The sequence below is a fragment of the Oncorhynchus keta genome, chromosome 23 (assembly GCF_023373465.1).
Source record: "Oncorhynchus keta strain PuntledgeMale-10-30-2019 chromosome 23, Oket_V2, whole genome shotgun sequence".
Classification (NCBI taxonomy): domain Eukaryota; kingdom Metazoa; phylum Chordata; class Actinopteri; order Salmoniformes; family Salmonidae; genus Oncorhynchus; species Oncorhynchus keta.
This window is the reverse complement of record NC_068443.1, coordinates 12,269,039-12,339,999: the sequence shown is the minus strand read 5'-3', so window position 1 is coordinate 12,339,999 and position 70,961 is coordinate 12,269,039. Positions and strand designations below refer to the sequence as shown.

General features: G+C 44.6%; 4 protein-coding genes and 1 pseudogene across 4 annotated transcripts in view; 3 read left to right on the top strand and 2 right to left on the bottom strand.

Moving 5' to 3' along the window:
* LOC118401806 (potassium/sodium hyperpolarization-activated cyclic nucleotide-gated channel 2-like) overlaps positions 1–8,546 on the bottom strand; it is a 75,241-nt gene extending 66,695 nt beyond the window's left edge. Inside the window, exon 1 of the mRNA XM_052476372.1 lies at positions 7,300–8,546. Within this exon, the coding sequence (XP_052332332.1) occupies positions 7,300–8,465 (1,166 nt within the window). The 5' untranslated portion in view covers positions 8,466–8,546. The remainder of the gene's footprint in view (positions 1–7,299) is intronic.
* A 4,829-nt stretch (positions 8,547–13,375) lies between these two features.
* LOC118401803 (E3 ubiquitin-protein ligase RNF126-like) lies at positions 13,376–18,424 on the bottom strand. Its single transcript, XM_035799404.2, has 10 exons — positions 18,127–18,424; positions 17,531–17,616; positions 16,265–16,323; positions 16,048–16,108; positions 15,691–15,929; positions 15,378–15,446; positions 15,202–15,271; positions 15,006–15,099; positions 14,496–14,611; positions 13,376–14,374 (listed from the first exon to the last, which is right to left on the bottom strand). The coding sequence occupies exons 1-10, from the start codon at positions 18,218–18,220 to the stop codon at positions 14,222–14,224; spliced, it is 1,041 nt and encodes a 346-aa protein (XP_035655297.2). The 5' UTR covers positions 18,221–18,424; the 3' UTR covers positions 13,376–14,221.
* Positions 17,615–20,201, top strand: LOC118401804 (SURP and G-patch domain-containing protein 1-like; annotated as a pseudogene).
* On the top strand, positions 19,718–30,361 carry LOC118401805 (SURP and G-patch domain-containing protein 1-like). Its single transcript, XM_052476371.1, has 9 exons — positions 19,718–19,821; positions 23,813–24,011; positions 24,194–24,561; positions 25,719–25,825; positions 26,084–26,261; positions 26,967–27,073; positions 27,203–27,348; positions 27,525–27,654; positions 27,743–30,361. The coding sequence occupies exons 2-9, from the start codon at positions 23,938–23,940 to the stop codon at positions 27,767–27,769; spliced, it is 1,137 nt and encodes a 378-aa protein (XP_052332331.1). The 5' UTR covers positions 19,718–19,821; positions 23,813–23,937; the 3' UTR covers positions 27,770–30,361.
* A 4,489-nt stretch (positions 30,362–34,850) lies between these two features.
* LOC118401802 (serine/threonine-protein kinase STK11-like) lies at positions 34,851–70,638 on the top strand. The gene is made up of 11 exons (XM_052476370.1): positions 34,851–35,015; positions 36,404–37,374; positions 45,123–45,206; positions 46,949–47,038; positions 47,660–47,792; positions 48,454–48,590; positions 48,935–49,062; positions 56,590–56,647; positions 58,126–58,319; positions 59,829–60,038; positions 70,051–70,638. The coding sequence occupies exons 2-10, from the start codon at positions 37,091–37,093 to the stop codon at positions 60,014–60,016; spliced, it is 1,296 nt and encodes a 431-aa protein (XP_052332330.1). The 5' UTR covers positions 34,851–35,015; positions 36,404–37,090; the 3' UTR covers positions 60,017–60,038; positions 70,051–70,638.
* Positions 70,639–70,961: the final 323 nt, after the last annotated feature.

The window sequence follows — 70,961 nt, the reverse complement described above, 5'->3', positions numbered from 1 at the left end:
ACACCCCCACAACATGATGCTGCCACCCCCGTGCTTCACGGTTGGGATGGTGTTCTTCGGTTTGCAAGCCCCCCCTTTTTCCTCCAAACATAACGATGGTCATCATAGCCAAACAGTTATATTTTTGTTTCATCAGACCAGAGGACAGTTCTCCAAAAAGTATGATCGGTGTCCCCATGTGCAGTTGCAAACCGTAGTCTGGATTTTTTATTGTGGTTTTGGAGCAGTGCCTTCTTCCTTGCTGAGCGGCCTTTCAGGTTATGTTGATATAGGACTCGTTTTACTTTGGATATAGATGTTTTTGTACCTGTTTCCTCCAGCATCTTCACAAGGTCTTTTGCTGTTGTTCTGGGATTGTTTTGCACTTTTCTCACCAAAGTACATTCAACTCCAGGAGAGAGAACGCTCCTTCCAGAGCGGTACGACGGCTGTGTGGTCCCATGGTGTTTATACTTGCGTACTATTGTTTGTACAGATGAACGCGGTACTTTCAGGCGTTTGGAAATTGCTCCCAAGGATGAACCAGATTTGTGGAGGTCTACAATTCTTTTTTTGAGGTCTTAGCTGAATTCTTTTGATTTTCCCATGATGTCAAGCAAAGAGGCACTTAGCCTATCAGAAGCTTCTATAGCCATGACATCATTTTCTGGAATTTCCCAAGCTGTTTAAAGGCACAGTCAACTTAGTGTGTGTAAACTTCTGACCAACTGGAATTGTGATACAGTGAATTATAAGTGAAATAATCTGTCTGTAAACAATTGTTGGAAAAATGACTTGTGTCATGTACAAAGTAGATGTCCTAACCGACTTGCCAAAACTATAGTTTGTTAACAAGAAATCTGTGGAGTGGTTGAAAAACTAGTTTTAATGACTCCAACCTAAGTGTATGTAAACTTCCAACTTCAACTGTACATGTTAGAATCACCTTCGGCAGAGATTACAGCTGTGAATCTTTCTGGGTAAATCTCTGAGAGATATGCACACTTGGATTGTACAATATTTGCCCATTATTCTTCACGAAATTCTTCAAGCTCTGTCAAATTTGTTGTTTATCATTGCTAGACAACCATTTTAAAGTTTTGACATAGATTTTCAAGCAGATCTAAATCAAAACTGTAACTCGGCCACTCGGGTACATTTACTGTCTTCTCTGTACGCAACTCCAGTGTATATTTGGCCTTGTGTTTAAGGTAATTTCCTGCTGGAAGGCGAATTCCGCTCCCAGCGTCTAGTGGAAAGCAGATTGAACTAGGTTTTCCTCTAGGATTTTGCCTGTGCTTAGCTCCATTCCATTTATGTTTTATCCTCGAAAACTCCCCAGTCCTTAATGATTAAAAGCATATCCATAACGTGATGCAGCCACCATTAAGCTTGAAAATGTGGAGAGGGGTACTCAGTAATGTGTTGCATTGGATTTACACAAAACATAACACTTTGTATTCAGGACAAAAAGTTAATTGATTCGCCATATTCTTTGCTGTATTACTTTAGTGCCTTGTTGCAAACAGGATGCATGTTTTTATAATACGTTTATTCTGTACAGGCTTCCTTCTTTTCACTCTGTCAATTAGGTTAGTATTGTTGTTGATCCACAGCTATTAAACTCTGTAACTGTTTTAAAGTCACCATTGGCCTCATGGTGAAATCCCTGAGCGGTTTCCATCCTCTCCGGCAACTGAGTTAGGAAGGACACATGTATCTTTGTAGTGACTGGGTGTATGGATGCACCATCCAAAGGTTCATTAATAACTTCACCATGCTCAAAGAGATATTCAATGTCTGCTTTTTTAAAACCCATCTACCAATAGGTGCCCTTCTTTGCGAGGCATTGAAAAACCTTCCTGGTCTTAGTTTTAAATTCACTGCTCGACTGAGGATACAGAGATGAGGTAGCTTGACTGAGGGTAGAGAGATGAGGTAGCTTGACTGAGGATACAGAGATGAGGTAGCTCGACTGAGGATACAGAGATGAGGTAGCTCGACTGAGGATACAGAGATGAGGTAGCTCGACTGAGGATACAGAGATGAGGTAGCTTGACTGAGGGTAGAGAGATGAGGTAGCTCGACTGAGGATACAGAGATGAGGTAGCTTGACTGAGGGTAGAGAGATGAGGTAGCTCGACTGAGGATACAGAGATGAGGTAGCTCGACTGAGGATACAGAGATGAGGTAGCTTGACTGAGGGTAGAGAGATGAGGTAGCTCGACTGAGGATACAGAGATGAGGTAGCTTGACTGAGGGTAGAGAGATCAAATCAAATCACATTTTATTTGTCACTTGCACTGAATACAACAGGTGTAGTAGACCTTACAGTGAAATACTTACTTACAAGCACTGAGGGACTCATTCAAAAATCATGTTAAACACTATTATTGCACACAGTCCATGCAACTTATTATACAACTTGTTAAGTACATGTTTACTCCTGAACGTATTTAGGCTTGCCATAACAAAGGGGTTGAATACTTACTGACTCAAGACATTTCAGCTTTCCACGTTTAATTCATTTTCAAAAATGTAAAAAAACATCATTCCACTTTGACATTACAGGGTATTGTTTGTAGGTCAGTGACCATGAATCTCAATTTAATCCATTTTAAATGTAGGCTGGAACACAACGAAATGTGGGAAAAGTCAAGGGATGTGAATTCTTTCTGAAAGCACTGTAGTCCGCTATCATCCTGAGACATTTTCCCTCCAAGTTGTCAGACGCAGGTGGCTTGTCATTGTTGATAGACAACAATCGTTGTTCACCTCTTCCACACTCACTTTACAGAATTACAAATTGTGTGAATTGAACCATCTTATTTTTGCCCAAAATTGTATTTAAGGTCCTCCAAAGCTTTTTACAATCATTCTTTATAGAATGTATATTTTTTTCATCGTACCTTTTCTTCTTCTTTTTATTTCATTTAGTCAAATGATTTCTCAATTGTCAGTACATACAATCCATTTAGCTGAGGTGTAAAGAGCAGGTTAAACGGTTGGGTGCTACTGATGACAGTCAGAGGTAGAGGTAGAAGGGAGAGGTAGAGGGGAGAAGTAGAGGCAGAGGGGAGAGGTAGAGGCAGAGGGGAGGGAGAGGTAGAAGGGAGAGGTAGAGGGGAGAGGTAGAGGGGAGAGGTAGAGGCAGAGGGGAGGGAGAGGTAGAAGGGAGAGGTAGAGACAGAGGGGAGGGAGAGGTAGAAGGGAGAGGTAGAGGGGAGAGGTAGAGGCAGAGGGGAGGGAGAGGTAGAAGGGAGAGGTAGAGACAGAGGGGAGGGAGAGGTAGAAGGGAGAGGTAGAGGGGAGAGGTAGAGGCAGAGGGGAGGGAGAGGTAGAAGGGAGAGGTAGAGGGGAGAGGTAGAGGCAGATGGGAGAGGTAGAGGTAGAGGGGAGAGGGAGAGAGTAATGGTAGAGGCAGAGGGGAGAGGTAGAGGCAGAGGGGCGAGGTAGAGGCAGATGGGAGAGGTAGAGGTAGAGGGGAGAGAGTAATGGTAGAGGTAGAAGGGAGAGGTAGAGGGGAGAGGTAGAGGCAGAGGGGAGAGGTAGAAGGGAGAGGTAGAGGCAGAGGGGAGGGAGAGGTAGAAGGGAGAGGTAGAGGTAGAAGGGAGAGGTAGAGGGGAGAGGTAGAGGCAGAGGGGCGAGGTAGAGGCAGATGGGAGAGGTAGAGGTAGAGGGGAGAGGGAGAGAGTAATGGTAGAGGTAGAGGGTAGAGGTAGAGGGGAGAGAGTAATGGTAGAGGTAGAGGGGAGAGGTAGAGGCAGAGGGGAGGGAGAGGTAGAAGGGAGAGGTAGAGGGGAGAGGTAGAGGCAGAGGGGAGGGAGAGGTAGAAGGGAGAGGTAGAGACAGAGGGGAGGGAGAGGTAGAAGGGAGAGGTAGAGGGGAGAGGTAGAGGCAGAGGGGAGGGAGAGGTAGAAGGGAGAGGTAGAGACAGAGGGGAGGGAGAGGTAGGAGGGAGAGGTAGAGGGGAGAGGTAGAGGCAGAGGGGAGGGAGAGGTAGAAGGGAGAGGTAGAGGGGAGAGGTAGAGGCAGAGGGGAGAGGTAGAGGCAGATGGGAGAGGTAGAGGTAGAGGGGAGAGGGAGAGAGTAATGGTAGAGGCAGAGGGGAGAGGTAGAGGCAGAGGGGCGAGGTAGAGGCAGATGGGAGAGGTAGAGGTAGAGGGGAGAGAGTAATGGTAGAGGTAGAAGGGAGAGGTAGAGGGGAGAGGTAGAGGCAGAGGGAGAGTAGGGGAGAGGTAGAGGCAGAGGGGAGAGGTAGAGGGAGGGAGAGGTAGAAGGGAGAGGTAGAGGGGAGAGGTAGAGGCAGAGGGGCGAGGTAGAGGCAGATGGGAGAGGTAGAGGTAGAGGGGAGAGGGAGAGAGTAATGGTAGAGGTAGAGGGGAGAGGTAGAGGCAGAGGGGAGGGAGAGGTAGAGGCAGAAGGGAGTGGTAGGCTAGTGAGTGTTCAGATCCACACAGTCAGAGAGGGCTCACTGCAGGTGCAACGCTGAGTCATTACACTGCGACTGAAGCAACAAGGTGTGAATAAACCCTGTTAGTCATGTTATTTGTGAGAACTATGGCATGCCAACTCCTATGAGACTTGTATTTCTTGTGTTGCATAACTCTCCTGAAAACTATATGCTCAAATTATATACACTGAGTTTACCAAATATTAGGAACACCTTTCTAATATTGAGTTGTATCCTCCCCACCCGCACCTGCTTTTGCCCTCAGAACAGCCTCAATTCATTGGGGAATGGACTCTACATGGTGTTGAAAGCGTTCCACAGGGATGCTGGCCCATGTTGACTCCAGTGCTTCCCACAGTTGTGTCAAGCTGGCTGGATGTCCTATGGGTGGTGGACCATTCTTGAAATACATGGGAAACCGTTGAGCATTGCAGCTCTTGACACAAATCGGTGCACCTGACACCTACTACCATACCCTGTTTAAAAGCTCTTAAATGTTTAGTCTTTCCCATTCACCTTCTGAATGTCACACGGACACAATCCATGTCCTAATTGTCTCATGTCTTAAAAATCATTTTTTAACCGGTCTCCTTCCCTTCATCTACACTGTCCTTCTGTAGCTCAGTTGGTAGAGCATGGCGCTTGTAACGCCAGGGTAGTGGGTTCGATTCCCGGGACCACCCATACGTAGAATGTATGCACACATGACTGTAAGTCGCTTTGGATAAAAGCAGCTGCTAAATGGCATATATATATATTACTGATTTAAGTGGACTTAACAAGTGACATCAATAAGGGATCATATAACTTTCACCTGGTCAGTCTATGTTATGGAAAGAGCAGGTGTTCTTAGTTTGTGTACACTCAAGAGTTATTGGATAGGGGAGACCATGGCACAATAGAAAAGTCTTATTTAATGTGCCTATAATTGGTTAGTGTATATACATGCCAAGGAAATGTTGCTAAAATCCATACAATCAAAATATATATATTGACAGGACAAATTCTAATTATTCTTGTCACCTCCCTTTTTTGATTATTGACCTGTGAAACATGTATCTAATCATATCATGTTTTATCAGATTGAATAGGTTTTTTGATTGGTATAGTTGATGCCAATAATTATTGTTGTATTTTGTCACAATACTCGGATTAGACTCAGATTTGTAATGGGGATACATTGTAACATTTGTTACATTTAACCTATTACCTAAAATTCAATGGTATTTTATATGATATTTAGAGACATTTAAATAATGATATAAAATAGCACTTATTTACATCAAGTTTGCCAGTACAGCTAAGAGAATCGCTCTAAAACATGGCTACTCCGTTTTTAGTGAATATGACTGGATGAAATTATGAAAAAAAAGTGGCAATTTAGTGTATTTATATCCAAATATCAATTTAACATCCGAACATGTTTAAATTACCCCAAATGTTTACCATTGAAGACTACCGCCTACGGGGTTAATTGTAAAATGTTACCTTCCACCACTTTCGGGTTGAATTATAAACGTCTGGTATGTCCTAGAAACGTAGTCAGGTTACAGTGTGTAATGGTATCTGAGATATATGTACGTAGTTTGTATGAACAAACTCTAATAACAATTTCATAAAGAAGCAAAATACTGAAATTGTTACTTTGCACCAAGGTCTCCTAGGCCCTAGTATTGTATGTCTTGTTCTGAGTCAACATTATTTGATTCCATTCGTTAAGATGAGCGGAGTCGAAAAACAGCACGAGGTGTGATTTGTGAATCGAAAGTAAGCTACAGAGTTGATCATTCTGCCGGCTCCACTTTCGGTTATGCGGGAGCTGTCCACTTGTGACGAGTGGTGCTGAAAGAGGGAAGGTAGCGCCCATGTGTCTATCAAGAAATCCAGTGACGCAAAGATGCAATTTCACGACCATGTAAACAATGGCATATCACTCAGAGACAGGGCCCAATTCACGAAAATAAAGCATTTCATAATCAACATGACCCTCTCAAACGCGAGTGAACCCCTATATTGTGACAAACGGCGTGAGAAGTCAAGTAGCCTTATCGCTGATAAAACCGTGATGAACGGGTAAAGAAAACCCCTCATTAAAATGCCTGATCCGGGGAGTCATAGAGTAATAGAGGCTGATATGTCTCGAATGAGCATGCTTGAGGTTTTAGCACACTTGGCTCAAGGTGACATTCAATTACTGAGTGCATCACACACCCCGGCAGTCCTATCAGCCAAGGATCTGGCCGACAGCCATAGGCTACTACGCTAACCTCGACTCGAAACAAAAACAAATCATTTTTAATCTAGCCCCAACGGTAAATAGCCTAGTAATTTACGGAATTTAATGATTGTGGGCCAAGATTCGCCTATTGTTCTGAATGCGATCGATGCGAATTTATTCACGAATTTAAACAAACGCGAGGCTTGGTTGGGGTATCCAGGACATTCAACAGACTACCTAGTGTTTACAACCTTGAAAGGGCACGATATCATCGTTATTCATAAAGCCTATGCAGAGAGCTTTGCGCACAGGTTGTCTTTGAAATCCTCTAAAAAGCATTTCTAAAAAACCTGCTTTGTCAATGGCCCCTTGTTTAATGAAAATCACTGCATAGATGGGCTTCATTCATTAAAATGTGATATACATGTAGTGGCTAAAATATCAGCCAGAACTTGTGGAACAAAAGGGGTAAATGTATATTTTAGAATAACTAATGACAATGGATGTGTTACACAATGTACAATGACAATAGCATTCTACTGCTGGGCTCCTGGATTCTCAGTATAACTTGTTGATGAGGCTATGGGGCCAAACCAAGGCCCTCCATGACATTGTCAACATGCACATACATACATAGCATAATTCCTACCTGAAATCACTGTAGGGGTGGATAATCCAATTGCCCGCTGATTTAACCCGCTCTTGCTCCCTCTCCACCGCCTTTTGACTCCCATACATGCGTAAGGAGAATTTGTTAACTCCAGGCTGCAGCATGGCACTGAATTGTCGTTGCATGAAGGTGCTTCCGTCAGCGTCGGCATCCTCGGCCTGGATCTGGGATCCATCCTCCGGCTTCTGGAAGGTGACCGAGTTTCTAGGCTGCTGGGTCGTCTGGGTCTGGGTCGATCCGTGCAGCGATGAGGAGGCTTTCCTGCTTGGCGCGTTGGAGAAGGACACCCTGGAGTCCTTTTTCTCGGGGACGCCGGTGGAAACAGGGGTGACGCTGGGGTTTGCGCTACCTTCCCCCTGGCCCTGCGTCATGGAGCCTGTCGCGGAGCCATCCATGCTGGCCCTGGCTGAGTTACAGGCACCACGCCTAAGGGACCCGTCCTCGGCCCTCCCCGCCCCGGCAGTCTTGTTGGAGATGATCGAGCGCAGGCTCCCGGTGCCGGAGTCCCTCCTGCATTCTCCGTTTTTGTTGCATTTCATTCTTGAAATTGGAGCGGTGCTGTTGTTACAAGCACCTGCTGTGGCGTTTAAAACCTCTACTGCGACCGCTGCTCCAGACGCTTCCGCCCCTGACGCTCTGTTGGTCTCGCAGCGCCCGGCAGCATCTCCCGGACAGGTTGTGGTATCAGTCGCTTTGGATGCTACAGTGGGCTTAGTAGCAGCAGGCGCACCCTCTGTTTGCAGTAGGATGGACTCGTTGTTGGTGGAGTTCTTTCTGGTAGCCGTGGCCGCGGCTCCACCTCCTGGCGTAAAGTTCTCCATCCTGATACTACCGCCTCCACCACCACCGCCTCTGCCGCTCCCCCCGGTTCGGCGCAGCCGCGGATACTGAAACTTGGACTCGTCCTCACCGTCCTCCGCACCGTCTATGACAACGTTACTGGCCACACCGGGCTGCTTCACATTCGGGGCGCTCTGGCTGGCAGCTGCAGCGGGGGCAGACTCAACACAATTGCTGCTTTTGCTTCTCGTACAATTGGACGTGGCAGCTTTGGGCGCGCTGATGTGGCTACATCCGCTACCGCCTGCCGCCTTCTTTTTCATGGTCGCAGCAGATGAGCCTGGTGGAACCTCATTCTTGTCCATATCAAATGTTGCCTCCAATTATCTTTAGTGAAAACCGATCAGGACAGAGGAGTGGGGGAGAGAGAGTGGAGAGAGAGAAAGGAGAGAGAGGAGGTGGACGTGACTTCTTTGCAAACTACAAGAGTAGGTATCTGCAAGGTATCTGTACTCACTTACAGAGATCATGTAGGCTTCACTTCCCCATTGTTTATATTTTATCACATCTAATAACACGTTTAGTGGCAGTTGCTCTGTGATTAAGTCCCATTCAGCAAAACATAGGCTAATGTAAACCTATTGCCTTATTAAATTAACTTTCAATTACATTCTAATCAATCCAACTCCCAAAATATTCAACAAGATATCATCTAAATTCATGTGAAATCAGGTAGGGTCAATGACTCATACAGCTTTCAAATGCTCAATTAAAACGGCATGAAAGTAATGAAGCAATGACGTCATTTTTTAGAGGGTGTTTTCAATGACAAGATGTCAAACCGGCGTGTAGCGCCCTCTACTGTCCATACAGGTGGAATACAGAGAATGAGATCTCAAAGCAATAGTCTGTTTCCTTTACCTCATCGTCTGCACTGATGTGAAATAGCTGAGCAGGTAAACTTCCACAGCAACAGTAACTTTCCAATAGGCATCCACCATACTCTCCCCTGTGGCATTTTTCCATATCAGGGGATGACAATGAAGATATGAAGGGAGGAGGCCACAACTATCGAAATTGACCTTTTATAAGCATCATGTCCTTGAATCGAACTGTTTGGATTTTCATCAAAGATTCTCCTCAAAGATAGAGCTTTCAATTTACACCAAACATTCCAAGAATCCAAATGGGTCTGTAATAAGGATGAAATTATGTTTTGGAATTGTTGTCACCCAAAAATTTGATTAAAAAATTAGAGAACAGATACAGTAATGTGTGCAGGCAAGCACCAAATGATTCTTGCTGGTATGGTTCCATTCTATCTCCGGTTCTAGTCTGCTGTTACCTCCATCAACAGGTACATGTAACTTTTTGTAACAACATGCTTATTTCAGGACCCCTTTACAGGACAGAAACAATGTTTAGTCCATCACTAAGTGTACCCAAGCATTCACAACCGGTGAGCATACTGAAATTGAATCAATTGAATCAAATCAGACCAGCAGTAGGATATGTACGAACAGCCCTGACAAAGGACCCAAAGTCCCAGACACACTGTTGGATCTGATATAGGACAAGGATGCATTTGGTTAGGAAAAACGTGCCTAGTATTGTTTTATTGCCAAGTCCTATTTCATCCATATCTACCTCATACACATGATAATCCAGGCCAAACTGTATATATGATCTGCATTTTTACATTGTCTACTGAACCAGTGAGACCTACATGAGGACACACACACACACACACACACACACACACACACACACACACACACACACACACACACACACACACACACACACACACACACACACACACACACACACACACACACACACACACACACACACACACACACACACACACAGCCTTCAGAATCACTGACGCTGATTGCACACAGTCTGTGTCAATGACATTCAGAGGTTGTCTGCAATCACTGAACTTGTCTTAAACATCCATGCAGCAATGTTAAACTCCGTTTCCCAGGGGTCAATGGGGTTGTCGTGACTGTTCTGAGTCTCCTTGCTGCAGGTCTCTTACCTTTTCACAGTGAGATGCCGGTTCCAGTCTGAGCTGGCAGATGGAGTGTGTCTCTCGCTCTGCAGAGGCTGCCTGCCTCAATTCCACTTCCTGGTATGATGACACATTAGAAGAATGATGCTCTGGGTTCATTTGCATAAAAGGCAGAGTTCCAGTTCCAAAATATAAAAAAGGCTAATTGATCTTGGACGAGGTCCAAAGAGCTACGAGGAATCCCAGAGAGAGACAGAGTGTCAGGCTGGTTGAACAGATGCTGCTGTTGGGTGGTCTGGTGGAACTAACCTGAGAGCAGCGTATACTGGCAGTGTCAACATTCATCATTGCTGTATGAGAATTTGAAGTTGCAGCTATAACCACTTACACAGGGTCAGTTATTCGTTCAACCCTCTAATGGTTTAGGTTAACATCGGGGTTCGCGTAATCTGGTCCTAAATCTGTGGTTGTCAACCTTATGCTAAAACCTCAGCTACCCTTTTTCCACAATGACATCCCAGGTGTATGTGGACTGGCTATAACATATTTATAGGGCAACAATAAGCATTTCAGTCATGCACAGAAGGTTTAGTGAAAGACACACAGTAACCGCCTGTTGTTCTCAGAAAGCTAACCAACAAAGCCAGGTGGTCTCTTTCTCTGTTTTGGTACTCTCCCCCACCCCTTTCTTCCCTCTCTTATTTTCTCTCCCACACACACACACACACACACACACACACACACACACACACACACACACACACACAAAAGAAAGACAAGGCAGCTCTAAATGGGTCCTCATGTGTTTAGGCTGATAGGGCTGCAGCAGTAGAGAGAGAAGTGACAGGACCAGCAGGACATGACTTGGGTGAGGGCCCCACATAGACTAGAACATACATTTCATGTCATCTGACCAAATCCAAGTGCCAATGCCGTTTATCTCCCAAAAAAGTATTACTTGTTAAACAAAATATTTTTCTCTGAACAATTGTATTAATATAAAATAATATAATTTCCCCATGTTTTGTAGCTCATTATTTGTATTATTTATTTTATACAGTTTTTTTGCTGATCTTTATCAAGCGTGCCAATAACTGTGGACCTGACTGTACATGACTTGGGTAGGGGCCACACAGACTAAAACATGCTTGAACCTTAACTATCGGCACATTGCTTGGGATGAAACACATTGAAATGTTCTAATGATCCCTTCAGTGACATTGGCCCCTTCAATGTTCCAATGATCCATTCCCCTAACCCAAGGGTAGGGGTTAGGGGAATAGTTAGGCTGGACTGGACTACACAGAACACACCCTCCATCTTCCTACGATGCACATAAAGAATTAATAGAACAACATCAGGTACCATATTTGAAAAGGCGATCAAATATGAGTAGTGAAATGGAGTGTGCATAGCAGGGTGAGAAGTGTACCACGGACATCTGTCTCCAGAGCCTGCTGCCTGAGACAGTGAGAAGTGTACCACGGCCATCTGTCTCCAGAGCCTGCTGCCTGAGACAGTGAGAAGTGTACCACGGCCATCTGTCTCCAGAGCCTGCTGCCTGAGACAGTGAGAAGTGTACCATGGACATCTGTCTCCAGAGCCTGCTGCCTGAGACAGTGAGAAGTGTACCACGGCCATGTCTCTAGAGACTGCTGCCTGAGACAGTGAGAAGTGTACCACGGCCATCTGTCTCCAGAGCCTGCTGCCTGAGACAGTGAGAAGTGTACCACGGCCATGTCTCTAGAGCCTGCTGCCTGAGACAGTGAGAAGTGTACCACGGCCATGTCTCTAGAGACTGCTGACTGAGACAGTGAGAAGTGTACCACGGCCATGTCTCTAGAGCCTGCTGCCTGAGACAGTGAGAAGTGTACCACGGCCATGTCTCTAGAGCCTGCTGCCTGAGACAGTGAGAAGTGTACCACGGCCATGTCTCTAGAGACTGCTGACTGAGACAGTGAGAAGTGTACCACGGCTGTCTGTCTCCAGAGCCTGCTGCCTGATACAGTGAGAAGTGTACCACGGCCATCTGTCTCCAGAGCCTGTTGCCTGAGACAGTGAGAAGTGTACCACGGCCGTCTGTCTCCAGAGCCTGCTGCCTGAGACAGTGAGAAGTGTACCACGGCCATCTGTCTCCAGAGCCTGCTGCCTGAGACAGTGAGAAGTGTACCACGGCCATCTGTCTCCAGAGCCTGTTGCCTGAGACAGTGAGAAGTGTACCACGGCCATGTCTCTAGAGACTGCTGCCTGAGACAGTGAGAAGTGTACCACGGCCATCTGTCTCCAGAGCCTGCTGCCTGAGACAGTGAGAAGTGTACCACGGCCGTCTGTCTCCAGAGCCTGCTGCCTGATACAGTGAGAAGTGTACCACGGCCGTCTGTCTCCAGAGCCTGCTGCCTGATACAGTGAGAAGTGTACCACGGCCATCTGTCTCCAGAGCCTGCTGCCTGAGACAGTGAGAAGTGTACCACGGCCATCTGTCTCTAGAGACTGCTGCCTGAGACAGTGAGAAGTGTACCACGGCCATCTGTCTCCAGAGACTGAGACAGAATTCTCTCTCCATTTCCTCCTTCAGGACAGGGCTCCTGAGGGAGCAGAGCTATGATTGGCTCCTATGCTGTGCTCATAATTAAACTGTGTTGATTGGGTTATTAGGTGATTACTAATCAGCATGGCACCACTTAGCCGATAGTATATAATAGTTTCATGTATAATGGTTTTCAGCCCCTGCTTATTGTTCAGCGCCCGGTTTAAATACTTCAGAAATCCACCATTCCTAGTTCCTACCTACCTTCCTCGAAGTAACTAACTACTGAGCTGACATGACTATACTGGTGCTACTGTAGCACTTCACCTCTCCCATCAGGAATAATTAGTGAGAATGTTGTATAAGGGAGGAAGGAAGGGTGCATTTCTAAAGTATTAGAACAAGGCAGATAATTCCAGACACCTCATATTTTACCATAAAAAAAAAAAATTCACACAGCAGAACGTTCTAGAATCGTCTAGAATAAATCCATGTTCTACTTACTTACTGGCATAGTATAGCGCTATCATCAAAACTGCAGTATCGTCCAGGTTTGGTGTTGTATTATTATTTTACCCTAACAAATTATTAACTTACAATAGAATAGGTATATAAAAATGTATTGAACTGAAATTCATTGTATGGGACATTCGAGGAAACAGAGTGAGAATGTTTGTCACTTTTGATAGTAGCCTACAAGAAATTAGAGAATACAAAACATTTTGGAAAAATGCTGATAAATTGAGACTTTAATGTGAGAACGACAATATGAGCATTAAAATTAATGAGGAAAAGTTCAGAGATGCAATAACATTTTTGTTCAGTTGTAGTTTCCCAAAATTCCCAATCCTGAAACCAAACAGAATGTAGTGCAACAGAAAAGTGCAAATAAATAATTCTAAAATCAGATGCATTACACTCAGTTCTCTCTTAGTTCTCTCTGTATTCTTCAGTTGGCTGTACAGTGACTGACCTGCTTGTTAATGTTCTTAAATATGAATACCTCTATGTACACATATCTCTCTCCTTCGGCATGGAAGTCTGTACCACCACAGTTGAGTAAAAAAAAAAAAAAAAACTTAACACTTTCTCTTTAAATATAAAATGTGTGTCCCCATCTTATGGCAAAAAGACATGACAATGTCTCAGTCAAGTCGCAGTCCACTGCGGTTCAAACGTGGATACTATTATACACCACAACCTGTTCGGATCCTTCTCCAGTTTCATCTTCACTCTCTCCTTTTACAGAAGCATCGCAACAATACTGGTGACGGCATCCACTCCAGTCCTCACACATGGGAAGGAATGATCGTGTGTTCAAAGTTCACAATAGAAAGGGGATAAAATAAAATTAAAATAACGTCTCATAGTCCATATTGTGTTTATCGTTTCACCTCCAGAGTAGAGTCATCTCCCTAGCAGCTTCTCCCAGTGGGCCTTAAAGAGAGCACTGAGAGGGGCGGCCCTCCAGACTCTCCTGAGCCAGTGGTAGAGCGGGGGTGAAAGTCTGCCTGGGGTGGGGGTGAGGTGTTGTTTGTGTGCAGGTGGTGTGATCGAGGTATGATGGTGATGGAGATCTAGGAGTTGTTGGCAGCGTTCTCGTTACTGGGGGAGCTGGAAGAGGATGAGGAAGAGGAGGAAGGGGAGAAGTTCATTCCTGAAAGTCCCGGGGGGTCTGTGGCTGTGTTCTGTCCACTGAGGCTCTTTCTGCACACTGGACATGTGTCGTGCTGAGGGAGGGAGAGAGGGTCACAGAAACGAGGTTCAGCTTACAGCTTAGACAATGGGAACACATTAACATGCAAACCACTGCATTTAAAAGGAATTAAACGAAGGTGAAAACGCACATACCTGTTCCAGCCATGGTACTATGCAGTCATTGTGAAACAGGTGATTGCACGGAAGTTGCCTCACAGTCTCCCCTACACTGTAGTCTTCCTTGCACACAGAACATTCTAAACTGGAACCTGCAATAAAATACAATATTTTGTGGTTGAGTGATCAGTCCCTCCAAAATTCCACTTGATTTTGCTGTGGCAATTCTGACATTTTTCATGGCAAAATGCAATGATTTTGTCCAATTTGTTGTGACAATGCGCTGACATGGGGAAAAGTTTGTTGACGTGTGGCTTGATTGAAGCATATTATACAGTAGATGTGCAGTGATTGGTTGAAATTGCGAGCCCTCTTTCTGTAATGCGATAATATGCGATTATTTGACTTTTTTATGTGGAAATGGTGCAGTGATTGGTTAAATTTGCAAGCCCTTGTATAATATGCAGGGAATTGTTGCTTTTGCACCCAAAAAATGTGATCCCAGAATCCTGGAGGGACTGTGAAAAGTTGTTGTTGTTGACTCACCCACATGTTCCTCTGTGATCTGGATGCTGGGCAGGTTCTTTATCCTCTCCCTGTCAGCAGGAGGAGGACCAGTGTTCTCAAACTGATTTAATAACTACAGAGGAGAAAGGTAAAGTTGTTTCATTAGATTGTGCAAATGTGTCACCAGAAATTTGTAATTGAATCCCTTGTGAAGTGTTAGAGGATTTGGGTATACCTGGGTAATGATAGAATCAAGTCCATTGGCACCCCAAGCGTAGTCCATTGGATTTGAGTGCAGCATGCCCCTATCAAGAGAATTCCAAGAAATGACTAGAAACACACAGTAACTAGTACGTTTACAGACACAACATCGATTTTCCTGGTAATTATATAATAACACTGTGCACATACCATGGTCCCATTGCAATGTTTGGCATGGCTGTGGGTGCTATGATTCCATTCACTAGCTGCTGGATGATTCTGCAGAGGGACAATGAGAAATATCTCAGTCACTTAAGCATTTCACTGTAAGGTCTACACACCTGTTGTAATCGGTGTATGTGACAAATAACATTTGATTTGACTTCTTGAATTATTCCTGAAGAAAACTGAGTCATGTCACTACACAAGTAGTGTATGAATTCCTTTCATAATTCCTTTTCATCTCTTTCCTACAGGGCAAACAATGTTTCATTGGGCAAGCAAGCTGGAAAGTGTTCCTTACCCCTCTAATGTGGGCACTCCTTCGTGTCTCTGTCCCGGTCGCCGTGGCATGTGTCGTCCCTGTGGTTGCCGAGCACTGTACCGTTGCCGTGACGCCATCTCCCGTTCCCGTCGGTTCTCCGTCTCGCGGTTGTCTTCTGCTGGCATCCCCGCTCGGAGGTCAAAATTCTCGTCAAAAATCCCCAGAGCGAACTGGCCGTATCCGGGCGGAAATGTAAACATGTGCTGGTGGTCCATACTCTTAGGAAGGACAAAGAGTGAAACATATACTGTCACTAACTTGCAGTCCAACCAAGGTGCATGAGTTCATGAGGACCAACTGTTGAGTTGAGGAACAAAGGAGTTCTGTGTCACTAACCTCAAAAGTCGGACGGTTCTGATCGCTGGTGGAGGCAGTGGATGTGGACCCATTTTCAGTGCTGGAAATAAATAAATAAAACACAAAAAAATGGCAGGTTGAAATGAGCCTAAACACCGACAGCCTGTTTCCCAGACAAATATAGCATTGTCAATGGAGAAGTGCTGCTGAAAGGGCTTTAAACTCAGATAGACAGGCAGATGATACTGTAGGCTACCTTCTCTCCACTGATAGTTCTTCAATGAAGCCAGATTCACACCGCGGACATGTGTACTCCTGCAGGAAAGCAGAGATACATCTAATTTATAACATAATCATAATTGTCATCTGTCAGTCTCATATACTTGAATGTTTTCATTTGATCTGAAGCAAAACAAAAACAACAACCGTGCCTATGTAGGCTATGTATGTACCTGGGAATTAAGGTTGTTAGATAGCTTCAACCAGTTGTGGCTTGAATTCAAAATCAAACAAGTTAGCTATTGACCTCACACTTTGACCCGCTGTAGCTCCATTCACAGAGTTGATCATTTTAACAATAGCTGATGATCCATTCAATCCATTGCTATTGAGAGATCGTTGAGTACCATTAGCTCTTTGCAAAGGCTCTCCATGCAGGTAGATGTCTGAAAGCTACTGCACTGTACAATTCAAGAAGCTTCCTATGAATGACCATACAACAACAGGCATGTTAAAACAGGTTGTTGCAGCTATGGAAATGAGTTGGTGGTGTACATAGTCTAATCATTGTGTTTTTTGAAAGTGACACTTTGTGAGATCATAGTTGCTTCATCCATTTGTGGATGTATAAATGAATTATATGTACCCATTGAATCTTGAAGAATAGAACTGAATAATAAATTCAACTGTCCTACCCCATCAGAGCCCAAAATAAAAGTTGATTTAATCTGTTTGTAAACAAAGTAAATGTAAACAAATACTATTTATTCTAAAAGCATGGTTAAACTATACTTTTGATATCATGGATGGTAATTTCTTGCATCTATAGCTTTGAATTTGAGAGTGGCTACATTTCTCCAGACATGAAACAGTGGTGGACAGTCGCTTTGTTATTGTTTCAACTGCTGATTTCCGCTTTAAAGTTAGGTAGCTATCTAACTTTGGAGGTGCTAGGGGCCGGCAAGCTGTCATTATCATGAACAGGTCTCATATCATAAAAAGAGACATACACACTGTCACTGTAAAACATGGGTAACTCCTTAGCTAATCCAACAAGTCACAGAGGCATGATCTCGAAACATCCTAACAGGCAAACTACAAGCTATTTTAGTAGCTGGCTAGAATACAAACGAAACTATAGCTGTCAAATGATTGGCAACGTGAACGTTCCACTAGCTACAAGCTAACGTTAGCTAGCTGTCATGCTTCAGCCAGAGGAACTCGTGGATAAAATAATACAAACCCCACTTAGCTGGCCATGGTTTCCTTTCGTGAACAACAAAAACCTCTCTGGAATGCTTACCGGGAGACGAGGGTTGATCTCTGCTGAACATCGGTGACAGAAAAACCGACAGGACCGTGGGGGAGCTTCAGCCATCTTCGGATTCTCTACCAGACAACCGAGAGGGAACGTGTACGGGTAGCGACAAACGACAAAATTAATCGATTTGCGAGACGAACAGGAAGCGGAAACTAGCGAAGCGCTACCTAGCTTAGCAACAGATAGCTCGTATCAGGGAATACAGATCTGGTTAGCGGCAACTATGGAGTCCCGAGATACAGGTAAACGCTCGAAATAATTTAAATGGCATACCTTAATATAGTAACTATTTTAAAATGCTTAACAATAAACTCTTGCCTCATCAAATGTGGTTATTTGCGCTACATAACTAACGCGTTAGCTACTTAGCTAGCTAACGTTAGTTACCACCGCCCATCAACAGGATTTGTAGTTGATACATCAAAAAAATCAGGAGCCACAATCAGAATCAACCACATAATGTCAAATTCATTACATAATTAGTTGTAGTTTGATATTTTAGCTATTTATTGCTAACGTCTTGATGCCACCTTGTTGCGAGTTAACTAGCCAGTTTTAGAAAAACATGTTTTACCAACCCTGGCCTGCTGGCTGCTTCTCAAGTCTGTGGCAACAAAGATAATCAAAGGGAATGGAGACATCCTCAATGCAGCAAGATATAGTCCCTGACATGTCTACACATTACTAACATTCAGGGTCGTTTACTCTTCATACGATATAGATAGCTAGTCACGTACGACTTTTACTAAAATAATCACGAAGATAGCTAGAGCAATTACAAACGAGATCACCTCTTGTGACTAACATTGGTAGTAGGACACCAATAACAACTGCACCCAACTCTCCCACTGTTTGTTTTATTCCCATTGCAGGGAGAGGAGGCTGGAACAACAAGTTCCGGCCAGCCCAGAAGAACAGGATGAGTGTGAACATTCTCCGTCAGGAAGAGCTGATCGCCCAGAAGAAGCGGGAGATCGAGGCTAAAATGGCAGAGCAGGCCAAGAAAAAGAGCCTTCAGACTCCCAACAAGCCACTGCCACCAAGGTACAGTATATCCTAGTCTTCTGAAACACTACAAATACCTCTCATCAAAACTCTGCTCAATCCCTGCTGGAAGTACTTGATTCTGGCCCACTTGACTGTAGCCATTGATTTTTGACTTCTTATCCCCACAGTTTACACAGTTTACAGGGACACTCTTCGAAAAACAACAAGTATGTGAACGATGGAAGCTTCTTGCAGCAGTTTATGAAGCTTCAGAAGGACAAACCCAGCTCTGACTCTGGTGAGATAGCGAGCTCTTTAATTGGTTTCAATAGAACTTTATTTTAATGGTACAGAAATGATTCAATAAAATGGTAATAACACAATAATAATTTATGAATTACTTTTTTCTTTTGGATTCATTAAACAATGAATGTGAGATTAACCCAGTTGTGTACCCTCTACAGGCTCCAGTACGGACACCAAAGCCCCGTCATCATCCACCCCCAGTCCGTCGTCAGGAGTGTCTCAGCCCCAGATGAAGAGCATTCTCATCGGCAAGCGCCCTGGTCTAGGGATCAGCAGCATGCTGAACCAGTTTAAGAACTACTCCCAGGCCAAGAAAAACCCACTTCGCCCCCAAAGACCTAGCATATTCAGCTCCCAGATGAAGATGAAGATGATGATGATGAGGAGGAGGAAGTTGATGACTCAAGCTTCCTAGAAATCAAAGGTAACTCATGATCTGTGTTTTTAAATATCAAAGAACTGCCAGGAGCCTGGGTGCAAGTCAGATTCTGTCCTATTCTACATGTTGTCATTTCACCCATGTCATTGACTGTATATTTCAGTTGCAGAGTAGCTGCTTCCTGAGACTAATGCTTTGCCTGAATTCTCATAGCCTTCTACAGTAGAGTAAAGGTAATGTACTCATAGTCCTCTTAAAGTCTTTCCCCCAGAAGACCCAGACACACAACTTATTCTGGACAAGATGGCGGCCTTTGTGGCTGAGGGAGGGCCTGAGCTAGAGAGGAAGGCCAAAGAGGACTACAGGGACAACCCTGTTTTCTCGTAAGTCTATGGATGTAGCTACGAACAGCATGTTAAATCTATAGCTAGTATATAGTGTATGTAATGGTGCCTCTTTTAGTCCTGATATAAAGATATTTTCCCTCCACCTTACAGATTCTTGTATGATAATAACAGCCGGGATTATCTTTATTACCGAAAGAGAGTTGCTGAACTCCGAAAGGATCACTCAAAACATGAGACGCCATCACGTTCTCATGGTAAGATGACCTATATCAGTTTCTCTCTCACTCTTATCTGTCTCTCTCTCTCTACCACACACAGTTCCTCACTCTCTCAAAGACTGATGGTGTTCTTTTAATCTGTAATCTATATTTATACATGTGAACGAGTCATATGTGAGATAAATATAATTGCCCTCCTTGGAGAGTTTTAGTTGATGTTGAAAGTAACCATTAAAACAAAAAACGATGAGGATCGAAGATACACAATGATTTACTGAATACTTTAACATTTACATTACATTACATTTAAGTCATTTAGCAGACGCTCTTATCCAGAGCGACTTACAAATTGGTCTATTCACCTTATGACATCCAGTGGAACAGCCACTTTACAATAGTGCATCTAAATATTTTAAGGGGGGTGAGAAGGATTACTTTATCCTATCCTAGGTATTCCTTAAAGAGGTGGGGTTTCAGGTGTCTCCGGAAGGTGGTGATTGACTCCGCTGTCCTGGCGTCGTGAGGGAGTTTGTTCCACCATTGGGGGGCCAGAGCAGCGAACAGTTTTGACTGGGCTGAGCGGGAACTGTACTTCCTCAGTGGTAGGAAGGCGAGCAGGCCAGAGGTGGATGAACGCAGTGCCCTTGTTTGGGTGTAGGGCCTGATCAGAGCCTGGAGGTACTGAGGTGCCGTTCCCCTCACAGCTCCGTAGGCAAGCACCATGGTCTTGTAGCGGATGCGAGCTTCAACTGGAAGCCAGTGGAGAGAGCGGAGCAGCGGGGTGACGTGAGAGAACTTGGGAAGGTTGAACACCAGACGGGCTGCGGCGTTCTGGATGAGTTGTAGGGGTTTAATGGCACAGGCAGGGAGCCCAGCCAACAGCGAGTTGCAGTAATCCAGACGGGAGATGACAAGTGCCTGGATTAGGACCTGCGCCGCTTCCTGTGTGAGGCAGGGTCGTACTCTGCGGATGTTGTAGAGCATGAACCTACAGGAACGGGCCACCGCCTTGATGTTAGTTGAGAACGACAGGGTGTTGTCCAGGATCACGCCAAGGTTCTTAGCGCTCTGGGAGGAGGACACAATGGAGTTGTCAACCGTGATGGCGAGATCATGGAACGGGCAGTCCTTCCCCGGGAGGAAGAGCAGCTCCGTCTTGCCGAGGTTCAGCTTGAGGTGGTGATCCGTCATCCACACTGATATGTCTGCCAGACATGCAGAGATGCGATTCGCCACCTGGTCATCAGAAGGGGGAAAGGAGAAGATTAATTGTGTGTCGTCTGCATAGCAATGATAGGAGAGACCATGTGAGGTTATGACAGAGCCAAGTGACTTGGTGTATAGCGAGAATAGGAGAGGGCCTAGAACAGAGCCCTGGGGGACACCAGTGGTGAGGAGACAGATTCTCGCCACACCACCAAGTAGGAGCGACATGTCAGGTAGGACGGAATCCAAGCGTGGGCCGCGCCGGAGATGCCCAACTCGGAGAGGGTGGAGAGGAGGATCTGATGGTTCACAGTATCGAAGGCAGCCGATAGGTCCAGAAGGATGAGAGCAGAGGAGAGAGAGTTAGCTTTAGCAGTGCGGAGCGCCTCCGTGATACAGAGAAGAGCAGTCTCAGTTGAATGACTAGTCTTGAAACCTGACTGATTTGGATCAAGAAGGTCATTCTGAGAGAGATAGCGGGAGAGCTGGCCAAGGACGGCACGTTCAAGAGTTTGAGAGAAAAGAAAGAAGGGATACTGGTCTGTAGTTGTTGACATCGGAGGGATCGAGTGTAGGTTTTTTCAGAAGGGGTGCAACTCTCGCTCTCTTGAAGACGGAAGGGACGTAGCCAGCGGTCAGGGATGAGTTGATGAGCGAGGTGAGGTAAGGGAGAAGGTCTCCGGAAATGGTCTGGAGAAGAGAGGAGGGGATAGGGTCAAGCGGGCAGGTTGTTGGGCGGCCGGCCGTCACAAGACGCGAGATTTCATCTGGAGAGAGAGGGGAGAAAGAGGTCAGAGCACAGGGTAGGGCAGTGTGAGCAGAACCAGCGGTGTCGTTTGACTTAGCAAACGAGGATCGGATGTCGTCGACCTTCTTTTCAAAATGGTTGACGAAGTCATCTGCAGAGAGGGAGGGGGAGGAGGATTCAGGAGGGAGGAGAAGGTGGCAAAGAGCTTCCTAGGGTTAGAGGCAGATGCTTGGAATTTAGAGTGGTAGAAAGTGGCTTTAGCAGCAGAGACAGAGGAGGAAAATGTAGAGAGGAGGGAGTGAAAGGATGCCAGGTCCGCAGGGAGGCGAGTTTTCCTCCATTTCCGCTCGGCTGCCCGGAGCCCTGTTCTGTGAGCTCGCAATGAGTCGTCGAGCCACAGAGCGGGAGGGGAGGACCGAGCCGGCCTGGAGGATAGGGGACATAGAGAGTCAAAGGATGCAGAAAGGGAGGAGAGGAGGGTTGAGGAGGCAGAATCAGGAGATAGGTTGGAGAAGGCTTGAGCAGAGGGAAGAGATGATAGGATGGAAGAGGAGAGAGTAGCGGGGGAGAGAGAGCGAAGGTTGGGACGGCGCGATACCATCCGAGTAGGGGCAGTGTGGGAAGTGTTGGATGAGAGCGAGAGGGAAAAGGATACAAGGTAGTGGTCGGAGACTTGGAGGGGAGTTGCAATGAGGTTAGTGGAAGAACAGCATCTAGTAAAGATGAGGTCGAGCGTATTGCCTGCCTTGTGAGTAGGGGGGAAGGTGAGAGGGTGAGGTCAAAAGAGGAGAGGAGTGGAAAGAAGGAGGCAGAGAGGAATGAGTCAAAGGTAGACGTGGGGAGGTTAAAGTCGCCCAGAACTGTGAGAGGTGAGCCGTCCTCAGGAAAGGAGCTTATCAAGGCATCAAGATCATTGATGAACTCTCCGAGGGAACCTGGAGGGCGATAAATGATAAGGATGTTAAGCTTGAAAGGGCTGGTAACTGTGACAGCATGGAATTCAAAGGAGGCGATAGACAGATGGGTAAGGGGAGAAAGAGAGAATGACCACTTGGGAGAGATGAGGATCCCGGTGCCACCACCCCGCTGACCAGAAGCTCTCGGGGTGTGCGAGAACACGTGGGCGGACGAAGAGAGAGCAGTAGGAGTAGCAGTGTTATCTGTGGTGATCCATGTTTCCGTCAGTGCCAAGAAGTCGAGGGACTGGAGGGAGGCATAGGCTGAGATGAACTCTGCCTTGTTGGCCGCAGATCGGCAGTTCCAGAGGCTACCGGAGACCTGGAACTCCACGTGGGTCGTGCGTGCTGGGACCACCAGATTAGGGTGGCCGCGGCCACGCGGTGTGGAGCGTTTGTATGGTCTGTGCAGAGAGGAGAGAACAGGGATAGACAGACACATAGTTGACAGGCTACAGAAGAGGCTACGCTAATGCAAGGAGATTGGAATGACAAGTGGACTACACGTCTCGAATGTTCAGAAAGTTAAGCTTACGTAGCAAGAATCTTATTGACTAAAAGGATTAAAATGATACAGTACTGCTGAAGTAGGCTAGCTGGCAGTGGCTGCGTTGTTGACTTTGTAGGCTAGCTGGCAGTGGCTGCGTTGTTGACACTACACTAATCAAGTCGTTCCGTTGAGTGTAATAGTTTCTACAGTGCTGCTATTCGGGGGCTAGCTAGCAGTGTTGATTACGTTACGTTGCGTTAAAAGAACGACAATAGCTGGCTAGCTAACCTAGAAAATCGCTCTAGACTACACAATTATCTTAGATACAAAGACGGCTATGTAGCTAGCTATGTAGCTAGCTACGATCAAACAAATCAAACCGTTGTGCTGTAATGAAATGAAATGAAAATGTGATACTACCTGTGGAGCGAAGCGGAATGCGACCATGATACAAGTCATTCACGACACATGATTACCCACAACGTTTCATGGTGTTATTTGTTCACCAATTTTAAGATTAGGTCTGTATTCAATTATCAAATCCATAAAATCCACTTCCCCAATCACCACCATGTCCCCCTGCTCCTCCTCCTCCTTCCCCCTCTTCTTATCCCCTACTGGCTGTAGGCAGGTGTGTGAGGGCCAGTTGAGTACGGTACGGTAGTAGTGTGAGTTGAGCCCCAGTACTGATAGGCTGCTTAAAGTCTCCCCCAGTGGACGAGGAGACACAGAGGGTGGCTGAGAAGCTGGCCATGTTTGTGGCCGATGGTGGCCCCGAGGTGGAAGCCATCGCCGCCCAGCACAACCAGGAAAACCCCACCTTCAGGTTAGTGACAGTCTCAGATATTGTAACGAGAGCGTTTAATGTATTCATTCAATTGTATTTTATTGTTGCTTCAGAAGACATTGATTTGTCATAAGCTTTGAACAAAATAAAGTAAGTAATGCTAACATGTAAATTGGATAAAGTACCACAAAAGATGGCATATTTCTTCTTCCTTTTCTCAGTTTTCTATATGACCTCCAAAGCCCCGCCCACCGTTTCTACAAGGAGAAGGTGGAGGAGTACCGCCAGGCCAAAAATGCCCAGAGCCCCCCTCCAATGATTAAGCAGGAGCCTGGCGTAGAGCTCAAGAGACCGGCCGCCCCTCCCCTGATCTATCCTCCCCCTCCTCCGCCCCCTCACTACCCCTACCTGGTGGGTCAAGTAAAGCTGGAGCCGGGTCTGGGGATAAAACAGGAAGTGTCAGGTCCGCCCGTGGTGAAGAGGAAGAGGAAGAGCCGCTGGGGATCGGAGGACGACAAGGTGGATCTGTCACTGCAACCCATCATCATTCCCAAGGAGGAGGAGCCAGAGCCCAGCCCGTGTCTCTCTGGTAATCAAACACACATACACGGAGTGTACAAAAATTAGGAACACAATCCAAATATTGAGTTTACACCTCCCTTTGCCCACAGAACAGCCTCAATTTGTTGGGGCATGGACTCTACAAGGTGTCAAGCGTTCCACAGGGATGCTGACCCATGTTGACTCCAATGCTTCCCACAGTTGTGTCAATTGGCTGGATGTCCTTTGGGTTGTGGACCATTCTTGATACAAACGGGAAACTGTTGCACGTGAAAACCCCAGCAGCCTTGCAGTTATTGACACCCTCAAACCAGTGCGCCTGGCACCCTGTTCAAAGGCACTGAAATCTTTTGTCTTGCCCATCCACCCTCTGAATGGCACACATACACAACCCATGTCTCAAAGATTACAAATCATAATTTAACCTGCCTTCTCCCCTTCGTCTTTAACCTGCCTTCTCCCCTTCGTCTTTAACCTGCCTTCTCCCCTTCGTCTTTAACCTGCCTTCTCCCCTTCGTCTTTAACCTGCCTTCTCCCCTTCGTCTTTAACCTGCCTTCTCCCCTTCGTCTTTAACCTGCCTTCTCCCCTTCGTCTTTAACCTGCCTTCTCCCCTTCGTCTTTAACCTGCCTTCTCCCCTTCGTCTTTAACCTGCCTTCTCCCCTTCGTCTTTAACCTGCCTTCTCCCCTTCGTCTTTAACCTGCCTTCTCCCCTTCGTCTTTAACCTGCCTTCTCCCCTTCGTCTTTAACCTGCCTTCTCCCCTTCGTCTTTAACCTGCCTTCTCCCCTTCGTCTTTAACCTGCCTCCTCCCCTTCGTCTTTAACCTGCCTCCTCCCCTTCGTCTTTAACCTGCCTGCCTTCTCCCCTTCGTCTTTAACCTGCCTTCCTCCCCTTCGTCTTTAACCTGCCTTCCTCCCCTTCGTCTTTAACCTGCCTTCTCCCCTTCGTCTACACTGATTGATGTGGATTGAACAAGTGACATCAATAAGGAATCATAGCTTTCACCTGGATTCACCTTGTCAATCTCTCATAAAAAGAGCAGGTGTTCCTGATTTTTTTTTTTTTGTCCACTCAGTGTATGTTCAGCCTCTCTTGTATAACACACACAGAGACAGATGTTATAGTATAAGACTAAAAACAGTGTTTGTAAGGTATGTCCTGTGTTTGTGGTGTGTGTGTTTCAGTTAATGAACTGAGGGATCTGGGCTATAAGAAGGGAAAGCCTATGGGCCTGGTGGGAGTGACTGAGCTCTCAGATGACCAGAAGAAACAGCTCAAAGAGCAACAGGAGGTACTACATGACTGACAGACAGCACAATAGACTATGGGAGCACATTGTACTTTCCCAGTTTGAATTGTCGGGGACTGGGCGGTGTTAATCCTTGGTTTGGTATGGGGGTGCATAGCATACTTCAAACCTTTAACAAAATCAGATGGGCTTGGTTGTGTTCGTTCTCAACCACCTTGCAATCTGTCCCTGAAACCTTGCCTGAGGTGTGTGTCCGGCCTGCACATGCGTGTGTGTGGTGTGTCTGTGTTCCCACCGCAGATGCAGGAGATGTTTGACATGATCATGAAGCATAAGCGTGCGATGGCGGAGATGCAGGTGATGTGGGAGAAGGCGTTGCAGGACCACTCCCACGAGTACGACAGTGACGAGGAGGTGGACCAGCAGGCTGGCACCTGGGAGCACCGCCTCCGGCACATGGAGATGGAGAAAACACGTGGTAAGATTCATCAATACAGTGTTCAAGATTTTCAGAACTGTGATGTATCATGGGTAAATTATGACTGACTGACTGACTGATCTACAAATCATATTGAGTAGTTATTTATGATGCAAGGTGATTTGTAGATCAGTCAGTCTTAACTCGCCTTTCAAGTCAGCTGCAATGTGGAACGATTTGCTTCTGTTCAAGTGAAAGGGCTCAAAGGGATTTAAAAAAATAAAATCCACCTTCATATTCATCATCTCCAGCACCACCTCAACATTGCATTTTAATGTTCTGTAGTTAAAAAGATAAGTGTTTACAATGACATCAACCAATTAGTAGGCAATGCCTCCTCATAATTGGTTAAAATGACACGATGCACACCAATGATGACATTGGAAACACTTATATTCCTCTATCTGTTTTGCTACAAAACTTAGAAATGCACAATTATCACATATGTTAATGTTGGGGTGGTGCTGGAGATGATGAATATGAAGGGAATTGTCAACATTTTTCAACTTCAAGTCCATTTGAATGTGAGATTTCATTCTTCAAAAGATCAGTTTGTTATTACTATTATTCATTAATCTACTCTGAGATGAACTCTGTCATAATAACCTCGGCCACGTTTAATCTGAAAGTTCCATTGTGTCCTGCTGGCCACGGCCCTGAAAGTGATTTGTGTTTATGGAAATGGATGCTTGTGTCTTCCTCCAGAGTGGGCGGAGTCGCTGACTGACATGGGAAAGGGGAAGCACTTCATTGGTGACTTCCTACCTCCGGAGGAGCTGGAGAAGTTTATGGAGACCTTCAAGGCACTCAAGGTCGGTCCACTCCCCATCTGTTCTCTCCACCACTTGGTCCTTGACCCCTTTGTTGTCTAGCCTCTGCCCAAAAGGAATTACCTGTGAAACACATATTCTATTCTCATGTTCTTGCCTTGTGTTCTGCAGGAGGGCCGTGACCCAGACTACTCGGAGTATAAGGAGTTTAAGCTGACGGTGGAGAACCTTGGTTTCCAGATGCTCATGAAGATGGGCTGGAAGGAGGGCGATGGGCTTGGCTCTGGCGGGCAGGGCATCAAGACTCCGGTCCACAGGTTGGGGGCTGTCAAATACTCACAAACACATTGTATACACATTTGTACTCAGACATGGACACAAACACTTCACATGAGTACACACACTATTGTCTGATACAAGGTCTTCTACACAGCTTACACACACACACACACAGACATACACCTAGCCAGCTGATGTGGTGTGTTTGTTCCAGGGGAACCACGGCTGTTGACGGGGCAGGGTTTGGCGTGGACCGGCCCTCTGTGCTCTCAGGACAGGACGATGAGTATGATGCTTTCAGAAAGAGGATGATGCTGGCCTACCGCTTCAGGCCCAACCCACTGGTAACTACTACATAACATGTAAGCTGTTCTGTTTAGATGACCTTGCATCGGCAAGAGTTTTGAGTAATACGCCTGTCTCTCTTCTCAGAACAACCCGAGGAGGCCATACTACTGAAGAAGAGGTCTGAAGCTTGGCTGACTTCGTCAACTTTTCATTTTTTAAACAACCAACAGTGGCGTATTGATTTCTCTTTGTTGTGGAAACAAACTGTAGGACACTCAGTTCAAGTAATCTCCTCTAGATTGTGTGGAATTGTATGGTTGTTGATAAACTGTTTAGGCTGGAGATTAAGGATGGATTTGTCTGATCTAAAGTTGATGTTCTTACTGAACTGCAGAATGAAAGTTTCCTATTTGATCAATCGGACGGCTAGGGTAGCGTTGTGATGGCTCGCTATCATGATCTGATTTCACAGTCATGACTCATAACACAGAACAACCTACACGCACACACATACATAAATAGTGGTGGAATAAGTACCCGGTTGTCATACTTGAGTAAAAGTAAAGATACCTTAATAGAAAAGGACTGAAGTGAAATTCACCCAGTAAAATACTACAAGCGTAAAAGTCTAAAAATATTTGGTTTTAAATATACTTAAGTAAATGTAATTGCTAAAGTAATGTAATTGGTTTTTTTTACGAGTAGCCAGGGGCACACTCCAACACTCAAGACATAATTTACAAACAATGCATGTCTGTTTAGTGAGTCCATCAGATCAGAGGCAGAAGGGAAGACCAGGGATGTTCTCTTGGTAAGTGTGAATTTCACAATGTTCCTGTCCTGCTTGCTAAGCATTCAAAATGTAATGAGTACTTTTGGGTGTCATGGAGACTATGGAGTAAAAAGTACATTATTTTATTTAAGAATGTAGTAAAAGTTGTCAGAAATATATATATATATATACTGGTACAGATACTTATGTAGTACTTTAAAGTATTTTTACTTAAGTACTTTACACAACTACACAAACAATTTGAATTAAGATTTTTTTTAAATCAGTTTGAAGGTAATGAATGGCTTTGAAATGAGTTATTTCTGTACATGGTTTTGCTATGGTTGTACATTGTAAATGCAACAAATGTAAAATGCTTCACTGCAAACAATAAAAATATATACACTGAACAAAACTAAATGCAACAGGCAACAATTTCAAAGATTTTACTGAGTTACAATTGATCAGTTAATTGAAATAAATGCATTAGGCCCTATTGGATGGATTTCACATGACTGGGACTACAGATATGCATCTGTTGGTCACAGATACCTTAAAAAAAAGATAGGGGTGTGGATGAGAACCAGTCAGTATCTGGTGTGACCACCATTCATTCGACTCATGCAGTGACACATCTCTTTTGCATAGAGTTGCTCAGGCTGTTGATTGTTGAATATTGTCCCACTCTTCAATGGCTGTGCGAAGTTGATGGATGTTTGCGGGAACTGGAACACCCTGCCGTACACGTCGATCCAGCGCATCCCAAACATGCTCAATGGGTGGCATTTCTGGTATGGATGTCGGCCATGGAAGAAGTGGGAAATTTTCAGCTTCCAGGAATTTTGTGCAGATCCTTGTGACATGAGGTTGTGCATTATGCTGAAACATGAGGTGATGGCACAACGTTGGTCCTCAGGATCTCATAACGCTATCTCTATGCATTCAAATTGCCATTGATAAAATAGAATTGTGTTCGTTGTCCATAGTTTATGCCTGGCCATACCATAACCCCATCAACACCATGGGGCACTCTTCACAACATTGACATCAGCAAACCGCTCGTCCATACAACGCCATACACAACGTCTGCAGTTGTGAGGCCAGTTGGACATACTGCCAAATTCTCTAAAACAATGTTGGAGGCGGCTTATGGTAGATAGATTAATATTAAATTGTCTGGCAACAGCTCAGGTGGACATTACTGCAGTCAGCATGCCAATTGCATGCTCCCTCAAGACATGAGACATCTGTGGTGTTGTGTGACAAAAAGTGGCCTTTTATTGGCCCCAGCATAAGGTGTACCTGTGTAATGATCACGCTGTTTAAACAGCTTCTTGATATTCCACACCTGTCAAGTGGATGGATTATCTTGGCAAAGGAAAAATGCTCACTAACAGGGATGAAAACATTTGTGCAAGAAAAATAAGCTTTTTGTGCATATGGAACATTTATGAGATATTTTAGATGAAACATGGGACCAACACTTTACATGTTGCGTTTATATTTTTGTTCAGTATCTCTTGATTGTGTAGTAGTGGAGAATTTTTGTAGCTGATCAGTTCCCTCTGGTGTTGACTTGTGGAAAAACAGATTTTAGTCTGATTTCAATTTGTGTAAACTCCAATTCCACAGTGTTGATCAGATAAATATATTTATTTACAAGATAAACTGAATGTCCATTACATAGTATGTCTAAAACACTTAGCCTTCTGTTAGTGAAAATGTTTCTTTCAACGAGCAAATAGCAAGTTTGTACTTGCAAGTAGCACATTTACATGATTGTACAGCATTGCAGGGGTGAAAGGAGAAATGGTTTAAATAAATGTTGTATAATTAAGTAATAAGGCCCGAGGAGGTGTGGTATATGCTCAATATACCACGGCTAAGCTGTGGTATATTGGCCATATATCATAAACCCCAGAGGTGCCTTATTGCTTTCATAAACTAGTTACCAATGTAATTAGAGCAGTAAAAATAAATGTTTTGTCATACCCATGGAATACGGTCTGAAATACCACGGCCGTGAGCCAATCAGCACTCAAGGCTCGAACCACCCAGTTTATAATGTGTAATAGAGGTACACCTGGGTCGAGTTCAGCAGTAGGCAACATTTTAAACGTTCAAATAGAAATATACTATTTAGAACAAACATGCCTAAGACATGTAGAATAAGGAATCTCAATGGCTCTTTTTGTGGCATTTCTATCTGCAATGTTCGGCTACTGAACGTGGCCCTGATGCCCATCTTATCCTGGGGGTTGAAGAGTTGATAACCCTTGTAGGGGGTGCTCGAAAACCTGCAACCTCATCCAGAGGCGTCATGCCCACATTTAGAGCAGTGGCTTCTTCCTTGCTGAGCGGCCTTTCAGGTTATGTTGATATAGGACTCGTTTTACTGTGGATATAGATGCTTTTGTACCTGTTTCCTCCAGCATCATCACAACGTCCTTTGCTGTTGTTCTAGGATTGATTTGCACTTTTCTCACCAATGTACGTTCACCTCTAGGAGACAGAACACATCTACTTCCTGAGCGGTATGACTGCTGCGTGGTCCCATGGTGTTTATACTTGTGTACTATTGTTTGTACAGATGAACATGGTACTTTCAGGCATTTTGAAATTGCTCCCAAGGATGAACCAGACTTGTGGAGGTCTCCAATTTTTCTGAGGTCTTGGCTGATTTCTTTTGATTTTCCCATGATGTCAAGCAAAGAGGCACTGAGTTTGAAGGTAGGCCTTGAAATACATCCACAGATACACCTCAAATTCAAAAACCTAAAAAAATGTACTCAAATTCTATCAATTAGCCTATCAGAATCTTCTATAGCCATGACATAATTTTCTGGAATTTCCCAAGCTGTTTAAAGGCACAGTCAACTTAGTGTATGTAAGCTACAGACCCACTGGAATTGTGATACAGTGAATTATAAGTGAAATAATCTGTCTGTAAACAATTGTTGGAAAAATTACTTGTGTTATGCACAAAGTAGATGTCCTAACCGGCTTGCCAAACTATAGTTTGTTAAGAAGTTTGTGGAGTGGTTGAAAAACAAGTTTCAATGACTCCAACCTAAGTCTATGTAAACTTCAACTGTATACAGTATCAGTCAAAAGTTTGGACACCTAATCATTCAAGGGTTTTTCCTTATTTTTACATTGTAGAATAATAGTGAAGAAATCAACACAATGAAATAACACATATGGAATCATGTATTAACCTCAAAAGTGTTAAACAGATCTAAATATATTTGAGATTCTTCAAAGTTGGCACCCTTTGCGTTGATGACAGCTTTACACACTCTTGGCATTCCCTCACCTGGAATGCTTTTCCAACAGTCTTGAAGGAGTTCCCACATACATATATTTAGATCTGTTTAATTGGGATCGGTGTACCGCTAGCGTTCCACTACGACAACATGACATTGCAGAGTGCAAAACTTAACATACAAAAATCGTGATATTAAACATGAATGAAAATACAAGTGTCTTACATCGTTTAAAAGCTTAACTTCTTGTTAATCCAACTGCATTGTCAGATTTCACAAAGGCTTTACGGCGAAAGCATACCATGTGATGATCTGAGGACACCGCCCTGCATACACCAGCATTAAAAACATTTTTCAAACCAGCAGAGGCGTCACAAAAATCAGAAATATCGTTAAAATAAATAACTTACCTTTGAAGATCTTCCTCTGTTTGCAATCCCAAGGGTTCCATGTACACAACAAATTGTTGTTTTGTTTGATAAAGTCCTTTTTTTATATCCCAAAAAAGTCAGTTTAGTTGGCGCGTTTGATTCAGTAATCCACCCTTTCCACTTGTTCAACATGCAGACAAAGGAATCCCAAAGGTTACTGGTAAACTTTGTCCAAACAAGTCAAACAACGTTTCTAATCAATCCTCAGGTACCCTAATATGGAAATAAATGATACAATTTAAGACGGAATGTAGTATGTTCAATACCGGAGATAAATAATGAAGTACGCGCACTCATTCACGTGTACATCAAGACTGGAGTCCTAACGAGGGACACCTTAGAAAAACGACAAATACTTGGTCATTTTTCAAAAAACAAGCCTGGAACCCTTTCTAAAGACTGTTGACAACTAGTGGAAGCCATAGGAACTGCAATCTGTGAGGAATTTATTTGAATATCCCATAGACTAGCATTGAACTAGCCTGTGACCTAAAAAAAAATATCTGTATGGATTCTCTTTGGGTTTTACGCCTTCCATATCAGTTCTGTTATACTACATATGTTCTTTATAACAGTTTTAGAAACTTCAGAGTGTTTTCTATCCAATGCTAACAAGTATATGCATATCTTAGCTTCTGGGCCTGAGTAACAGACAGTTTACTTTGGGCACGTCAGTCATCCAAACTTCCGAATACTGCCCCCGAGCCCAAAGAGGTTAACACTTTTGTGGTTACTACATGATTCCATATGTGTTATTTTATAGTTTTGATGTCTTCACTACTATTCTACAATGTAGGGGTTTCCAAACTTTTGAATGGTACTGTGTGTATATATATATATATATATATATATATATATATATATATAATTTATTTTATTTTTTAAATAATTAAATTTATTTTTTGGGGGGGGGTTGTTTCTCTGTAATACTACTAGCCACCTAGCAATTTTATGAAGTTTGCTTTTGCTAGCCCGTATAGGTTCCCAGTCTCCCAACCTTATAACTAGCTACCAAGAAGCCATTTAAGGCTATAAATCAAGTTAGAGGGCTCCCGAGTGGCTTAGCAGTCCAAGGCACTGCATCTCAGTGCTAGAGGTGTCACTACAGACCCTGGTTCAAATCCAGGCTGTATCACATCTGGCCGTGATTGGGAGTCCCATAGGGTGGCGCACAATCGGCCCAGGTTGGGCTGGGTTAGGCTGTCATTGTAAATAAGAATTTGTTCTTAACTGATTTGCCTAGTTAAATAAAAATAGAGAAGCTTGCTTGTCTATCTTAGCTGGCAAGGTTGGTAGACCTTAGAAAAGCAAGCAACAACTAAATGTACTGAATAAGACAGTCTATTACCCAGAGATGCAGAGGGTAATAGTCACCAGGCAGGAGGATACAGACCGCTCCAGAGGTATACTTAGTTATGCTGAAAAATACACTTTTTTAAAACATAGAATTAACAATAGTGTCAAGTACTTAAGTAGATTTTTGGGGTATCTGTACTTTACAATTTATATTTTTGACTACTTTTACTTCACTACATGCCTAAAGAAAATGTTCTATTTTTTACTCCATTCATTTTCTCACCCAAAAGTACTCATTACAAATCATCAATAATCAAGAGAACATCCCTCGTTATCCCTACTGTTTCTGATCGGGCGTACTCACGAAACACAAATGCTTCGTTTGGAAATTATGTCTGAGTGTTTGAGTGTGCCCCTGGCTATACTTAAGTATATTTAAAACCAATTACTTTTAGACTTTTACTGAAGTATTATTTTACTGGGTGACTTTTACTTGAGTTGTTTCTATTTAGGTATCTTTCATTTTACTCAAGTATGACAATTGGGTACTTTTTCGTCCACTGAGAATTAAGCATAATGATTATGGATCTAGATTGCAGGAAAAAGCTGTTTCAGGTGTTTTAAAAATGCCAAATGATCCTACTTCCGGACCACCCCCCAGCCTTCCTCAAGTACTTTATGCCCCCTCAGATGTTTGGGGTGCATGACACCCCTGACCTCATATGTACCCCTTACATCCCGGTATGGGGGTTATCCTATAACTCCTAATTGATCAGCCCCAGCATTTGGCAGCCACGGTGGTCCTCTAATGAGGGTAACAGATCTGTGAAATCAGAGCTTCAGTTTGATATTCCCTGGGGTTTACACTGGTTAAAAATAACCCAGATCGGTCAGCTAAGCAAAAAAGGGTTGGCCTCTGAGGCTGTGGTAGCTGGATTCTTGTGTAGTGGGACAGGGTTGGCCAGTATGCAGTCAGTGTGGAAAGCAGGTCAACACCACTGACTGCACTGCTGTGACCTGAAATAGGGCTGTGTTCAGGATTACCTAAAACTGAACATTAAGAATGACATCAACAGCAATTAAAGCACCCCTGGGTGCAAATAGTCCAGGTGGCCATTTGATTAATTGTTCAGCAGTCTTTTGGACCTAGACTTGGCGCTCCGGTACTGCTATCTTTTATTTGTGATATGTTTAGAAGGAATAGATTACACCCTTGCAGAACACATGAACATGTGCAATTTCTTTGGGAGGTTTTATTTGTGGTGACTTGATATGTGCATATTTGTGTCCCTGATCTGGCCTGGTTGTTTAATTTGTTGCAGTGCTGAATTTGTTTTTCTCTAACCCCTAACAGTAGTTCTAGGACATATTAAAAGGCAAAGTACATTTTGTGAAGGCTGTGAATGTGAAATAATAATACATTTAAAAAATAGTCTGGGACAATGTAGACGAGATGTTGGTTTTCATTCAACTGGAGCATATATTCAGTACCTATTGATAGTCAATGGCCTGGAGAGAGGAGAGAGGGGGGAGGTAAACAAGATGGCGGCAACCTGATAGCAGCTGCATCAATAATAGCAAACCTCATATTTATGCAGACAGAGACAAATAAAACACTACATAACATCTGTCGATAGAGTCTGGATGTTAAGGTGAGACCCTTTACCACAAAATGCTGACATTTGGCTAGCATATCTACCATTCACTTGAATCTGTATTTAGCCGTTAGCTCCTGCCGGGTAGCTAGGTAGAAAGGATATAACGTCGTTACTGTACTTCTTACTTGCTAGTAACTTTATGCGATTTTGAACATAGCCTAACTACATAGCTAGCTAACGAAACACCCATTGCATACAGTTAAGACGAGTTATCTGGTTAGCTAGAATGAAATTGTAAATTCGTGCGAGTTTCGGGAAGATTGGAGTTAAGGTTTGACACCTAGATGAAATTAGTTTTATACAGGATATTCGGGGGGTTTCTCTTGTCGATAGCTATTAAACCCAAACATGCCATGACTATGAAGATGGTATATTCTGAATCGGGATGGATGAGAACAATTCACATCTTTAAAACATAATAGTATGACTTTTGATTTCAATCTTCAATAGCTCTTCCACAAAGCGTGCCATGACTGATAATGATATATTCTGAATCATGGGAGGATGGTCAAAAATCCACAGCTTTTTGGGCTCCTGAGTGGTGCAGTGGTCTAAGGCATCTCAGTGCAAGAGGTGTCACTACAGTCCCTGGTTTGAATCCAGGCTGTATCACATCCGGCTGTGATTGGGAGTCCCATAGGGCGGCGCACAATTGGCCCAGCGTCGCCCGGGGTAGGCTGTCATTGTAAATAAGAATTTGTTCTTAACTGACTTTCCTATTTAACTTTTTTTATTTATTGATTTGGGGGAGGATTGAAAGCCTGAAGATAAAATAAAACTGTCCATTGTCCCCCGACTCATAGGGGGAGACCTATTGAAATCTGAAATAGTCTAACAAGAAAATAGAGCTGTGGATTGTTCTCAATCCATCCCTGATTCAGAATATAACATTCATGCTTGGTTCAATATCTATTTACGAGAGACCCAAATATCCAATATAAAACACATTTTACCTCTCCTAACGTTGAGGTGTCAAAAGCGTGTTAGCCGGTTAACGAGCTACAGTGAGTTGGGGAAGGTAGCAAGCTAGCGACTGAAATAATCGGCAAATGGCAAAATACCGGAGGCTAGCTAGCTAACTCAGCTTGGTTGCAAGCTTCTTCTTTTTTATGTGCGACAGGCATTCACTGACTGAGTCGTGCAACAGAATCGGCTGTGACATTCTCGATTCGTCCTTGTTTACTTGCGTCGGGAAATATGGATCTTATGGTTTTAGTATTTTGACACCAGACCAGAAAAGTATCCTAAAATGCATAACCAGCCTTGTGGACCTGTAGCTGTCACTCATTTCCTACAAAATTAACATTTAAAATGTTAGTAGGCAAATATTCCTTGATTGCTGAAAAATTTGACTGTTGATAAGCTACATTTTTGACCCACAGGTTCTCTGGAGCAGTTGCCAACTGGGAAAGACTAGTGAACTCCATAGAAGAGCTGACAATAAATCTAGGACCCAGAGCATAACCATACTAAAGACTGAAATAACTCATTTAGGTGTGATTGAGTATTTATTGCATCTGCACTTAGATCAAGGCAAACCAATGGTGACCATGGATCGCTACAAGGTTCTATGGCCGTCATGCTTTGCTTGGCTTTGAAACAGGACTGGTTACCTCTCTGTCTGCATGTCGCCATCTCATATCAGATCACAGATGGAGGTGACATGGAGCTAAGCAGCGGAATGTAAACTCAGCCAGACATCCCACTCTGCTCAGTAGCACCTGTCCCACAGCCTGAAGTCTCCACAAATCTTTTCACCCTGGAACCTTGGCATCGCTGGGTCTTATTTAACTACCCCACACCACTCTGGAAACGTTTACAGCTAGCCTACATCTTGTTCCCACGAACTTAAACTAACCTCTGTGTTTACAGACCTACTCTATTACAAGGTAAACTGTTTCTCTCAATGCCCATGCCTGGCTACATCTCCAATGTCACTTAGTGTTTTCTAATTGAACTGTGTCCCTGAGCCACCAGCATACACAGCCCAAGCCAAAGGCTTGAGGTCACAGTCTACTATATTGGACTGTCTGGACACTACACACTACAGTAACTAAGTTGATTTAACCATGAGTGTCGGGGAGCTGCAGCACCTGGACTATCTGACTGAGAATGAGCTGATGGGCATGGACACGTTCATCCACCGCATCGACTCCACAGAGGTGATCTACCAGCCGCGCAGGAAGAGGGCCAAGCTGATCGGGAAGTACCTGATGGGAGACCTGTTGGGGGAGGGCTCCTACGGTAAGGTGAAGGAGATGCTGGACTCTGACACGCTGTGTCGCAGGGCTGTCAAGATCCTCAAGAAGAAGAAGCTCAGAAGGATCCCCAATGGAGAGGCCAACGTGAAGAAGTAAGTAGTGGGGTTTTGGGAGGGAGGAACGGACGGGAAAGAGGGACGGTGGGAGGGATAGAATGGGGGGGTGTGATGTGGTGGGTTGCTCTAGTGTCAGTGTGTGATTTTTCACTCAGTCTTCATTTGTCTCTTTCTAGCTCCCTCTCTCTTCTTCCCTCTGATTTGCACTCTTGGTCATGCATCGTCAAGCACAATTGATTAATGACTAATGTCACTGCTATTGGATGATTGTCTGGGTGTACTGCTTTAGATGGTCTCTGATTTAGCTTAAGCGGCTTGCATAGCCTAGTGCTGTATTCATGCCAACAGTGTAGGTTCCCTACAGTGTCTCCCTCCGGTTTTCCCTACGGTGTAGGTTTTCCCTACAGTGTAGGTTCCCTACAGTGTCTCCCTATGGTTTTCCCTACAGTGTCTCCCTATGGTTTTCCCTACAGTGTCTCCCTATGGGTTTCCCTACAGTGTCTCCCTATGGTTTTCCCTACAGTGTCTCCCTATGGGTTTCCCTACAGTGTCTCCCTATGGTTTTCCCTACAGTGTCTCCCTATGGTTTTCCCTACAGTGTCTCCCTATGGTTTTCCCTACAGTGTCTCCCTATGGTTTTCCCTACAGTGTCTCCCTATGGTTTTCCCTACAGTGTCTCCCTATGGTTTTCCCTACAGTGTCTCCCTATGGTTTTCCCTACAGTGTCTCCCTATGGTTTTCCCTACAGTGTCTCCCTATGGTTTTCCCTACAGTGTCTCCCTATGGTTTTCCCTACAGTGTCTCCCTATGGTTTTCCCTACAGTGTCTCCCTATGGTTTTCCCTACAGTGTCTCCCTATGGTTTTCCCTACAGTGTCTCCCTACGGTTTTCCCTACAGTGTAGGTTCCCTACAGTGTCTCCCTATGGTTTTCCTACAGTTTCCCCCTACAGTGTCTCCTATGGTTTTCCCTACAGTGTCTATGGTTTTCCCTACAGTGTCTATGGTTTTCCCTACAGTGTGGTCAGTGTCTCCCTATGGTTTTCCCTACAGTGTCTCCCTATGGTTTTCCCTACAGTGTCTCCCTATGGTTTTCCCTACAGTGTCTCCCTATGGTTTTCCCTACAGTGTGTCTCTCCCTATGGTTTTCCCTACAGTGTTCTCTACAGTGTCTCCTATGGTTTTCCCTACAGTGTAGGTTCCCTACAGTGTCTCCCTATGGTTTTCCCTACAGTGTCCCTATGGTTTTCCCTACAGTGTCTGTATGGTTTTCCCTACAGTGTAGGTTTTCCCTACAGTGTCTCCCTATGGTTTTCCCTACAGTGTATGGTTTTCCCTACAGTGTCTCCCTATGGTTTTTCCTACAGTGTCTCCCTCCCTCCTATGGTTTTCCCTACAGTGTCTCCCCCTCCGGTTTTCCCTACAGTGTCTCCTACAGTGTCTCCCTATGGTTTTCCTACAGTGTGGTTTTCCCTACAGTGGTTTTCCCTACAGTGTCTCCCTATGGTTTTCCTACAGTGTCTATGGTTTTCCCTACAGTGTCTCCCTATGGTTTTCCTACAGTGTCTTTATGGCCCTACAGTGTCTCTACAGTGTCTCCCTATGGTTTTCCCTACAGTGTTTGCCCTACAGTGTCTCCCTATGGTTTTACAGTGTCCCTACAGTGTCTCCCTATGGTTTTTCCCTACAGTGTCTCCCTATGGTTTTCCCTACAGTGTCTCCTATGGTTTGCCCTACAGTGTCTCCCTATGGTTTGCCCTACAGTGTCTCCCTATGGTTTGCCCTACAGTGTCTCCCTATGGTTGCCCTACAGTGTCTCCTATGGTTTGCCCTACAGTGTCTCCCTCCGGTCTTTTCCTACAGTGTCTCCCTATGGTTTTGCCCTACAGTGTCTCCCTATGGTTTGCCCTACAGTGTCTTTGGTTTGCCCTACAGTGTCTCCCTATGGTTTGCCCTACAGTGTCAGTGTCTCCCTATGGTTTGCCCTACAGTGTCTCCCTATGGTTTGCCCTACAGTGTCTCCCCCTACGGTTTGTTCTACAGTGGTTTGCCCTACAGTGTCTCCCTATGGTTTGCCCTACAGTGTCTCCCTATGGTTTGCCCTACAGTGTTTGGCCCTACAGTGTCTCCCTATGGTTTGCCCTACAGTGTCTCCCTACGGTTTGCTACAGTGTCTCCCTACAGTGTCTCCCTATGGTTTGCCCTACAGTGTCTCCCTATGGTTTGCCCTATGGTTTGCCCTACAGTGTCTATGGTTTCCCTATGGTTTGCCCTACAGTGTCTCCCTATGGTTTGCCCTACAGTGTGTCTCCCTACAGTGTCTCCCTATGGTTTGCCCTACAGTGTCTCCTATGGTTTGCCCTACAGTGTCTCCCTATGGTTTGCCCTACAGTGTCTCCCTATGGTTTTTGCCCTACAGTGTCTCCCTATGGTTTGCCCTACAGTGTCTCCCTATGGTTTGCCCTACAGTGTCTCCCTATGGTTTGCCCTACAGTGTCTCCCCTACAGTGTCTCCCTATGGTTTGCCCTACAGTGTCTCCCTATGGTTTGCCCTACAGTGTCTCCCTATGGTTTGCCCTACAGTGTCCCTATGGTTTGCCCTACAGTGGTTTGCCCTACAGTGTCTCCCTATGGTTTGCCCTACAGTGTTGGTTTGCCCTACAGTGTCTCCCTATGGTTTGCCCTACAGTGTCTCCCTATGGTTTGCCCTACAGTGTCTCCCTATGGTTTGCCCTACAGTGTCTCCCTATGGTTTGCCCTACAGTGTCTCCCTATGGTTTGCCCTACAGTGTCTCCCTATGGTTTGCCCTACAGTGTCTCCCTATGGTTTGCCCTACAGTGTCTCCCTATGGTTTGCCCTACAGTGTCTCCCTATGGTTTGCCCTACAGTGTCTCCCTATGGTTTGCCCTACAGTGTCTCCCTATGGTTTGCCCTACAGTGTCTCCCTATGGTTTGCCCTACAGTGTCTCCCTATGGTTTGCCCTACAGTGTCTCCCTATGGTTTGCCCTACAGTGTCTCCCTATGGTTTGCCCTACAGTGTCCCTATGGTTTGCCCTACAGTGTCTCCCTATGGTTTGCCCTACAGTGTCTCCCAGTGTCTCCCTATGGTTTGCCCTACAGTGTCTCCCTATGGTTTGCCCTACAGTGTCTCTATGGTTTGCCCCCTATGGTTTGCCCTACAGTGTCTCCCTATGGTTTGCCCTACAGTGTCTCCCTATGGTTTGCCCTACAGTGTCTCCCTATGGTTTGCCCTACAGTGTCTCCCTATGGTTTGCCCTACAGTGTCTCCCTATGGTTTGCCCTACAGTGTCTCCCTATGGTTTGCCCTACAGTGTCTCCCTATGGTTTGCCCCAGTGTCTATGGTTTGCCCTACAGTGTTTGCCCTACAGTGTCTCCCTATGGTTTGCCCTACAGTGTCTCCCTATGGTTTGCCCTACAGTGTCTCCCTATGGTTTGCCCTACAGTGTCTCCCTATGGTTTGCCCTACAGTGTCTCCCTATGGTTTGCCCTACAGTGTCTCCCTATGGTTTGCCCTACAGTGTCTCCCTATGGTTTCTCTCCCTATGGTTTGCCCTACAGTGTCTCCCTATGGTTTCCCTACAGTGTCTCCCTATGGTTTGCCCTACAGTGTCTCCCATGGTTTGCCCTACAGTGTCTCCCCTCTTCCAATACAGTGTCTCTATGGTTCTTCCCCTCTTCCAATACATCTACCCCCTCTTCCAATACATCTACCCCCTCTTCCAATACATCCTCTTCCAATACATCCCCCTTTTCCAATACATCCTCTTCCAATACACCAAGGAACTTGTAACTCTCGACCTGCTCCACTACAGCACCTATTCTTTTACAATGAAGTGCTATCTTTTATTTGTAATATGTTTAGAAGGAATAGATTACACCCTTGCAGAACACACTCAATTTCATTGGGAGGTTTTATTTGTGGTGACTTGATATGTGCATATTTGTGTCCCTAATCTGGCCTCTGTTGTTTAATTTGTTGCAGTGCTCAATTAGTTTCTCTAACCCCTAACATTAGTTCTAGGACATATTAAAAGACAAAGTACTCTCTTCTTCCAATATAGCCCTCCTCTTCCAATATAGCCCTCTCCTCTTCCAATATAGCCCTCTCCTCTTCCAATATAGCCCTCTCCTCTTCCAATACAGCCCTCTCCTCTTCCAATACAGCCCTCTCCTCTTCCAATACAGCCCTCTCCTCTTCCAATACAGCCCTCTACTCTTCCAATACAGCCCTCTACTCTTCCAATACAGCCCTCTACTCTTCCAATACAGCCCTCTACTCTTCCAATACAGCCCTCTACTCTTCCAATACAGCCCTCTACTCTTCCAATACAGCCCTCTACTCTTCCAATACAGCCCTCTACTCTTCCAATACAGCCCTCTACTCTTCCAATACAGCCCTCTACTCTTCCAATACAGCCCTCTCCTCTTCCAATACAGCCCTCTCCTCTTCCAATACAGCCCTCTCCTCTTCCAATACAGCCCTCTCCTCTTCCAATACAGCCCTCTCCTCTTCCAATACAGCCCTCTCCTCTTCCAATACAGCCCTCTCCTCTTCCAATACAGCCCTCTCCTCTTCCAATACATGGCAGAGCCATAGTTGACTATTTAAAGGCCTGCATCAGTGCAGCCCTTCTTCCCATGATGAAAACGCAGTAATGTTCTCCATTACTGTTCATTCGTCTCATGTTTGTTTTGTTGATTCATATTGGGCTTTCATTCTTACAGTGTAGGACAAATCCATGTGTTTTAAAAACTGGTTTTGCTATGGGCTTAACCCTCAACCCTCCACTGGTTTTATTCCCAGCATCATGGTGACCCAGAGCCACATACTTTCCCCTCTAATGGAGACTGAAGTTGTACGCCCAATGTTTATTTCCTTGATTCTCTTTCTCTCTTCTTTCTCAATTCAATTCAAATGGCTTTATTGGCATGGGAAACATTGTCAAAGCAAATTAAATAAATAATAAACAAAAGTGAAATAAACAAACACTACTCTCACAAAAGTTCCAAAGGAATAGACATTTCATATTCTCTCTCTCTCTCTCTCTCTCTCGTCAGTCTCTTTCTATAAATAGTTTTCCTCCATCGTCCCTTTCACATGGACAGCCAAGGTTTTAATCACACAATGGAGTTTATTTAATATTCTTCTGTGATGTGTGAGCTTACTGTCAAATGATTTCCCACCGAGGGGAAGTGTTTAGAGATGGATGAACAACTTAGTTTAGGTTGCTTTACTGTAAATCGCAAGGTCTCAGTACATACTTGAGGCTTTTGTAGAAAACCTTTGCTGTAACAGTGCACGTTTTATTGGTTTGGGTTGCAAGTTCTGGTTTGGTTTGATTCAATTACTCTTTTGAATGTGATTACACTGACTTGATTATGTTAAAATGTTGTCTAGGCTACCCACTGCCAGTGTTATGGAGAATGCAATGCTCTGTCTTGCATCATACTCACACCCTCTTTATCTAAACAAAGCTTTGCCTAAAACTAAGCCTCCTCCTGTGTGTCAGGGTTGGAGTTGTTGTGTAGCCGACATGCTCGAGTTTCTCACACTGTTTTGGTGGAAACAGACTCGTACGCCTGTAATATGTTTGTGCATGTCTGTGTAGGTGGGCCCTATCCTATGAGTTTGAGCCTGTGTGACAGCCTTCCCTAGCCTTATAAGGCTCTGGATGCCACAACAGTACTACCCTTAGCCCCTCTCCTCTCTCTCTACACTCACAGCAGCCATCACTTAGCATTCCTGTTTGCCAAACACTTCCTTCTTACACTGCCCGGGGTTGCCACGGGGATAGGTACACTCACACTATGACCACTCCTGTTGCTTGGGCAACGCCTCCGGAAGGCTGAGCCCTGATTTGGAATGCCACACACACACACACACACACACACACATCCCTCTGGACTAGAACTCCTGAGCGGGGGAGGTGTGTTCATTGAGTGATTTCATTGGACGACGAGCATGTAAAATTCAACAAGTTTGTTGTCATAATGAATTAACCGAGAAGGTAATGTAGCCGAAGCCATGTCGGCGCTATTTTTGTAGTCAGTCGATAAATAGTAAACAAGTTTTGTAAAATTGCAAGTTTCCGTCCTCCTGGACCATCCCACAGAGGGATATTGGATCCACTGCAGATAGACTCTCTCTATGCAGCAGACACGGTGCTTTTAGAGAGCAAAAAGCTGACACTCTGATTTCTGTATTTTTTTAGAAAACAGCATTGCTGCTCACTCGTTGAATGCGGAATGTTTTTAACTTTGAATGGGATAGATGATACTGCAAAGGTTTATCAATTGCCTTTTTAGTACTAGGAAGTGAAGTGACCACAATTCTCATACACATAGGCTTATATTTACAGCACCGATGGTAAAGCAACACAATAACTCATTTTGATTGGTCGTGCTGCTCTTTACTAGTATGACTAAAGTTAGTTTTCTTTTCCATGTTCTCCACGACGTGTGCAATACATTTTATTTTGCAATAGTGTTAGTCCATTTTGATGTGTGTGGCAGTGTGCATGTGGGATGTCTCTCTGACTCTCTCGGTAGTGATGCAGTAGTAGTGTGTAAAGCAGAGGACTGGGCCAGCCTGTGACTGCAGGCTAAGATGACATAAACGGGCACCGTACAGAGTGATCTACAGTACAGTGTATAGAGACTGACAGTTCAGACTAGAGAAAGAGGGGGTGTGTGTTTGTCCTCATTATTATTTTAATGGAACTCAGTCCGGCTTTAAACTTACTCTTGAAAGTTGTAATAGTAGAATGCACAAAGTGCAATGTAGAAATTGTGTCGTGTATCACCAGTTCCTCTTGTCATGTCCATCATTACAGACCTCAGAGAGAGATTTCTAATCCGAAAGGTGCACATCAACTAACTCATGTTAGCTGACATTTTAATTATTATAATTTTTTTAGCCCATAGATATAGTTGTAATTTTAGTCACTGAAATACCCCATGAATACACATTAGATATGGCAATATGTATAGAATTGCAAGAAATTAGCTTTAAAACTGTAACATTTTCTTTGTGTAGAATTGCAGGAAATAAGCTTTAAACCTGCTAAATTCTCTCCACCAACAACAAGGGTGTGAACAGTGAGTCATGAACGGGTGCTCGTGCCCATAGAAATAGATGTGTAATGCTGGAAGGGGGCCCCGAGTGGGAAAGTTAGTGAATCCATGCCCTACATGGTGCTTCAATACACCGTGGGCATCCCAAAGCTGTGCTGTGGCACGCTGGCTTAATTAACTTATTACAACACCTAAGATTACCCTAAGAGGAGAAATTTTATTTCCTTCCCATTTGAATGGCATGGTGAATTTAAACACCTAGAGGATTGGTTTTAAAAACCTGGCCGCTATGGGGATGTTCTCTGTGATATAGACTAAAACATACACACACTGCCGTGTGTGTTCGCCCTTCATGCACTGGCTGTATTCATTAGTGGCAGGCAGGCAACTCTGTAGCAGCTCTCAGATGAATGTGGAGTCTCCTGGGGGTTTGTCGTGGTGGTGCTGGGGGGTGACTCTAAACTCCCTTTCCAAGGCCAGTTCACAGAGATGTCTATACTGAGCTTTTTGCTATAGCCACACTAATGCGTCATTCCCAGTTCCTTTCTAATTTATTTTTCAGATTTGTGATATTTAGGCAAAGACTAAAGTCACACTCTTTATATTACAATGCGATTTTAATTTGTTTTATTTCACCAATGTTTTAGTTGTGATGGATGGTTGAATTTGTAACTTGTTTGTGTTTCAGGGAGATACAGCTGCTCCGGAGACTTCAGAACAAAAATGTCATCCATTTGGTGGACGTGTTGTACAATGAAGAGAAGCAGAAAATATATTCTTTCTTCCTGTGTGTGTGTGTGTGTGTGTGTGTGTGTGTGGATTTTAAGCACCATTAGTGTGTGTGTGGAATGTTTGTAAATTGATGAGGGTGGAAAGATTTCCTTATGAATTGTCTACTCCCCTACTTCCTCTCTGTTGAAGTGAACTCTGACACTGCAGGCTCTCCTAGCTGTGTGTGTGCCCCTCTATCCTGCAGCAGTGGAGAGAATCTTGATGCAGACATAACTAAGCAGCTAATACTGTCATGCCCAGTCATTGCCTGTCTGCAAACGCTCTTTCTCCTCCTCTCTGTCTGCACACACTCTTGCTCCTCCTCCTGTCTCTGTCTGCACACACTCTTGCTCCTCCTCCTCTCTCTGTCTGCACACACTCTTGCTCCTCCTCCTCTCTCTGTCTGCACACACTCTTGCTCCTCCTCCTCTCTCTGTCTGCACACACTCTTGCTCCTCCTCCTCTCTCTGTCTGCACACACTCTTGCTCCTCCTCCTCTCTCTGTCTGCACACACTCTTGCTCCTCCTCCTCTCTCTGTCTGCACACACTCTTGCTCCTCCTCCCTATCTTACATGGGTCATAACCAGTAAACAATTGAGCCCTTCCACCCATGTTTGGTTTTCTTGGGAGTAATAGCCTGCATATTTTACACAGAGCTCAGTATACCGACACAAACGCTGGCATCTTGTATAGGATACATGTTAGTCTTTTAACAGATGCTCTTATCCAGAGTGATTTACTTAGTGCATTCATCTTAAGGTGGCTAGGCAAGACAACCACATCAGTCACTCTATTCTGAATCATCCCACTTCTCTTCCCCTACCATATCTACCTAGAGGTTTTCTTGTCACATTGATTATGAGCCAAACGATTATACAGCTGCGGCCAAATATATTGGCACCCTTGCACTTTTCTTAAAGGGATACTTCGGGATTTTGGCAATTAATTATATACTTCCCCAGAGGCTCTTTAGTGTAATTACTGAAAGGTTATCGACTTCCAGTCATTTCTCTAATGCTAGTTCAAATTTGAGCTAAAGCTAGATAGCGACTTCTTTCAAACTGCAAGTGACATAAAAGTGGTATCCAAGAGTTCATCTGGGGAAGTAAATAAGCTTCAATGCCACAACCCAGAAGTATTCCTTATGATAATATGGTCACCACACCTTGTTAACAGATTTTCAACATGGCAGAACCACTTTTTTCTAAACTTTGATTGGCACCCCAGAGATAGTACTTGGTTGCACAGCCTTTTGCCAACATATAGCTGCCAACAAATGCTTCTTGTAGCTGTCAATGAGCTTGCTGTGTAGCTTATCTACTCTTCAGCAGCAGATTGCTCTGCTCTAGTTCTTCAACGTTTGAGGCTGCCCTCCGACTGCTGTTTCCAGATCTCCACAGGTTATGGACAGGATTGAGATCTGGACTTTCACTGGCCACTCCAGAAAAGTGCCAATGTTTTTGTCCGTAACTGTATCTTGTTTTTGCCTTTTTATAAATTTTTCTTGTTCAAAGAACTCAAATTGCTACTTGCTTAAAGCCTTGGAGAAACCCACCTAAACAAATAAAACGAGACATATTTAGTTGATTTCCCACTCTGAGCCAGTAACTTTAAATGCATTATGTACAAGGAAAATGTATTTCCTTTTCTGTTGTGTTTTAATATGGCAGTTTGTTTGTTTAGTGTGTAAATGCTTTTCAATAGTGTGTTGTTTTGAGTATTCCCTTGACTCCCTGTCTCACGTATATGGTGATGGAGTATTGCGTATGTGGGATGCAAGAAATGCTGGACAGCGTCCCAGAGAAAAGATTTCCAGTATTTCAAGCTCACGGGTAAGTTTCTCGCCAGCTCGCTCTATACTCTCACCCCTCTTTCGCTCTATACTCTCACCCCTCTTTCGCTCTATACTCTCGCCCCTCTCTCGCTCTATCCTCTCGCCCCTCTCTCGCTCTATCCTCTCGCCCCTCTCTCGCTCTATCCTCTCGCCCCTCTCTCGCCCTGCGCTCTCGCCCTGCGCTCTCGCCCTGCGCTCTCGCCCTGCGCTCTCGCCCTGTCCCCCCGCTCTCTCGCCCTATCGCTTCTCTCTCTTCCCACTGCTATTATTAGTGTGTGCTTCTGTGCAGAGCCTACTCCAGACTAAGTTTAGGGCCAGTATCTAACAGGACTGCAAAGCTCTCCATTGCAGGAATACCTGGTCAATGGACAAATCCCCAGCTGTTAGATGACTGGTGCAGATAGGGAGTTTACACTGATTTATAGCCACACATTTGAATAAAACACATTAAATTGCTTGGATTGATACGTCATGTATGGCTGAATTCACACTCTTCTCACTGATGTTGAGGGATTTATGCAAAATAGAAACATATGCACAGATCTCAAGTTAGACTACATTAGCTCTATAGTGAATCCTGTCTGTCGTGTCTTTGTCTGTCTGTGTGTGTCTCTCTCAGGTACTTTTTACAGCTGTTAGATGGTCTTGAATATTTGCACAGCCAGGGAATCGTTCACAAAGACATTAAACCAGGGAATCTGCTGCTGACCACCGACGGCACGCTCAAGATCTCAGACCTGGGCGTGGCAGAGGTGAGAGGTCAAATATAATTAACCTGTATTACCAACTATTAGGGACATACAGATAACTGCCAAAATAAAGGCTCTGTTCAGGTGTGGGGTCTGTTTTCCTGGCATGATTAAGGTCCACTCAACCCCTTAGAGGGCAAGGTAAACACTAATACATACACAGCCATTCTGAGTGATCACCTTCAGCCCTATGGTGATTAGTTTCTATCCTGATGAGTGGTTTCTTCCAGGATGACAATGCCCCTACAGGGCACAAGTGATCACTGAATGGTTTGATGAGCATGTAAACCATATGCCATGGCCGTCTCAGGCACCAGATATAAACACTTCTAGGAGATTCTGGAGCAGCGCCTGAGACAGCGTTTTCCATCAACAAATGATGGAATTTCTCGTGGAATAACGGCGTCGCATCCCTCCAATAGAGTTCCAGACACTTGTAGAATCTATGCCAAGGCACATTGAAGCTGTTCTGGATCTTGGTGGCCCAACGCCCTGTTGACACTTTTTAGGTGTTTCCTTTTATTTTGGCAGTTACCTGTACATGTTCTTAACTAATGTGTGCAGACAGCATTCTTCACTCTCTCTGAGTGGTCATGCTGATTGTGAGCTTATTTTTTTCTCCCTACCTCGCTCTTATATATATTCTTCCCCCTCTCTCCGCCAGGCTCTGCACCCGTTTGCAAAGGATGACACGTGCCGTACAAGTCAGGGCTCGCCAGCGTTTCAGCCCCCCGAGATCGCCAACGGCCTGGACACGTTTTCAGGGTTCAAAGTGGACATCTGGTCCGCAGGCGTCACACTGTGCGTAATGGCTATTGCACTGTCCACACCCCCCTCTGACCATGACCCACAGCCCCCCTGACATGACCCACAGCCCCAAAGACTTTGTGTTGATCTGAAAGGATGACAAATGATAACAGCCTAGTGTCATCAAGTGCTTTTGATTACCATTATGTTGATCTTCTTTTCAACATCATCCTTTGTGTTCTTACTCATGGAAACCTGAACATTCAGTCTTCAAATGGCTTTTGCTATTTTCATTATGATAATTAGTTATATATAGCTTGTGGTCCATATAAGATAACATGAAGTCTCAAACTCATGGTGTGTAATATCGTGCCTGTTTTCACTTTTCCCTGCCGTAGATACAACATTACAACGAGTCTATATCCGTTTGAAGGGGACAACATCTATAAGCTATTTGAGAACATTGGGAAGGGAGACTACAGTGTTCCTGAGGAGTGTGGCCCCTCCCTGTCAGACCTATTGCAAGGTGAGGCTGACCATGATGACTGACTTGGCTGTTCATTCAGCTCATCACTTTATACTGCACTCTTGTCAAAGTGGATCACTCCGGTCACGGAGAGCTTTCTTCCAGGTCAACTTCAACGACCCAATGCAGTTCCTCATGGTCTAGATGGAAGATCAGCACACTGCTATTTATCCATCCTTCTGCGTTAGACAGGGGAGTCACTGGACTAGACTGAGAAATGCCCTGTGGCGTTGCCTGAGCTTGTCCAGTAGATGGCACCATGACGTTGACTCTGTCATAATCGGAGGCCTGTAATCTATGCAGAATGCATTAGTAGAAGAATAGGGTGTTCTCAGGGCAGGCTTGGTTACAGCTAGATATGTTCACGTTTTAGTTAGCCTAACGCTTTCCTTGACCTAATTCTCCTAACCTGCCATGTGAATTCCTTTAACCTGCCATGTGAATTCCTTTAACCTGCCATGTGAATTCCTTTAACCTGCCATGTGAATTCCTTTAACCTGCCATGTGAATTCCTTTAACCTGCCATGTGAATTCCTTTAACCTGCCATGTGAATTCCTTTAACCTGCCATGTGAATTCTCCTAACCTGCCATGTGAATTCTCCTAACCTGCCATGTGAATTCTCCTTTAACCTGCCATGTGAATTCTCCTTTAACCTGCCATGTGAATTCTCCTTTAACCTGCCATGTGAATTCTCCTTTAACCTGCCATGTGAATTCCTTTAACCTGCCATGTGAATTCCTTTAACCTGCCATGTGAATTCCTTTAACCTGCCATGTGAATTCTCCTAACCTGCCATGTGAATTCTCCTAAGCTGCCATGTGAATTCTCCTAACCTGCCATGTGAATTCTCCTAACCTGCTGCAAAGAGGTACTTCTGCGAGTCTAAACTGGGTTGCCTGCCCTGAGAAGTGTGTTCAGAATAACACGATACTCCATAACCATAAATGAAATTCTTCTGCACACTTTCCCATTGATATAGGAACAGCAGTGCACTATTAAAATGGCCTCTGCAGAGGACGGCTGTGTATTCACCTAACCTCTGCAGTCACTAAACTAGCTCCACTGCTTGCAGCTCTGCACTGAAAGTTGCGACTATGCATGGGCATACTGTACAACCACAGACAGTGAGATTTGGCCTTGGGGACTTCAGTGATAAAAAGGATATATTTTATTCAGAGAAGAGGAATGTAAGGACACCTTGTGGTGCAGTCTAGATGCTTCAAAATGAAATAAACTAGAAATGGTACGCTGGAAACCGAGAAATCATATTATTATTTTTTTATTGGTGTTCAGTAAGGTTTTTTTCATCCTTGTGACATGTAGAGGTGTGTGTGCACAGTAGTATTGGTATTACATTAAAAGCCTCAAAGTAGTGATTATCTAGGCATTCTAGAAAGTACTGAATCACTTTCTAACCACAAAGGCACAGTTGATCTGATTGGTATTGGAAGGGATTAGGGCATTAGGTTAATAGCAATGGGTAGGACAGGGCAAAGGTTTTCCTCTGATGCAGTAGAGCCTTGTCTGCAACGCCCATCATAGCTTTCCAATAAGACCCACACACATCTTGTGAACAAGACCAGATTCAGAATGGAATCGTTTTCATCGTCAAAACTTCTTTGTAGTCAAAGCAATGCTTGATCTACAATGAAAGCTTATCAATAGTCGTAGAAAATGGGTTTCTGTTGCTTTAGGCAGCTCTGTCATTGACTGCGGCGGTCCATTTCCTCTTGATGTGTGACGTATAGATGTGTCTGGTGACGCAGCCCAGGTCTGAGAGCTAGCCTGCAATTACCGTCTCTAAAATAAGCTCCCTGCCTGGCACAAAAGGTGTCCTTCAGCACCCATGAATACCATCAGCACCCATGAATACCATCAGCACACATGAATACCATCAGCACACATGAATACCATCAGCACACATGAATACCATCAGCACACATGAATACCATCAGCACACATGAATACCATCAGCACACATGAATACCATCAGCACACATGAATACCATCAGCACACATGAATACCATCAGCACACATGAATACCATCAGCACACATGAATACCATCAGCACACATGGCGTACTTCAAATGTACATTGCATTAAGCGCTGCATCACTGATGACGCAAAAGTGTTTATTTATTTTGCCCCTTTTTCTCCCCAGTTTTGTGATATCCAATTGGTAGATAGTCTTGTCCCATCGCTGCAACTCCCGTACGGACTCTGGAGAAGCGAAGGTCGAGAGCCGATCGTCCTCCAAAACACGACCCTGCCAAGACTCACTGCTTCTTGACACACTGCTCGCTTAACCCGGAGGCCAGTTGTATCAATGTGTCGGAGGAAACACCATACACCTGGCGGCCGTGTGCATGCGCCTGGCCCGCCACAGGAATCGCTAGTGCGTGATGGGACAAGGACATCCCAGCCGGCCAAACCCTTCCCTAACCCGGATGACGCTGGGCCAATTGTGCGTCGCCTCATGGGTCTCCCGGGTTGCGTCCGGCTGCGACACAGCCCGTTATCGAACCAGGAGCAAAAGTCATTTTTGAAGATGTGAATTACTGCTTTAGTGTAGGCTAGGGTTGAATATTTTCCCGGTATTTTAGAAATGTTCCATCCCGAGAACAAATTTCCTCCGAGTATTTCCCGACAAAACCGGATGTGTCATTCAAAAGCATTATAAAGCATATAAATACATCTGGATTTGATGTAGAGTTTTGATCAACATGAACATTCAAGCCGGGTGCTAGCTGAGCCTAATGAACCATATATTAAATACATTTTATGAGCCCTACATTAAATTACATTTTAATGAGCCCAAGCCCAAATGATTGTGCAGTTATCAAATACATACATGATATAGGCTGCTGCACATTACGCACGAGAGAAAAGCCCATAGATGTAGCTGGTTATATGCTCTCTTGGGGAAATAAATGAAACTACCTCCAGTAGGCTAATCTTTTTGAGTGTGAACTGTATTCTATGGACTGAAATTAGACCCATCTTTCAAACCATAATAAAGTAGGGAGAGAACATGTGATTCTGGTGCAGCAAAGTTACAAGTATTAGGCTAGCAAATTTGATTTAGATTTGGAAATATATGGCCTATTTGTATAATTAGTAGGCTGACCCATATTTCCCCCAATGTTATTAGCTACCTCTTCCTCTCTGTTGCTTCATTCCTTCCTCACTTTAAACAATTTAAATCAAATATGTTTTGTCGTCCTTATCTTAATTATTCTAATGACATCAATGAATAATAGAATTAGATGCAGAAGGCTTTCACTTCTCATCACGAAGATTGATTGAATGGTTATGGGTCTGAACAAATAACTGCTATAGCCTATACCCATCACACGTCCGCTCTTCTTTCAAACTACCCGTGAGTTCTATTGGCTGCTGTATTCAACATTCAGCGAAAAATAACTTGCGTCCCCGTTCAAATAGTCTTGGTGTAAGATATGCAACAACAAAAAAAGTCAAGCAACCTATTCTAGTCTAGCTTTTCTTACATGGGACTGCAAGAGCTAAGGAGAGGCCATGGGAGAACAGGCATGTTGCGTGAGAGACACAGGCTACAAGTTAGAAGCATATTATTCATAGCCCATTATTAATTAGCTAAATATAAGGTTAATGCTGCATAGAATGTATTACCTGAAATGGGTAGGCTAGGATCTCTCGCGCTCCTATACACAGTCACAAGTTTGGACACACCTAAGTTTTTTATTTTATTTAACATTGTAGAATAATAGTGAAGACCTAAACTATGAAATAACACACATGGAATAATGTAGTAACCAAAAAAGAGTTAAACAAATCAAAATATATTTGAGATTCTTCAAAGTAGGCACCTTTTGCCTTGACAGCTTTGCACACTCTTGGCATTCTCTCAACCAGCTTCATGAGGTAGTCACCTGGAATGCATTTCAATTAACAGGTGTGCCTTGTTAAGTTAATTTGTGGAATTTGTTTCCTTACTGCGTTTGAGCTAATCAGTTGTTGTGACAAGGTAGGGGTGGTGTACAGAAGATAGCCCTATTTGGTAAAAGACCGAGTCCATATTATGGCAAGAACAGCTCAAATAAGCAAAGAGAACCGACAGTCCATCATTACTTTAAGACATGAAGGTTAGTCAATCTGGAAAATTTCAAGAACTTTGAAAGTTTCTTCAAGTGCAGTCGCAAAAACCATCATGCGCTATGATGAAACTGGCTCTCATGAGGACCGCCACAGGAAAGGAAGACCCAAAGTTCATTAGAGTTAACTGCACCTCAGATTGCAGCCCAAATAAATGCTTCAGAGTTCAAGTAAGACATCTCAACATCAACTGTTCAGAGGAGACTGCGTGAATCAGGCCTTCATAGTTGAATTGCTGCAAAGAAACCACTACTAAAGGACGCCAATAAGAAGAGACTTGCTTGGGCCAAGAAACACTAGCAATGGACATTAGACTGGTGGAAGTCTGTCCTTTTGGTCTGAGACCAAATTTGAGATTTTTGGTTCCAACCGCCGTGTCTTTGTGAGACGAAAAGTAGATGAACGGATGATCTTCATATGAATAGGTCCCACCGTGAAGCATGGAGGTGGGGGTGCTTTGCTGAAGACACTGTCTGTTTATTTGGAATTCAAGGCATGACTACCACAGCATTCTGCAGCGATACGCCATCACATCTGGTTTGCGCTTAGTCCCACTATCATTTGTTTTTCAACAGGACAATGACCCAAAACACACCTCCAGGCTGTGTAAGGGCTATTTGACCAAGGAGAGTGATGGAGTGCCTGATCAGGTGACCCGACCTCAACCCAATTGGGATGAGTTGGACCACAGAGTGAAGGACAAACAGCCAACAAGTGCTCAGCATATGTGGGAACTCCTTCAAGACTGTTGGGAAAGCATTCCAGGTGACTACCTCATGAAGCTGGTTGAGAGCATGCCACGAGTGTGTAAAGCTGTCAAGGCAAAGGATGGCTACTTTTTTTGGTTACTACAGGATTTCATATGTGTTATTTCATAGTTTTGATGTCTTCACTATTCTACAATGTAGAAAATAGTAAAAAAATAAACTCTTGAATGAGTAGGTGTCATCTTTTGACTGGTACTGTCTGTGTGCTTTCAGACGCCTTCACTTTTTCCACATTTGCCTTATTCTAAAGTGTTTTATTAACTTTTATTTCCTCATCAATCGACACAATACCCCAAATGGGTTTTAGATTTTTTTTGCAAATTTAATCAACATAAAATACCAATAGATTTACATAAGACCCTTTACTCATTATTGTGTCGAAGCACATTTTGGCAGCAATTGGGTATGATGCTACAAGCTTGGCACACGTATTTGGGGAGTTTCTCCTATTCTTCTCTGCAGGTCCCCTCAAGCGCTGTCAGGATGGATGGGAAGTGTCGCTGCACAGCCATTTTCAGGTCTCTCCAGAGATTTTCGATCAGGTTTAAGTCCGGTCTCTGGGTTGGCCACTCAAGGACATTCAGAGACTTGTCCCGAAGGCTCTCCTGTGTTGTGTTGGCTTTGTGCTTAGGGTCGTTGTCCTGTTGGAAGGTGAACCTTTGCCCACAGTCTGAGGTCCTGAGTGCTCTGGAGTAGGTTACTTTGTTCTTGCCCTCAATCCTGACTAGTCTCACAGTCCCTGCCGCTGAAAAATATCACCACAGCATGACTCTGCCACCACCATGCTTCATCCTAGGGATAGTTTTGGCCTGGTGATGAGCGGTGTCTGGTTTCCTCCAGAAGTGACACTTTTGGCAAAGTCCAAGCCGGCTGCCATGTGCCTTTTTACTGAGGAGTCACATCCATCTGGCCATTCTACTATAAAGGACAGATTGGTGGAGTGGTGCAGAGAGAGAAGGTTCTCCGATCTCCACAGAGGAACTCTAGGGCACTGTCAGAGTGACCATCGGGTTCTCGGTCACCTCCCTGAACAAGGCCCTTCTCCCCTGATTACTCAGTTTGGCAGGGCAGCCAGCTCTAGGAAGAGTCTTGGTGGTCCTAAACATCTTCCGTTTAAGAATGATGGAGACCACTGTGGGAACCTTTTTTTAATACTGCAGAAATGTTTTCGTACCCTTCCCCAGATCTGTGCCTCGACCCAATCCTGTCTTGGAGTTCTACAGACAATTCCTTTGACCTCATGGCCTGGTTTTTGCTTTGACATGCACTGTCAACTGTTTGGACCCTTTTTATATAAACGGGTGTGTGCCTTTCCAAATCAAACTTTATTTGCCACAAGTGTAGACTTTACTGTGAAGTGCAAGAAGAAAATATTTACCAAGTAGGCTAAAATAAAAAGTAACACAACAAGAATAACATCGAGGCGATATACAGGGGGCACCGATACCGAGTTGGTGTGCGGGGGTACAGCCTAGTTGAGGTAATCTGTACATGTAGGTGGGGGCAAAGTGACTGTGTAGGTAACAAACAAACAGTGAGTAGCAGCATTGTACAAGTGGGGGGATGTGTGTCAATGTAAATTGTTCAGATGGTGATTTTTATGAATTATTCAGCAGGCTTGGGGGTAGAAGCTGTTATAAGGAGCCTTTTGGTCCTACACTTGGCGTTCCGGTACCAAGTTGTAGAAACATCTCAAGGATCAACTCAATGTTGAGTCTCATAGCAAAGGATCTGAATACTTACAGTTTTTTTATTTTAACTCTGCAGCTGCAATTAAAATTATTCTTTACAATTTAAAAAAAACAAGGTGGCCCCCAACATCCAGATGGAGATTGGTAAATGGGACACACATTCGGTCTTCATAGTACTGTAGCACTAGCTATGCTGCAGCAAATGTAGGCCTACCTGTCAAAAAAAGGGAAAAGAGACCATGATAGGTCTACCTACATGCATTGTGAACTCCATAGTGAAATGAGCTGTCTCCCCACCCCGAGCGTTGATTCACCATACAGAGGCTGTAGAGAAGCCAGATTTAGACATCACATTTCATTTAACAGTTCCATTTCACACCATGCTGTTCATAGAAATAATAGATTATTATTTACTGGTTTCTCACAGGTATTTAACCCGGGAAAAAGGTTTTGGGTGGTTAATCTCTGTAAAAGGGTTCCCGCCTTTCAGCCCTTTCAGCCCTAGTGTAGGCTAGTCAATATATGAGAGAGATCACATTTATTATTTCTTTGCTGAAGCACTGTGGGAACCTTACTGTGGCATTTTACGATGCTCTAGTGACATTTTGTTATTGTATTTGTATTGTGGGCAGTTCATGTCTCCATTGTCTGTCCTGGGATAGCCTCCACCTTGTCTTTGCAGCTGGCTACGGCGTAGTAAGTATGGAGAGAAAGATGGGCTGTCGTAAGGATGGGGGAATGCAGATCCTTATAGGGCTGTTAGTGCTTTGATTCGGCGTAGGCGATAGGTTCCCTGTTTGTTGGCGTCTCCTAACAGATGTGGTATACAGTGAAATGTTTTCTCTTCCTCTATAGAATACATTTATTCCCCCCATTTCTTATTATCTCCACCGTTCCTCTGTTCTTACATTCTGCTTGTTTGTCTTTACCAGGAATGCTTGAATATGACCCCGTCAAGAGGTTTTCCATACAGCACATCAGGCAACACAAGTAAGTGACTGATGTCATCCATGTTGAAAATAGACCAAAGTCTTTACTTCAATTTCTTTCATCTTCTGATTCGATTGAACTAAAATGGCCGTCACCCTGACCGTGCCACAGTCCATACAGAAGGCTGTGCTCTCTTTGCCCTTAGCGATGCTGTTAACCCTGTCACTGTTAATATCAGACTGATCGAGAGTTCCACACAGAGTTAGAATGACTTGTGATTCTCTGGTTTCACTGCTCTTCCAGCATCGGGGACAGACCGACTGAGAGATGAGGCAGCAGATGTAGCAACACTGTGTTCATATTAATGGCTGAGAGTGAATGTAATGGGATCGAACACATGGAAATTATGTTTATGATGCGTTTGATAAAGTTCCAGCTATTACTATGAGCCCTACTATGAGCCCTACTATGAGCCCTACTATGAGCCCTACTATGAGCCCTACTATGAGCCCTAAGGTGCCACCAGCAGCCTTCAACCTCAGACAATGACATTCTGCCTTGGAGAGACTTCAGATTACTGATCTGTGTGTGTGTTCTTCAGAAAATGGGTAATTTAGAATACCTTGTGGTGCAGTCTAGCTGCTTCAAAATGAAATGGTACACTGGAAACGGAGGAACCATATTGTTTTTTTATTGGTATGCGATATTGTCTATTTCATTATCCATTGTGACATTAAAAGCCTTAATTACTAAACCCCAACACGTCCCATCATAGGCTTAATATTATTATTAGTTACACTGTCCATTTCTGAGGCTCACTGATACTGACGTGGTGCTCCGATGACGTCAGTGGATTAGAGGGAGAGGAAGAATGGAGGGGGAGGGGGAGAGAAGCTGTTCAAAGCATGCTGAAATCCATTTTCTCCCTTTCTGTGTGTTCAAGGAGAAGGAGACTGCAGTTTGAGAGGACTCTCTGGGTTTTAACCCTCTTAACTAAAACGAGCTCCAACGACTGCGATGAGACTTTGTTTCCATGGTTACTAATGACAGAGGCATCCTTGTGCAACAAAGGGGTTCTTGACCCTCCTGCAATTTGTGGAGCGAATGAGAGAAAAGGAGGGTGAAAGGGAAAGAAATGAACTTGAGGGATAGAGAGCGGGAGAAAAATAACCTTAATCACCCTCCTCGGCAGCCCTTCTACTGAAAGACCCTCCACAGCTGTCTCTGCTGCCTCATTTAAACTCTTTATAGCAGCACGGTGCCGTGAAGGAAAGAAAAGCAGGAAGGCAGAAGTAAACAAACTCCATTCGTCACGCTTTGAAATACACACTCCGTTTCCATATCTGGTTGGGTTGCATTAAAATGTAGCTAGGTGATGCCATATGAATACTGACTTCAGTCATGATACAAACCACTATGTGGGTCAGCGTATTGGCTCGGTATAAGGCTAACCAACTGGCTTACCTAAGTAAGATTTTGTGCCAAGACTAGTTTAGTAACTACTAATACAATACCCCCTCCCTTCCATTCTTCCCCAGCTGGGTACGTAAAAAACACCCACCAACGGAGCCCCCGGTGCCCATCCCAGCCAGCGCGGAGAGCCGGGACGTGTGGCGCAGCATGACGGTGGTGCCCTACCTGGAAGACCTGCACGGCTACACCGAGGAAGAGGACCAGGAGTTCTATGACCAGGAGGATGACATCATCTACACTCAGGACTTCACTGTGCCAGGTAGGCACAGAGAGAAATACTGTGTTTGTGACACATACACACACTAAAATATGAGTGGGAGCGAAAGAAAGAGAGAGAGAGAGAGAGAGGGGGATATATATATATATATATACACACACACTTACATTACATTACATACATACAGGGTCAGAGAGAGGAGTTCAGATGGAGGGAGGATAGACTACAGCCAGAAGGATAGATGAGAAGTGTTTAGTGAGTTCCATTTAAAAGGCTTGAGGACGGAGTGTTGCAGTCTTGACAGGATTCAGTTGTCCTTCTAATACTGTATTCCACTTGTAGATGACGTAACCAGTCTAGACTGTTAAGTGTTGTATATCATATAGCTCTGGGAAAACCCTTCTAATGGAAATGTAACCTTTTCCCTCAGTTGTTGCACTGTAGACATTTTTGTCGACAGTTGCACTTCTAAATCAATAAATAATCCTCTTTGCTGAGTCAGTTGGTTATAATGGCTTACGAGGATTTAAACATTTAACATTTTAGTCATTTAGCAGAGGCTCTTATCCAGAGCGACTTAGTAGTGAGTGCATACATTTTCGTACTGGTCCCCCGTGAGAATCGAACCCACAACCCTGGCGTTGCAAACGTCATGCTCTACCAATTGAGCCACACGGGACCGCCATCCGTGCAGAATTCTGAACTCGTTAGCTAGTCTTTCCTTCTTTCATAAATGTGTTGCTAGGCAACAAGGGAAATGATAACATAATGGCAGTAGTCCTTGTCGCTTTGAAGCTTGATGACCTACAAAAAAAAAACATTTTCAATGGCACCACAGAGAGCTTGAATGGCAGTGGGTGAATGCATCTAATAATAGCTTACAGTGTGGGAGTATGAATGGTGATTCCAGGCACCACTCTCCCACCCACACACACGCACTCACTCAACAGTCAACACTAACTCATAACATTACCTCAGAGCCACAATCTCTGTCTGTCTGCTAAACACACCTTAAATAAGGTGACATTTCAAACTGATTAGTTGGCACACAGCTTTGGCCTTTTTAATAATGTCACTTAATGTCATTTAGTGTCTGTAAATGTATTGAGAAAACAACAACTTTAAAAGGGTACTACTGTGCAGACAACTCCATTACTACTCTGATTGGTTGTCTCTTCTTACCATCTGCTCTCACTGGCCCAATCGCCATTGATCTTTTGACCCGACTGGTCAGAAAGATCAATAGATGAAATCTGATGAAGCAGTCAGTCACTCAATGGATTTTCTGGTGGGGTTTTCTGGTGGGGTTTTCTTTTGACAATGTTTTGTCCCCCAGTCTCTATCTGCTTTGATATTCTAGTGCTATTGAGGAAGAAGAGTTTTATTCTAAAGGTCTCGTCTCTCTCAAAACATGTTTTTATAAATGCGCTTTCTACATGATGAAAGCAGTAGATTATCTGAAGGTGATGTGTGATTGCCTCTGCAGATGTTCATGGTGTTTGTCTCTGTGTGTGTGTTGACCGGCCTATATTCTCTCTCTCTGTCCTCCAGGGCAGGTACCAGAGGAGGATGAGGCTGAGGTGGATCTGAGCCGGGCCCAGGCCAAGCCTGTGTGTGTAAACGGGACGGAGAGCAAGGCCAAGCCAGAGCGCAGGTCCTCCTCCTCATCCAATCCCTCCCGCAAAGGAGTCTCCACAGCCAGCAAGATACGCAAGTTCTCCACCTGCAAACAGCAATGACCCCACCTCAACAACCCATCTGGTGAGAAGGGTGTGTGTGTAGGTTTGTGTGTCGCAAGGTTATTGTAGGAAATTAAAACGAATCCTGAAAAAAATATTTCGTAAACTGAAATAAAATCATTAACAAACCTGTTTGGAAAAACCTACTGGACTACTTTGACTCCAACTAACTAAAATAAAAACCATCATGTATTATGTTCAGTTGAAGTTTCCCCTGAACTTCTGGGAAACATCCAATGGGGTTTTCAAGCTATTAAAAACATATATTTTTTTAAAGATTCTGAATCTGGCGGGTAAATGCTGCCAGGTGATAGGGATGTTTCAAATAGGCCTATCTTGTGCATCACTCACTAGCTGTTGCGTGCTAACGGGGAAGTAATCTGCTAGCCAAAGGGCAGGCGTGGAGCGTGAACAATGGCGACAGCAAACCCTAAACCACCGGTGGTCAGTTGACCATATTTCTATTACCAGTCTCGGCGCTAATCCTTTTAAAGTCCCATTGAGATTGACTTTCTCATTTAAACTAGGGCTGTCAAAGTTACCACATTAACACGTGACCGGCTTATCAGCGGAAACTTTTTTTCTTCAATGCACGGAACCTTTTTTAAGCGCACATGTTTCCGCACTGACCCTTTTAAGCGCAGAACGGATCACAGCTTCAGCACAGATGGAACAATGAGCCAGATATTTCACCGGATGTATAAATGTGAAGCATCTAGTTGGCGTTTCCACTCACTACCAAATATGGTAATAAAAGGAAGCCCAGTGGGAGAAGATGGCACGAGATGGATTTTGGCCGACATTCTGTGAATTTTCTCATCGATTAAACATCTCAATACAGTTTTCTGTTTCCAAAACTAGAATCTGAGTGGACTAAGTTTTGTAGATTTTACCCTTTGCCAAAGTAATTTTAAAAAATGTCTTTCTTTAGGAGTGCAAGGGCGAATTGTAGTTATTGGCGTTCCCTAACGGAAATATGCAAATGCATACTAGAACGCACCAATAGGACCTCGCTAGCTCTTGCTTGGGTCTGCCTACTATGATTAATTGTCTCCCATTGGAAATGACTGGCTGTGATCTACACTATACATCCAAAAGTATTGAGACACCCCCTTCAAATTATTGGATTCGTCTGTCCTCGGTTGCAACACTCACTACCGAGTTTCAAACTGCCTCTGAAAGATACGTCAGCACAAGAACTGTTTTGTCGGGAGCTTAATGAAATGGGTTTCCATGGCCGAGCAGCCGCACACAGGCCTAAGATCACCATGCGCAAATGCCAAGCGTCGGCTGTAGTGGTGTAAAGCTCGCCGCCATTGGACTCTAGAGCAATGGAAACACGTTCTCTAGACTGATGAATCACGCTTCGCCATCTGGCAGTCCAACAGACATATCTGGGTTTGACGGATGCCAGGACAATGCTACTTGCCCCAATGCATAGTGCCAACTGTAAAGTTTGGTGGAGGACGAATAATGGTCTGGGGCTGTTTTTCATCGTTCGGGCTAGGCCCCTTAGTTCCAGTGAAGGGGAATCTTAAAGTTATATCATACAATAACATTCTGTGCTTCCAACCTTGTGGCAACAGTTTGTGGAAGGCCTTTCCTGTTTCAGCATGACAATGCCCCTGTGTACAAAGCGAGGTCCATACAGAAATGGTTTGTGAAGATTGGTGTGGAGGAACTTGACTGGCCTGCAGAGCGCTCGCCTCAACCCCATCAAACACCTTTGGGATGAATTGGAACGTTGACTGTGAGCCAGGCCTAATCACCCAACATCATTGCCCGACCTCACTAATGCTCTTGTGGCTGAATGGAAGCAAGTCCCCACAGCAATGTTCCAACATCTTGTGGGAAGCTTTCCCAGAAGAGTTGTAGCAGAAAAAGGGGGACCAACTCCATATTAATGTCCATAATTTTGGAATGAGTTGTTCGGTGAACAGGTGTCCACTTACTTTTGGTCATGTAGTGTACCTTGGGCTAGTAATAAACATTTGGCTTCAGTCAATGCTTGTGTCTTTAAAAATCAAATTTTATTGGTCACATACACATGGTTAGCAGATGTTAATGCGAGTGTAGCGAAATGCTTGTGCTTCTAGTTTTGACTATGCAGTAATCTCTAACTAGTAATCTAACAAATTCAGAACAATTATACAAATGTAAAGGGATGAATAAGACTATGTACATAAATATATGGTTGAGCGATGACAGGCAGATGCAGTAGATGGTGTAGAATACAGTATATACAGTTGAAGTCGAAGTTTACATACACCTTAGCCAAATACATTTAAACTCAGTTTTTCACAATTCCTGACATTTAATCCTAGTAAAAATGCCCTGTCTTAGGTCAGTTAGGATCACCACTTTATTTTAAGAATGTTTACATACACTCAATTAGTATTAGGTACATTGCCATTAAATTGTTTAATTAACCTCTTGATTCTAGCCATCCCGGATCCGGGATCGTGAATACAGCCTCAAGCTCATTACCATAACGCAACGTTAACTATTCATGAAAATCGCAAATGAAATGAAATAAATATTCTAGCTCTCAAGCTTAGCCTTTTGTTAACAACACTGTCATCTCAGATTTTCAAAATATGCTTTTCAACCATAGCAAAACAAGCATTTGTATAAGATTATTGATAGCTAGCGTAGCATTCAGCATGCAACATTTTCACAAAAGCATTAAAATAAAATCATTTACCTTTTGAAGAACTTCAGATGTTTTCAATGAGGAGACTCTGTTAGATAGCAAATGTTCAGTTTTTCCTGAAAGATTCTTTGTGTAGGAGAAATCGCTCCGTTTTGTTCGTCACGTTTGGCTACCAAAAAAAAAACAAATTCAGTCATCAAAACGCCTAACTTTTTTCCAAATGAACTCCATAATATCGACTGAAACATGGTAAACGTTGTTTAGAATCAATCCTCAAGGTGTTTTTCACATATCTCTTCGATGATATATCGTTCGTGGAAGTCTGGTCTCTCCTCTGAATCACATGGAAGAATGCTTGCAGCTGGAGATTACGCACCAATTTCGACAAAGGACACCGGGCGGACACCTGGTAAATGTAGTCTCTTATGGCCAATCTTACAATGATATGCCTACAAACACGTCACAATGCTGCAGACACCTTGGGGAAATGGCAGAAAGTGTAGGCTCGTTCAGGGCGCATTCACAGCCATATAAGGAGACAATGGAAAACAGCGCCTCAAATGTTGCTCATTTCCTGTTTGAAGTTTCATCTTGGTTTCGCCTGTGGCATCAGTTCTGTGTCACTCGCAGATAATCTTTGCAGTTTTGTAAACGTCAGTGTTTTCTTTCCAAAGCTGTCAATTATATGCATAGTCGAGCGTCTTTTCGTGACAAAATATCTTGTTTAAAACGGGAACGTTTTTTAATCCAAAAATGAAATACTGCCCCTAGTGTTCCAAGAGGTTAACTTGGGTCAAATGTTTCGGTTAGCCTTCCACAAGCTTCCCACAATAAGTAGAGTGAATTGGGGCCATTCCTCCTGACAGAGCTGGTGTAACTGAGTCAGGTTTGAAGGCCTCCTTGCTCGCACATGCTTTTTCAGTTCTGCCCACACATTTTCTATGGGATTGAGGTCAGGGCTTTGTGATGGACTTTCCAATACCTTGACTTTGTTGTCCTTAAGCCATTTTGCCACAACTTTAGAAGTATGCTTGTCCATTTGGAAGACCCAATTGCGACCAAGTTTTAACTTCCTGACTGATGTCTTGAGATGTTGCTTCAATATATCCACATAATCTTCCCCCTCATGATGCCATCTATTTTGTGAAGTGCACCAGTCCCTCCTGCAGCAAAGCACCACCATAACATGATGTTGCCACCCCTGTGCTTCACGGTTGGGATGGTGTTCTTCGGCTTGCAAGCCTCACCCTTTCTCCTCCAAACATAACAATGGTCATTATGGCCAAACCGTTCTCTTTTTGTTTCATCAGACCAGAGGATATTTCTCCAAAAAGTATGATCTTTGTCCCCATGTGCAGTTGCAAACCATGGTCTGGCTTTTTTATGGCGTTTTGGAGCAGTGGCTTCTTCCTTGCTGCGCATCCTTTCAGGTTATGTCGATATAGGACTTGTTTTACTGTGGATATAGATGCTTTTGTACCAGTTTCCTCCAGCATCTTCACATGGTCCTTTGCTGTTGTTCTGGGATTGATTTGCACTTTTCTCACCAAAGTACGTTCACCTCTAGGAGACAGAACGCGTCTCCTTCCTGAGCGGTATGACTGCTGCGTGGTCCCATGGTGTTTATACTTGTGTACTATTGTTTGTACAGATGAACGTGGTACCTTCAGGTGTTTGGAAATTGCTCCCAAGGATGTACCAGACTTATGGAGGTCTCCAATGTTTTATCTGAAGTCTTGGCTGATTTCTTTTGATTTTCCCATGATGTCAAGCAAAGAGGCACTGGGTTTTAAGGTAGGCCTTGAAATACAAGTACACCTCCAATTGACTCAAACGATGTCAGACGAACGATATCAGAAGCTTCTAAATAAATCCATGACATAATTTTCTGGAATTTTCCAAGCTGTTTAAAGGCACAGTCAACTTAGTGTATGTAAACTTCTGACCAACTGGAATTGTGATTCAGGGAGATGATCTGTCTAAACAATTGTTGGAAAAATGACTTGCCTCATGTACAAAGTAGATGTCCTAACCGACTTGCCAAAAATATAGTTTGTTAACAAGAAATTTGTGGAGTGGTTGATAAAGGAGTTTTAATGACTCCAACCTAAGTGTATGTGAACTTCCGACTTCAACTGTACATGAGATGAGTAATGTAGGACATGATTAAAAGTGGCATTATTTAAAGTGACTAGTGATACCTCTATGAACATTATTAAAGTGACTGATGCCTTTATTAAGTCTGTTTATTTAAGTGGCCAGAGATTTGAGTCTGTATGTTGGCAGCAGCCTCTCTATGTTAGTGATGGCTGTTTAACAGTCTGATGGCCTTGAGATAGACGCTGTTTCTCAATCTCTCGGTCCCCGCTTTGATGCACCTGTACTGACCTCGCCTTCTGGATGATAGCGGGGCGAACAGGCATGATGATTTTACAGCGCTAAAGACCGTGTGCCTCTAGCCAAAATCATGTGAAAGTGAAGGCCAATATTACCGGGGCGCTTTCTTTCTGCTGCGGATACGTGCTCATGTCGCTGGCCGTTTTAAACTACTCACGAGACGCTGTTTTTGGTGTTTCATAAAACTACATTGGTTTAGCTAGCTAGTCATGTTACCTACCTAGCTAACAAACTGAGAACTTGATCACTGACTAATTTAGATGGCAAAGGAAGAACTGCAAAGGCAATGGGCTCCTCATAGATCCGTTTAAAGAGTGGGGTGTGTGAGAGGGCGAGTAAGTGGGCGAGTTCGTTTTGCATGGCTCGGGTGGGTGGAGATTTCACTTGAGGACGAATTGAAAGGTCTAACATGTGCGAACTCTGCCTACCCAGTGCACCAGTCCATGCAAAACGAACTCACCCAGTTAAAGGGTTTGGGTGGGAGAATGTGTAGGACTGTATGTGTAAAGTTATCTGAACAGTACATATGATTACAGTAATTCCTAACATTGGTTGGACAAGTTTTATTCCCCCCCCCCCCTAGTCGCTCATTTAGAATGCTTTAAGTGTGTGTGTGCGTGCATTAAACTTCAAGAACATTCATAAGAGGGAGAAGGCCTACTCAACATTGGGCGCATCAATGGCTTTCTGTTCGTAACCTTTGTGTTTAAGGTGAACTAATGCCATTAACTCGATTTAATCGTTTGACAGACCTAATTTAAAAATAAAAAAACATTACTGCCCACCAGTGGCAAGAAGTGACATCCCAAAAAACAACTATTCATCACATAAATGGTTGCTAGCCTCCCATGTATATGCTACTTTCTGTCCTTAACACTAAAAATAAAGAAAATAATAGAAACAAATTAAATAAGAATGTTTCTCAAAGTAAATAAACTAGTAAATCAGGTCTGAAAGCAAACTAAACCATTTTAAAAATATATATATATTATCAACTATAATAACCATGTGTGTGTACAGTCGTGGCCAAAAGTTGAGAATGACACACATATTCATTTTCAGTCTGCTGCCTCAGTTTGTATGATGGCAATTTGCATATACTCCAGATTGTTATGAAGAGTGATCAGATGAATTGCAATTAATTGCAAAGTCCCTCTTTGCCATGCAAATGATCTGAATCCCCCAAAAAAACATTTCCACTGCATTTCAGCCCTGCCACAAAAGGACCAGCTGACATGTCAGTGATTCTCTCGATAACACAGGTGTGAGTGTTGACGAGGACAAGGCTGGAGATCACTCTGTCATGCTGATTGAGTTCGAATAACAGACTGGAAGCTTCAAAAGGAGGGTGGCGCTTGAATCATTGTTCTTCCTCTGTCATCCATGGTTACCTGCAAGGAAACACGTGCCGTCATCATTGCTTTGCACAAAAAGGGCTTCACAGGCAAGGACTTTGCTGCCAGTAAGATTGCACCTAAATCAACCATTTGTCGGATCATCAAGAACTTCAAGGAGAGCGGTTCAATTGTTGTGAAGAAGGCTTCAAGGCGGCCAAGAAAGTCCAGCAAGCGCCAGGACCGTCTCCTAAAGTTGATTCAGCTGCGGGATCGGGGCACCACCAGTACAGAGCTTGCTCAGGAATGGCAGCAGGCAGGTGTGTGCGCATCTGCATGCACAGTGAGGTGAAGACTTTTGGAGGATGGCCTGGTGTCAAGAAGGGCAGCAAAGAAGCCACTTCCTCCAGGAAAAACATCAGGGACAGACTGATATTCTGCAAAGGGTACAGGGATTGGACTGCTGAGGACTAGGGTAAAGTCATATTTTCTCTGAAACCCCTTTCCGATTTGTTTGGGGCATCCGTAAAAAAGCTTGTCCGGAGAAGACGAGGTGAGCGCTACCTTCAGTCCTGTGTCATGCCAACAGTAAAGCATCTTGAGCCCCATTCATGTGTGGGGTTGCTTCTCAGCCAAGGGAGTGGGCTCACTCACCATTTAGCCTAAGAACACATCCATGAAAGAATGGTAAAGAATGGTACCAACACATCCTCCTAGACCAAGTTCTCCCAACCATCCAGGAACAGTTTGGTGACGTACAATGCCTTTTCCAGCATGATGGAGCACCTTGCCATAAGGCAAAAGTGATAACTAAGTGGCTCGGGGAAAAAAACATTGATATTTTGGGTCCATGGCAGGAAACTCCCCAGATCTTAATCACATTGACAACTTGTGGTCAATCCTCAAAAGGCAGGTAGACAAACAAACAACCCACAAATTCTGACAGACTCCAAGCATTGATTATGCAAGAATGGGCTGCCATCAGTCAGGATGTGGCCCAGAAGTTAATTGACAGCATGCCAGGGCGGATTGCAGAGGTCTTGAAAAAGAATGGTCAACACTGCAAATATTGACTTTGCATCAATTTCATGTAATTGTCAATAAAAGCCTTTGACACTTATGAAATGCTTGTAATTATAATTCAGTATTCCGTAGTAACATCTGACAAATCTCTAAAGTCACTGAAGCAGCAAACTTTGTGGAAATGAATATTTGTGTCATTCTCAAAACTGTTGGCCACGACTGTAGGTGTGATATTTTAAGCACTCTTGCAAAAATATTTACTCTCATCGGTCCACCTGTGTGGGAAGGCAGGGAGACTGGGGAAGGCAGGGAGACTGGGGAAGGCGGGGAGACTGGGGAAGGCGGGGAGACTGGGGAAGGCGGGGAGACTGGGGAAGGCGGGGGAAGGCGGGGAGACTGGGGAAGGCGGGGAGACTGGGGAAGGCGGGGAGACTGGGGAAGGCGGGGAGACTGGGGAAGGCGGGGAGACTGGGGAAGGCGGGGAGACTGGGGAAGGCGGGGAGACTGGAAAGGCGGGGAGAGGGGGAAGGGAGGAAATGAGAGAAACTGATTCAAGGCTTCTCTGAGTCATCTACCACATCACTGCTCCCCAGGCATCCTCCTAGGGACTGAGGTTCACACACACACTCACACACACGGTCTTTCCACTGGCAATCATAAAACACACGCACACACTGCAGAGCTCCTTGGTCGGATATGCAGCAGTCTCTGTATTAATGTGTTATAGGGATGACTCACACTGGTCTAGATGGAGTGGGCTGCAGGCAGGATATTGTCTTGCGCTCACTCCTGCCTGTGCTCTCGCTGCTCCTCCCTCTCACTGCCTCTCCCGCAGCCCCTCCCTCTCGTTGCCGCTGCCCCTCCTTCTCGTTGCCGCTGCCCCTCCCTCTCGTTGCCGCTGCCCCTCCCTCTCGTTGCCGCTGCCCCTCCCTCTCGTTGCCGCTGCCCCTCCCTCTCGTTGCCGCTGCCCCTCCCTCTCGTTGCCGCTGACCCTCCCTCTCGTTGCCGCTGACCCTCCCTCTCGTTGCCGCTGACCCTCCCTCTCGTTGCCGCTGCCTCTCCCTCGCTCTCGCTGCCTCTCCCTCGCTCTCGCTGCCTCTCCCTCGCTCTCGCTGCCTCTCCCTCGCTCTCGCTGCCTCTCCCTCGCTCTCGCTGCCTCTCCCTCGCTCTCGCTGCCTCTCCCTCGCTCTCGCTGCCTCTCCCTCGCTCTCGCTGCATCTCCCTCTCTCTCGCTGCATCTCCCTCTCTCTCGCTGCCTCTCCCTCTCTCTCGCTGCCTCTCCCTCTCTCTCGCTCCCTCCCTCTCTCTCGCTGCCTCTCCCTCTCTCTCGCTGCCTATTCCCTGCTTTCTGTGTTTTTCCCTCAGAGGGACACACTCCCCTTTTCGCGGAGGCAGAGGGACACACTGTGCTGTTTCTCCCCGGAGGCAGAGGCCTCTCCCACTGTGTGCCTCTCGGAGGCAGAGGGACACACTGTGTGTTTATTCAGCAGAGGGACACTTTGTGTGTTTTCCCGGAGGCAGAGGGACACACTGTGTGTTTTGCCGGAGGCAGAGGGACACACTGTGTGTTTTGCCGGAGGCAGAGGGACACACTGTGTGTTTTGCCGGAGGCAGAGGGACACACTGTGTGTTTTGCCGGAGGCAGAGGGACACACTGTGTGTTTTGCCGGAGGCAGAGGGACACACTGTGTGTTTTGCCGGAGGCAGAGGGACACACTGTGTGTTTTGCCGGAGGCAGAGGGACACACTGTGTGTTTTGCCGGAGGCAGAGGGACACACTGTGTGTTTTTGCCGGAGGCAGAGGGACACACTGTGTGTTTTTGCCGGAGGCAGAGGGACACACTGTGTGTTTTTGCCGGAGGCAGAGGGACACACTGTGTGTTTTTGCCGGAGGCAGAGGGACACACTGTGTGTTTTTGCCGGAGGCAGAGGGACACACTGTGTGTTTTTGCCGGAGGCAGAGGGACACACTGTGTGTTTTTGCCGGAGGCAGAGGGACACACTGTGTGTTTTTGCCGGAGGCAGAGGGACACACTGTGTGTTTTTGCCGGAGGCAGAGGGACACACTGTGTGTTTTTGCCGGAGGCAGAGGGACACACTGTGTGTTTTTGCCGGAGGCAGAGGGACACACTGTGTGTTTTTGCCGGAGGCAGAGGGACACACTGTGTGTTTTTGCCGGAGGCAGAGGGACACACTGTGTGTTTTTGCCGGAGGCAGAGGGACACACTGTGTGTTTTTGCCGGAGGCAGAGGGACACACTGTGTGTTTTTGCCGGAGGCAGAGGGACACACTGTGTGTTTTTGCCGGAGGCAGAGGGACACACTGTGTGTTTTTGCCGGAGGCAGAGGGACACACTGTGTGTTTTTGCCGGAGGCAGAGGGACACACTGTGTGTTTTTGCCGGAGGCAGAGGGACACACTGTGTGTTTTTGCCGGAGGCAGAGGGACACACTGTGTGTTTTTGCCGGAGGCAGAGGGACAAATAAGCCTTTGATGCTCAAATAATGCGAAGGGTGCAAAGCCCTTTAAATAGACTTCAAGTCTGTACGTCATAAATCATCCTATTTGTCATGCAATAGTTGTACAATGAAATGAACTAGAATAAAGCTTGGCTCTCTCTCCTCTTAGGTTTATCTTTCCCATCCTTGGCAAATGGTGAGAGAGAACTGCTGATGTTGTTCCTCCTGAACCATTTGGCTACAAACTCTTCAAGGATGTCATGCGCACAGCGGAGAGATGGACAGAGAGCAGCAGAGAAACAGACTGTACCCTCAAGGGTCTTTGTGTGAAGTGGCTCTTTGTGTTTCCGTTCCCCCTCTGTTCTTTTGCTCCCTCCGTCCTCCCCTCTCAGGCTGTCCCAGAGGAGGCATGGCTGGCCGTGCAAGTCCCACCTTCGTGAACTCTGACCCCATTGGTTTTAGTTCTTAGACAACCTTTTATTTGACAGAACCTAAAGATACACATTGTAAAAGGAATTCGGTTGATAAAGAATAGCTTTTATTTTAACTGAGGATAGTGATACTGATATAAAAACTGCATGCTGGATTGAACTTTGAGAAAGGGAAACTGCTGAGTTAAGAACAGACAAACAGACTGAAACCTTGGCCTCCACCACTGGTGTGTTGGGAGGGGCTTTATTGTGTTCATTAGGTTTTGTTTATTTTTTCCAATTAATCTTTTTTTTAAATTATTTATATAAAACACGTCCGAACCAAATCCTTGTTGTTGTCTGTCTCCCATTTTATTTTATATTCTGAACATACACTGAGTAGACAAATCATTAAGAACACCAGCTCTTTCTTTTAGAATATCAAGGTGAAGGCTATGATCCCTTTATAAATGTCACTTGTTAAATCCACTTCAATCAGTGTAGATGAAGGGGAGGGGATGGGTTAAATCATTATTTTTAAGCCTTGAGACATGGATTGTGTATGTGTGCCGTTCAGAGGGTGAATGGGCAAGACAAAATATTTCGGTGCCTTTGAATGGGGTATGATAGTAGTTGCCAGGCACACTGGGTTGAGTGTGTCAAGAACTGC

Coding starts and splice junctions, on each gene's coding strand:
- LOC118401805 (XM_052476371.1), top strand. CDS start 23,938: ATGTTTGTGGCCGATGGTGGCCCCGAGGTGGAAGCCATCGCCGCCCAG. Junction 25,826..26,083: donor AGCTCAAAGAGCAACAGGAG/GTACTACATGAC, acceptor TTCCCACCGCAG/ATGCAGGAGATGTTTGACAT. Junction 27,349..27,524: donor ATCAAGACTCCGGTCCACAG/GTTGGGGGCTGT, acceptor TGTTTGTTCCAG/GGGAACCACGGCTGTTGACG.
- LOC118401802 (XM_052476370.1), top strand. CDS start 37,091: ATGAGTGTCGGGGAGCTGCAGCACCTGGACTATCTGACTGAGAATGAG. Junction 37,375..45,122: donor GGAGAGGCCAACGTGAAGAA/GTAAGTAGTGGG, acceptor TTTGTGTTTCAG/GGAGATACAGCTGCTCCGGA. Junction 49,063..56,589: donor CCTGTCAGACCTATTGCAAG/GTGAGGCTGACC, acceptor TGTCTTTACCAG/GAATGCTTGAATATGACCCC.
- LOC118401803 (XM_035799404.2), bottom strand. CDS start 18,220: ATGTCAGGGACTATATCTTGCTGCATTGAGGATGTCTCCATTCCCTTT. Junction 17,617..18,126: donor GAAGCAGCCAGCAGGCCAGG/GTTGGTAAAACA, acceptor GTTGTCTGGTAG/AGAATCCGAAGATGGCTGAA. Junction 15,447..15,690: donor GGAGTGCCCACATTAGAGGG/GTAAGGAACACT, acceptor GTCCCTCTGCAG/AATCATCCAGCAGCTAGTGA.